Here is a 72089-nt window from a genome sequence, read left to right as displayed (position 1 = left end):
GTATTCACATTTAACAGATACTATGTAACCAAAAGCTAATCAAATCAGAAACACACAGTTCGTTTATAGTTAGTGTTACTTACATGTAGTGTATATATTTATGTATTGTTAAATATATTATGTATATGAATTCCCATTTCCATGTTTTGAATTTTATTTCTTATTTCTAATTATGGGTATTTTTAAATACAATAAAAATGGTAATGTTTTCCAACTATATATGCAAAACACTAAGATCCAACATAAATTTGATTAACAGCTAATAGGAGAAATGAAACAGCAGTCCCATTGCTGAAGTACAACATAACAAAACTTTTTATCATGTCAGTTTCCATTTTAATATTGCTTTAATTTTATATCCAATTCTATATGTATATTTTAATACATATTTATTTCTCCTTTTCTTTAAATATATGTACATATATACACACATACATATATATATGTGTATATATATATATATATATATATATATATATATATATATATATATATATATATATATGTGTGTTTATAGCTAATCTTACTAAGGTTGTAATCCAGGTATCACTAGCTCTTTCATCATTTCTCTGAAGCAGTTTGAACTAGAAAGAAAATTTATTTTGCTTGTATCTGTTACCTGTTTCTCATAGGTTGGCATGTTGTCTGAATTAGTGAATAAACAGACCAACACTTGGAATTTTATCTTAACAGCTCAAACTTCTCAAACTTCTCAAACTTCTTAATGTGCTTCTTTCATATTTGCTATTCATTAAACTTTTTATTCTTTTTTTTTTTACAAAGACTTTATATTCTCCTTATAAACAAAGAAAAATTACCTACTTGGGAGCAAAAATGACATGAATCTTTATGCAAAATATTATATTGAAAAACACAAACATAATATTCAAGAACTATTCCTAACTCCATTGGCTGTGAACTATTAGAGCCTATTTAACTAAAGTTTTAGTTAAAATGTGTAATGATTAAGAATATTTCTTTTAATTTAATCCCCTTCCAAGGTTAATATGACAAACATCTTTAAATGAAAATGTTGAAACCAATTGCTCACAGAAACATTATTCATAATCATAATGCAAGCTAATTACTCCATATTATACATTACAGCCAGTTCTTATATTGTTATCCTTCTTCCAGGTCTAAGATTATAGAGTTAGTATTTTGCTAATCCTTCTGTAGTTTCATCAAAATAAAACAATGTACAGACTTAAGAAGCATTAAATCCATGTCTCTGGTCTTGATGAATACAAGATCTATAACATTTCTCAAGTTTTTTTTTCAAATAACTTTTTATTTGACAATCTTTTCATTAGATTTGTTTTATTTTTTACTTGATTTTCAAAAAACAGAGGTAAGAAGAGATGAACAGAGATCAAAGCCAAAATACCCTTTCTAAGCACTTTTATCCCTTCTGACCTCATCTTTTCATTGATTTATTTACTTATGTATTTTATGGGTGAGATTGAACTCAGAGGCACTCAACCACTGAGCCACATCACCAGCCCTATTTTGTATTTTATTTAGAGACAGAGTCTCACTGAGCTGCTTAGCACTTCACATTTGCTGAGACTGGGTTTGAACTTGTGATACTCCTGTCTCAGCTTTCCCAGCTGCTGGGATTACAGGCATGGGCCACAGCAGCGGGCTCCATATCTTTAGTTAAATCAGGTTGCATGTGCAGGATGGTCCTACATTTTAGAGAGGGGTGTTAAGGACTTGAAATTTGACCTAAAGCATTAAAAATGAATCTGGATTGTAAAAATGGGTATCTCTGAAAGCCATTTGTTGTCTTCTTATTTCTTTCAAACTGTCAAAAATATTTCTCAGAGAAATTATAAGACCGAGATACTTTGTTGTTTTTCCGGAACACATAGGATAATATCAACTGTATAGTTAAAGAGTCAATAAATAAATAAAAATAATAATTAATTATTTTTTTAGAAAGTCAACAAACTGAAACAGGCATGTGCTGACAGAAAAAGCTTCAATGATGATGGGGCACAATTGTAATCCCAGCTACATGGGAGGATGAGACCGGAGTTGCACAAATTTGAGTCTAGCCTCAGGAACCTGTTAGAAAGTAATTTTTTTAAGGAAGCTTTTATTGTTGTTGTTCTTTATTTTTATGTGGTGCTGGAGATCAAAACATGCCTCACACATGTCAGGAAGTGCTCTATCACTGAGCCACAAACCTGGTCCCTCAAAGTAATTTTTGTAATAGGGGATAGGGGTAACTCAGTCGTAGTGTCCCTAGGAGAAGAACCACTGATACGTAAGTTTTATTCATCAAAATGAAGAGTGGTAAGTTGAGAAAGTGGTAAGAAATCCAGATGGAACTTCAGAAAATGACACATAGTAACAACTAAATTAGGGTAATGGAGTATGAGACAAAATGAAGGAGAAAACAGTAAGAAAGAAAAAACTTCCCATTATTCATATTAGTATTTCATGTGGTGTTATTCTTCTGAATTCTTCTTCTTCTTCTGAATTATTTAATTTTTACTATCCATGGATTAACTAAATCTGATGCTCTTCCTTATAGGCACCAACTAAAGCAGACATCTATCTTTCACTAGTCTGGCATAATTTCTAATAACCATTGATGTTACACCAAAAATACTGCCACTTTTTTTCAAGTATTATCTGTATATGCATATATCACTGAATGTGGACATTTCAGAAACTGTAAATCTTAGAAATTATTGCTTTACTTTTTGGATAAAGAATAAGCACAAAATTTTATTATTTTTACCCATTTGTTCATATATTGAACTAAAATGTTGAGTTTATCATCACACAATGAGTATACAAAATCATTTAAATTGTAAGTAATAGTAATTTTTTTTTCTTTTTTTTGAGAAAGAGTGAGTGGAAGACAGTGGCCATATTACAAGACTGGGGGAAGTCTCTCTGAAGTGATGGCATTTTAACTGAGGAGACCCATGGTATTTAAAGAAGAAAATGATGTAAGCAACATTGCAAAATAATACAAATGTAAAAAAAAGGTGGGGAAAGAATTTGGCATCTTCCAGAAGTCAAACCAAAAGAGAGAAAGGGGCTGAATGAATACAAATTGTCTGGTCACAATCAGATGTTAAAATGCATCCTATGTGAAATAGGAAGCCTTTGGAGGTTCACAGTGAAATAGTAACTGTATCTGATTATCATATTTCAAAGGTTTTAAGGTAGACTCTGTTTTACAAGTTAAAGTATTAAAGCCAAACATTATGGTGCATACCTGTCATCTCAGTGACTCAGGAGTCTGAGGCAGGAGTACAGCACGTTCAAGACCAGTCTCAGATACTGAGTCAGCTTCTGTCTCAAAACAAAATCTAAAAAGAACTTAGGGTGTAGTGCACTGTAAGAGTGTCCCTGGGTTTGATTACTAATACTATCTTAAAAAAATATTTTAAGAGACCAACTAATGGTGATAGTAATGGAAATGGGGAGAAAACTTAGAGATATAATAGCAATAAAAATCATGGATAAATATTGGCAATGGTAAGAAATCTGTACAAAAGCATCCATGTTAGGTGAATTGTCTATGAATAATCCAAACTGCATATCCCATTTATTTTTTATTGCATAATACATTGATGAATAAATGTCATAAAGATTGCATCTACTATAGAGGTTCTGGAACACATAAATATTTTTTCTACCTCTTAAAAATCTTTAAATACAAATACCAGTACAAATTTCATGATTCAGGAGCCTACAGAAAAGAAATACTAATGACATATTTTCTGTATGCTTAACCAAGCAAATATTTTGTTATAGTAAATAAACTTTTCTCAAGATCTGATCAATATTCTAAGATTAAATATATTATCTTCCTGTTTACAGAAATTCAAAATAATTGTGTTTTATTCACATAGAATAATATAACTGACTAATAATGGGGAACTTAACTACAACCCTTCAAAAAATAGTACATGCTTCTTGTCCCTCACCAAGAGTCTGATTCAGACACAGCTTTTACAAAGCACTTTACCTCAAAGGCACAGATTAGGCCTCTTCATTTCCATTTGAAACTGTTTTCTTGAGGATTCCCAAAGGAATGCCCCAAGGCAAACACCTCCCTGACATTCAGGGGAACAGAACAATAGGGAAGAAAGAAGCCTGGAGAAAAACTTGGCTTTAATTGAACACTGTGTCACTGACAGCTCCTAATCATGCAACTTGGGTTGCCATCTATCCAAGCAGGGATTCTCCAGAGAGATCCTTACCAGTCATGCTAATTTTTGAGTTTTCTGAGATGCTTGGCATTCCCTTCAGCAATCCAGTCCATGGGCAGGTCACACAGCTTGAAGGTGGTACACATCTTGGACACAAAACCACGAACCCCTTCAGAGAGTGGTCAAAATTCAGGAAGAATACAGGAACTTAGGATCTTGGTAGGTGTTGCCCATCTGCAAGGCAAGCAGCAGTCCATTCATTAATTGGCCATGAGAAGTCCTGCAAAGATTTCCACTAGAAAGGACACATTCATGGCTGCATTCTTCTCTCTACTCTCTGTAAACACAAACCCAGTGGGATCCACTGACATAGAAAGACTCACTAGTCTACAGCCCATTTTAAACCAACAACAACAACAACAGAAAAACTTTTTTCCTTCATGTTCTCAGAACATGAGACAAAATGACAAATTGCAACACACACCCACTAAGACACACAAACTGCCCCTGTATTTGGTCTGCATCTATCCACTCTGTCCTCTGAGTGGTGGGTGAAAATATGTTCCCCAGCTGTGGCCTGCCCTTTCTTAGCTCTGGTCTCCTTGGCCATCTCTGTGTAGTTGTCAGGAGCCAGCAATGAGCCAACACTTCTTTCTCAGGAAAGGTCCCTGTTCAGACCATTTAAGGCATTTGGCTCTCCGCACATCACTAGGTGCCAAGAAAGGATGACTCTGGCCTTGGTACAGACAAACAAGTGAGCCCACTGAGACTGGAACTGCCTCTGGGTGCCTTGCCTTCTGGATCCCAAGTTCAGAGAGTTCCATCACCAAGGAAGTGAGGTGAGGTCACTTCTTCAGGGAAGTGAATGAGGTCACTGCCTTGGCAACCACTTTGTCCTAACAATTGTTTCCAAGGGTCCCATGAGATGGAGGCTGCCCCACCTTCCTGTGACATTTTCACAAGACATAAAGCTCTATATACCCTAGGAGCCTGGGATCAGCAATCCACACAGGCCTGATTGTGTCCATCTTCCCTGCATTGAGAAGAGAGAGGCTGATTCAGCCACATCCCTTCATCCTGACTGGGTTGTTGGCCATGGAAGAGACCTCACAGGTCCTACCTAGCTGCCTACATTTGCTCCAGGAAGCATTTTGGCATCTACCTTTGAGCTTCTCAGCAGCTGTAGGATTCCCTACATACCCGTGTGGCAAGATCAACTCAGGACCTGCTGTTATGTGAAAATAGATTGAGGGAACCGAGTATGGTTAAGGGTCATATCATGTTCGATTTGGGTTAGGAGTCATTCTGCTGGATGAATACGGGTATTGGGCAACTGGGATATTTGTAAGAATGTAAGGTGAAATGTAAGTATGAAAATAGAAAAGTAGGTAAGATCTGAAGCACAAAAGGGTGTTGGGCCCTTGATTTGGATACATAGTTTTTAATTATGTTCTGCAGAGATGAATCCTGTAAATCCATATACAATGGCATAAGATCTTGTACCTGGGACTACTGAATGTAAAGGAGAACTTCCAGTGAAATAGAGAGAGTAGGCAGGATTCCAGACTAGGGTAAGGAAGAAGAGTGAGTTTTGGATTTGGACTAAAGGCCCTTTTTGCAATCCAATGAATTTCCATTGGAGTGTAAATGGGAATGTCAGCACACAAGAAGAGTCAGTCACAACAAGGCACTTGGGGAAATAGATATCGATAGGGATGTTAGGAGATCGGGCAACCTATAAAATGAGTGATAAGATCAGGGATATTTTCAACAGGGAGATGGGTGAATACACTATTCTAGGAAGAAACAAGTGTATACTCACCATAGGATTGAAATTTGAAAACAATAGGCAATGCAGATGTAGATGATTTTAGTAATTCATGCCGTCATTAAAATTAGGCTTTAGTAGAAATATAAGTGTGAGTTTTGCATTTTGTGTCCAGAAGATGATGTGATGAAAAGAATACATGGAGCAGGTGACATGCATATTTCTTCCACCATTTCTGGGAGCATGTTTTGATACCCTATCATTCAGAGTTCGGGGATAAAAATAGGTGTACCCTGGGTCTACGTATATAGAGATGATGCATGAATAGACCATATGGTGAATAAAAAGTATAATAGTTTACTATTTTAAATAATGGATTGAAATGATATTTTCAAAAATACATGAAATCTGGTATTCACATACAAACATTCAATCCAAGTAGTCATACATCTACTGGTAATATTAGGGTTACTAATTACAACAAACTGTGTTTGAGTTTTGCTTCAAAAATGATATTAGGACAGTACGTGGCACATCAAAAATGCTCACAAGTGTTAGCTATTTCTTATTTACATAGCAATTGCATGTGGAAGAACATTTCTTCTGATCTTTGCTCTAGATCTGTGAGCAGATGATCTAGCTGGAATAGCACAGTTTACACTGGATTGTGTGTAGTGATTTCTTTCTTATCCTTGTTAGTCTTCAGATTTTATGAATTTACTTGACTTGTTCTCATATTACACTATGAAATTGGATATGTTAATTCTTCACTTAGAAATCTTCCTTTTAATGCATTGGCTCAATTTACAACTATCATGGTTTTATCTTTGTTGCAAAAACATGCAACCTTTTACATCTAACCTGGGAGCTGTAGATGGTATGGTATTATTTTAGTATTTGATCTTCTTTTATGTTTATTATTTCTTCACTCATTGATATAGATTCTCTAGCCATTTGTTTACTAGAGCATGATAACCACTAGAACTGGAAATTCAGTCATTCATTCAATAAAATATTTCTTCAACAAAGATCTGTTTATTCCTTGTGCATACTACAAAAGGAACAGTTCCCACATCTTTCAGTATGCTTATTGTGTAGTCAGCAAGACAGAGCCAAAAGCACATGATTATGATTAGAGATGTGCACCAATGTCATAGGTTGGCAAAATGAAGGGCTGAGGGAGTTCAATAAATCTAGCCAGATTTAGGACTCACTGAGTATGTAGAATGTTGACCATGCAGAGAGAGAGAGCACATCATAGACCATTCTGAAACACCTTAAATAGGCACCTTTCTATGTAATCTATGATCTTAATTATACTCAGCTTCCTTCATCATGGAGCACAATATTTGACATTCTACCTTGAATTAAACAAGAAATTCAGACTTGCAATCACTGCCTCCATATTAAATTATTCGAAGCATAATGATTACATTAAACCTTACTGTGTAGTCTCAGGCAAAAAGATTGTTGGTAAGGAATGTAGCATCAGCCCTACCATTTCAACTGAAAGATCTAGATGATCACAGGTTATAAAATTGACTCACCCCAAAGTAACAACAAGTTTAATATCAACTTGGAAACAAATAATCTTAACATCAAAAAGACTTTGAAAGCTGTAAAGCAATCGTCTTTTGACTGTCAAAAAAAGGGTAGTAAAGAGGTAAGACATAAAAGAGGTAACATTCTTGGGGGTTTTGGGGGGTGGGGTAGGGTGGGTTCTTTTTTTGTCTTTTTTGGAACTAGGGGTCGAATCCAGGATTTTGCAAATGCAAGGCAGACACTTTGCCACTGAGCTACATCCCAACCCAACATTCTTAATATATAAAGAAAAATTTTAATTGTAATAACCAAAGCGGAATACATGAGAGGAACAGACAACATGAGTGAGTGTGCACGTGTGTGCACACACACACACACATACACACACACACACACACACACACATTTAAAAATACCCGTTAAACATATAAAAAGATACTCAACTTTATTTTTAATAAAAAACATAAATTAAAGCTACTGTTGGTGAGTCTTAGGGGAAATAGGTACTTATTAATCACTGGTGGAAATAGAAAAATGGTACAGTTCCTTTGGAGGGAAATTGAGCATTCTCTAAGAATATATAAGTACATATTTTTTCCTTAGCAATCCCATTCCTGAGAATTTACTCTGAAGATGCACCCGCAAAATACAGGAAAAAGAGGGGGAAACACTTGCATATATACCAGATTCTCTGTTGAGGTGTTTTTTATAATGATAAAAAGTTAGAAATAATGTAACTGCCATATGAAGATTGACTGAATAAACTATGATACATAGGATGCTGTAGAAAATAATTCAGAAAATCTCCATGAACTAATGAGTGATTTTTCAAAATATATTATTAGCAGAATTTATCAAGGTAGTTCACATTAGCAGATTAAGGGGAAAGATTTCATAATGTTGTCAACAATGCAGGAAAAGTTCCCAGTTAAGTTTGAAATACAGCCTTGATTTTAAACAATTCTTGGCAAAGAACAGAAAAACATCCTTAACTTGATAAAACATGGCTACATGACATTTACAGCCCAAAATCATTTAATGATGAATTTGAACAAAACAAGAGTGTCTATTACTTCTTTTCATCAGAATTGTTTTGGAAGCCCTAGCTACTGCACTAGGATAAGAAAAATGAAATATAAAAGGGGGATGTTCTTTATTTGCATATTTATGAATATATAGAGAATATGCAAAAAAAAAAACCTATTCATAACTCATTAATAAGATAATGCGGTTTCTGGATATAAAATCTGTACAGACAAATCAATTCTATCTCAAACAAGTAATAGTTGCTTAGAAAATGAACTATTATAATATTTACAGTAGTATTAAATAATATCAAGGACCTTATTATAAATTCAACAAAATAAATATAAGAATTTTATGTAGAAAATAAACCTTTGTTGAAAGAAAGAAAAGAATATCAAAAGGAAAAGGAAACTGAAGTAATCTTGAAATTAGGGAAAAAGATGAAAGAGTGACTTAATAATTGTTATGGTTGGTGAGATGTTTAATTGTACGTTCTCTTTTACTTTTTTCATTTCTCTTGATTGAATTGTTTATGAGAATGCATTTTATAAAAAACAGTGAAGTCATTATTCTTTTTTTCATTTGTTCATAATAGTTATTCTTGACATTAGATTCATTTGGACTAATTATAAATGCATGGAATATAATTTGCTCCAATTCAGTCCCTTCACCCTCCCCATCCTCCCTCCCACTGTTCCCTTTGATCCACTTTACTGATCTATTTATTTACATTTTTAAGAATTAGTATCTTATAGATATTCAAAATGATGAGTTTCATTATAGTATATTCACATATGTGCATTGGAAAGTTAGTTTGGGTTCATTCCACAGTTTTTCCCTACCCATTCCCCATTCCCTTCTTTTTCTTTGATTTTATTTTTTTTAAATACACGACAATGGAGTGTATTACAATTCTTATTACACATATAGAGCACAATTTTTTATATCTTTGTATAAAGCATATTCATGCCAATTCACGTTATACATGTACTTGTTTTTTTTTTGCATTACAATTCTTATTACACATATATACCACAATTTTTCATATCTCTGTTTGTATATATAGTAGGTTGACAGCCAATTTGTGTCTTCAGACATGTACTTTGGATAATGATGTCCATCACATTCATTCCACATTCATTAGGAGGCTAATCCCCTGCCTCCTCCCTTTCCCTCACTCCCCTCTTCCCTATCTAGAATCCATCTATTCATCCCATGTTCCTCCTCCCTACCCTATTATGAGTGAGCCTCCTTATATCAGAGAAAACATTTGGCATTTGTTTTTTGGGGATTGGCTAACTTCACTTAGCATTATCTTCTCCAATGCCATCCATTTACCTGCAAATGCCATGATTTTATTCTCTTTTAAAAAAGTTCATTGTGTATATATGCCACATTTTTAAAAATCCATTCATCCACTGAAGGGCATGTAGGTTGGCTCCACAGTTTAGCTATTGTGAATTGTGCTGCTATAAACATTGATGTGGCTGTGTCCCTGGAGTATGTTGTTTTTAAGTCCTTTGAGTATAGTCCAAGGAGAGCAATAGCTCAGTCAAATGGTGGTTCCATTCCCAGATTTCCAAAGAATCTCCATACTTCTTTCCAGATTGGCTACACCAATTTGCAGTCCCACCAGCAACGTATGAGTATGCCTTTTTCCCCACATCCTTGCCAACACTTATTGTTGTTTGTCTTCATAATAGCTGCCATTCTGATTAGAGTTGTATCTTAGTTTTGATTTGCATTTCTCTGATTGCTAGAGATGTTGAAAATTTTTTCATATATTTGTTGATTGATTGTATATCCTCTTCTGAGAAGTGTTTGTTCAAGTCCTTGGCCCATTTTTTGATTGGGTTACTTGTTTTTTCAGTGCTTAGCTTTTTGAGTTCTTTATATACCCTAGAGATTAGTGCTCTATCTGATGTGTGAAGGGTAAAGATTTTCTCCCAGGATGTAGGCTCTCTGTTCACCTCACGGATTGTTTCTTTTGCTGAGAAAAAACTTTTTTGTTTGAATCCATCCCATTTATTGATTCCTGGTTTTAATTCTTGTACCATAGGAGTCTTATTAAGGAAGTTGGGGCCTAACCCATATGATGAAGATTAGGGCCTACCTTTTTCTTCTGTTAGACACAGAGTCTCTGGCTTAATTCCTAGGTCCTTGATCCATTTTAAGTTAAGTTTTGTGCATTGTGAGAGTTATGAGTTTAATTTCATTTTGTTGCATATGGATTTCCAGTTTTCCCAGCACCATTTGTTGAAAATGCTATCTTTTTTCCAGTGCATGTTTTTGGCACCTTTGTCTAAAATAAGATGATTGTAATTTTGTGGGTTAATCTCTGTGTCCTCAATTCTGTAACATTGGTCTACCAGTCTGTTTTAGTGCCAATACCATGCTGTTTTTGTTACTATTGCTCTGTAGTATAGTTTAAGGTCTCATATAGCGATACTCCCTGCTTCACTCTTCTTGCTAAGGATTTCTTTAGCTATTCTTGGTCTCTTATTTTTCCAGATGAATTTCATGATTGCTTTTTCTATTTTTATGAGGAATGCCATTGAGATTTTGATTGGAATTGCATTAAATCTATATAGTGCTTTTGGTAGTATGGTCATTTTGATAATATTAATTCTGCCTATCCCAAGAGCAAGGTAGATCTTTCCAGAAATAGTAAATGAATTCGGCAAAGGAGCAGGATATAAATCAACACCCATAAATCAAAGGCATTTCTGTATATCAGTGACAAAGCCTCTGAGAAGGAAATGAGGAAAACTGCCCCATTTACAGTAACCTCAAAAAAAAAATAAGATACTTGAGAATCAACGAAAGAAGTCAAAGATCTATACAATGAAAACTACAAAACCCTAAACAGAGAAATCAAAGAAGATCTTAGAAGATGGAAAGATCTACACATTCCCTTCTTAAAAGGAGAAAGGGAGGGGGAGGGAGGGAGAGGGGGAAAAATATGATAGCCCAAAGGGTGGGGTTTTGGCTTGCTGAGAACTTCTAACTGAAGGAGATTGGAATCCCGAAAGCAACCTCAGAAGCAAAGCCTCTGCCCTCCTCCTGCTCTCCTGTCCTTCACCCTTCTCTCCCAAAGACTTCTCTCATAAAACCTAGAAAGCTCTCTCTCTCTCTCTCTCTCTCTCTCTCTCTCTCTCTCTCCTCTACCCTCCCTGCTATTCCCTTTCTGTCCCCTTACCCTCCCTTCCCCCCTCCCTTAAAAACCCTCATTCCAGACAGGACCTGCCTTTGGTCCAGAAGGAAAGAAGGCTATACAGAGAGGCCAAGAAGAATCTGACCAGACAGGGCTTGCTAGGACCCTGGCAGCCTTTTACCATTAGCTCACACCCCCTTTCCAGTCATTTCTACATGGCCATCCATTCTTCATGGAACATAAACATAAAAACAGGAGTTTTCCCTGGATCTGTAGGTCTTTATTTCTGAAGGCTTTTAGGTCAAATAAACTTCTATTAAATAAATGTTGTGATTTTTAAAATGTAAACACATATACTAGCTCATAAATTAGAAGAAGTAATTTATAAAGATAGACTCTTTCTGAAACTCATCTGAATTTTTATTGCAGTTCCTGGACCTTTTATACAGCTATAGAATTAAGATACTGTATTAGTGATAAGAGGATAAACAGTTCGGTAAGACAGAAAACTCAGAAAGTGATTGCCACATGATTTATGATTGAGGTGGGACTGCAGATCAGTGGTGGAAAATGTCAGTCTTTTTAATAAGTAGTGCTGAGACAATTGAGTATTTAAGTGAAATTGAATGAAATTAAAGCTCCTACTATACACCATAGACAATGATTCTGTGTGACATATAGAATTAAGTGTGAATGGCAAAACAATAAAATGCTTCCAAGATAATACCTTTATGATTTTGGAGTGGGGTAAGTTTTCTTAAATATAACATAAAAAGCACTGATTGTAAAGGAAGATATTAAGAAATTTGATATTACTAGCAGTAAGTATTTATCATAATCAGAAGACACCATGGCAGACAAAAGTCATTCTTAACATTCAAAACTAATACTTGGTGTTAGAAGTTAGCAACCGTTGCTATCTTTTGGAAGAGTGAATTGGATAGGGTGTGGGGAAGGACACTCCCAGGAGGCTGATCATATCTTTCCTAGATCTGATGCTAGTTATACAGGTGTATTCACTTTGTGAAAGTTCAGCAAACTGTGCTGACAATTTGTACATTTTAAAATGTATATGCTCTACTTCAACAAAAAGTCTTTATAAAAGAAAACTACTAAGAAGCTATTTGTAAAACATTTGTCTAGCAAAAAAATAGAGACCTCCTACAGCTGAATAAGATAGACATCTCAATAAAAAACCGAGCAAAATATTTGAACACACTTCAGAAAAGAGGAAATCATTTATTTGATTTATTCAAAAAGGTGCTCAACCTTATTAATCTTCAGAGGAATGCAAATTAAAATGATTGATCTCTTTATACCAAAATTGGCTAACATGAAGAATCGGAGAAAACAGTACCTAATGAGGAAGTGGAGCAATGGGAACACTACTGCACTTGGGCTAGGAATAAAAATTGGCACAACCACCTTGGGAAATGGATTGTTGTTACATAGTAGGTATGGAGGTAACATGCCAGGTGACTTAGTGATTCCTCTGTTTCAGAAATGGGTGCTTATGGGCACCAGAAGATGTTCAGAAGAGTATTTATAATAGCCTTGTTAACTATATCCAAACAGTTGAAGTAATTCAAATATCTATCAACACAAGAATTTGTACATAAACTGTAGCATATTTATACAGCCATGTACTACATAATAGAATGAACTTTTCTGCAGAAAAATTCATATATAATATACATACATGTGAATATGTATGTATATAAATATAAATGTATACATATTCACATTTTTCATAAAATTTCAGAGGTGTTTCTTAGCTCTCTGAAGTTCATCCCAGATGTCCAGGTACAAGCCCCTCTTGGAAAAGTACCCTCATTTGTCAATCAAAGAAGATGCATAAAAGGTATTATGCATATATTTAATGATATCAGCCTGAGCCCATTTAGGTTTGTTAATGCAACAGTGGAATGCAGCCTCCAGGCCTTCCCATTCTTGCATTTGTCTGTATTGTCTTCATATTTGTTTAAATTAGAAAGTAATATATTTTTAACAGCATTGTTGAGGTATAATTTGTATATCATAACATTTCCCTTCTGTAAGAATAAAATTCATTGATTTTTGACACCTCTATAGAGTTTTGCATCTGTCATCACTATACAAGTTCAGAACATTCCCATCACCTCCCAAAATTTCCTCAAGCCACATTTGCCATCAATCAAATGTGTATTTTCAAATATAGTGTGTTGATTGCTTCCTTTATTTCAAATAACTCATCATTAAAAGTAGCATAACACATTGATGAATAGAAACTTGAAAAACATTAACCAAAATCTTTTGTTAAATGTATTTTGAGGTTCTGTATACATAATTGATTAAAATCAGCTTATTTGCATCTGTCCTCTATTGGTAGTTTCGAAAAAGGGAACATACTGAACAGTTGATTTCTTTCTTCATATGTTCTTGGTGGGTGAATGTTGTCATGTTGTTCTGGGTGGGTTTTTAGTTTTAAAAATTTTAGTTGGTTTTGGGGAAAATGTTCAGTTATACAAATGGCCCTTTTATATGGCAGTCTGTATAGTACTAATTTCTGAGAATAAATCATACAAAATAGAATGAAGAATAGAAGTTAGACTATATAGTTAAATTAAAACATAAATATCAAATTGTAAATTATTCTTTATTAGGAGTAACTAAAGGAAAGAATGTATTGATCAACTCTGATATTAAATGTCTCAGACTTTAGAATAGAATAACAAGTATTTTAAAAGCTTTTCTTGTCTTTGTTCTACCACTTCATATTAAGATGCTGAGTATAATATAGAAGTACATATGGAATATAAATATTATGTGAGCATATTATACTATTATGTATAATTGGGCTTCCTCAAGTGATGTTTTTAACAAACTTTTATTATACATACTATACACTATTATTATAGAAATTATTATTTCTGCTTAAAGGTGATTGTATGGTTGGGAAATGCAGATATATTATGTGTAAAATTAAATATTTTTCTAAAAAAGTATAAATCAGATGTTCATGAATTTTGGAAATAAAAATACATAATGCCTAGCTAGTTCTTAAGAGGTAGGCTATATCTTCTGTTTGTCAAAGTATTTACTCTGAATTATTGGTGGAGCTAACTTTTATTGAGGTTTCTCTGTTGCCAGGTACTTTATTACCAAGGTTGCCATCAGAACCGGGAATGACATTACTCACTATCAGGATTGAGAAAATTGGTCTGAAAGACGCTGGACAGTGCATTGATCCCTATATTACAGTTAGTGTAAAGGGTAAATAACTGGCAAATTGCATTATGCTTTTTCTTATATGGGACAAAGTTTTTGACATGGGATGGTGTTTTATATGTGACAACTTACTTTAATGCATTCTATAATGAGGCAAAATCCTAGAAGAGATCATAACAGAACACAGTTCTGAAAGACTTACAAAATATATTTCCTACTTGCTTTTGAGTTTGTATAGATTTTTGCTCTTCAGATTCCAGCTAATGCGCAGACTAAACATACACATTGTCCTTAACAGCAGCTACAGCCTTCAGGATGTAGATTAACAATAGCACTTCTCACCTTCCATGGGTGTTTAGTTTTCTACACAAAGCCTCATGTCCTGTTTTCCCATCTCTCCTGCTTCAGCCCCTCTTCTTCCTGTGCTACTGAGGTATCTACATAGGTGAGTCCTACAGAGGCAGATGAAAATCAGGGGACAGGGAAGTAGGGTGCATCCATAACATCCATGCCCTGAAAGCAATCCCGTGGGATGATGATATGATTAAGGAATAAATTATACCATTTTACAGAAATAACTATAATTAGTACAAATGGCTTATTTTAATCTGTAGTTTTGCACCAAAGGAACAGATCGGTGCTGAAATTAAATGGAGGAACTTTTATCAATTGCAGAAATAAAGTCAGATCCATGGGTTAATTAGTGCTAATTAAAAGAAAAATGTGACCACAAAGAAAAAGATTTATTTAAAGAACATAATCCACAGCACTAATACTGGTACACTTTTAAATTCCGATGTTACCACTTATCAAATATATAGTATACTGGAAAATATTTACATTGTTTGATAGACCATTTGTAAAACTGCATACTCATTCAGAAAGTATACTTAAAACACAAAAATATTTAATGATGTTGTAAATGTTAAGTTACCTTTGCATATGTTAAACTGAAATATTTTTATGTAAATATTTTTTAACTATTAAATGTACTAAATTGTTTTTGAGCTTTTTGAGACACATAAATGAATAACACATAAACACTGAGGAGTTATTAAATGAGTCCATGTTGAATTTCATTAAACTGAGATTTTAAAACCCAGAAAATTAAAACTATATATAACGTACCATCTGGTTGTTGTAAATTCAGGGTATGTTGTAAACAGTATAACCAGAATTTAGATAATATATATGAAAAATTATTCATTAACAAAAGGGTTTTTGTTGGCTGTTCTCATCCATTTTTGGTTCTTAACAGGGAAATTATGATAAGGTTAGGTTTAAAGGCTTTTCTAAATAAGCCATATACTTGATCAAAGTTAGAAATTGGTGGCAGAGCTCCATTGTGGCAAATTATATTCCCTAAGGAAAACATGTTTGTTCTTTTTACCACTTCATTATGAAGATCAAGTTTTGTCCACTTGGCCATGTAAAGGCTTCCTTGTCCCCTTCATGAGGACTCCTATCCAGTCTATATTCATTTCTCTCCACATACCCCATGAACTTCAACAACTCTCACATACTTGCTCACACCAAATAGGTATTTCTTAGCCTGAGAATCTCCTCTCAGCTCTTTCCATGCCTCTTTAGGAACTGTAACCTTTGCAGTTTCTAGATTTTCCGTCTGTATATGTGAATGCTCATAAGCAGAAACTTATTTGTTTCTCCAGATCTGAATGGCATAGATTTAACTCCTGTGCAAGATACTCCTGTGGCTTCAAGAAGATAAATATGTTCATTTTAATGTGGACATTGAGCTCCAGAAGCATATTGAAAAATTAACCAAAGGTTTGTAATTATCAGTTACTGACTTCTTAAGGACTTCTTAAGGAAAGTACTTATCTGGGTTTGTGTTGATAGTGTACTTAAAACAAGATCTTATTTCACATAGTTATGAATATTGACTTAAAGTCAAATCAACAATTTTTTTTAAAATATGAGAATTAGCATTTGCATTATCTAGTTGTGTAATAATGTGGTTAAATATTATTTGACAGGGAAGTATTTCTCATAATACAGAGTTAAGGAAAGCAGGTTCTCTAATAATTACCTTAAGTCCTTTTAGGAACCTAATGATTACTTTCTAACAGTTAAGGAATTATTTTTTTTCTTTCAATAAGATGCATTGGGTAAAAAGATACTATAACTGGCAGTTAGTTTGTAAGAATATGGAAAGGACAATCTGGGCATGGTGGTTTCAGGAGGGAGAGAAATAAAATATCAAAGGAACTCTTTTAAATTTCTATTCTAATATAGGTGCTTATTGAAACCATTTCTATAGGTACTGCTGATACTTAAGTAACTTCTGTTTTTCTTGTGGTATTTAATATTTTATATTCTTTGGTAGTTTATGATTCTACCTGTGTACATAACTTACATTCTTGCTATACAATTTTGTTGTACTTTGTAGAATTAAATGATATGGAGAAATGTCACTCAGACATGGTAGAAGAGCTTGGAGTGACAGCCACAGTGAGTTATCAACAGTTGTGTCATCAGACTGTTTGACACATGTTACTTTGTAAAATCATAGGCTTCTGGTGACACATAAGAAATGTGTAGTCTCTGGCTTATGTGGTTTGTTTTAATTCCTTAGGTGCAGCTATCTTCTTTGAATTCAAACACTACAAGCCTAAAAAAAGGTTTACCAGCACCAAGTGTTTTGCTTTCATGGAGATGGATGAGATTAAACCTGGGGCAATTGTAATAGAACTGTAAGTGACATACATATAGGATTCATACTGTACTAATGGTTACTAGTTCATGTTTCTTCTTAGTCCCTCTTATCTAGAATGTAACATTGGAGTAAATCAATCATCAAAGTATTTTAAACAATCATCTTTCTATTGTGGTTACAGATACAAGAAACCCACTGACTTTAAAAGAAAGAAATTGCAGTTATTGACCAAGAAACCACTTTATCTTCATCTACATCAAACTTTGCACAAGGAATGATTCTGACATGAGTAATGTGGAATTTCTGTGAATTATACCACTCAGTAGAAACCATCATAGCTCTGGGTAGCATATTTATCCTTCAGGAGGCAGGAAGTGAGCCGTACCTATAGGCCAGTGAGTCCATTGCAAAGCTGTACCACGGAACTAAAGTCCTGCACCTCATTGTTATGACTCCTTTGGATACAAGGTTTATTGTAGATTTTGAAACATGTTTTTACTTTTCTATTAATTCTGCAATTAATAGTCTTTTTCCTAATTTACCACTGTTCCTACCCTGCTTCCTGGAACAATACTGCTGTAGTAGGTATGCTCATCTTCAAACTTTAAAATACAGCAATAAGAATGTGCTAGAGTTTACACATTTGCTCACTTTTGCTCCAATATGGTCTTTTGATTTGAATTAACTTCAAACTTTTGAATTGAATTGGGTAGGATAGTTCCAGATTGCTTTGAAAGGAAATTGGATCAGTTATGGTCTGTCTTATAGGCTGTTCCTTAGAGCTGGACTAAATTCACCCTTATCTGATAGTTCTACTTAGAAATAGTGTGCCTTGACCAGATCAATATCTTATAGGGGAGTGACCCCCAGATTGTAGCTGTGATTTTTTTTCCAGATGACCAGATTGTTTTTCTGAAAGTAAGCATATTTTTAGTCATGTTGATTAGTTGTTCTACATCACATTGCTATTGTTTCTAGGGTTAACATTGATGATTCTAGGGTTAACATTAAAACCATCTCTCTCAGAATAATTACAAATTTTTGGGTGGGTTTAAATCATGTCATCTAAATATAATTGAGTCAGATGCTAATGAGATACTGCAGGAACAACTGCTGTTTTTCTGACAACTGATAGTGAAACCTTAAAACCTGCATACCTTGTCTTTATAAAGTGATGGGTATGCAAAATCTGGAAAGATATTCTATTTTTTTTAAATATAGGTAGATACAACTGCCATTTATTTCCTATTTAGATATATTGACATTCATATGAAAATATGCAGATCATTAGCCTATTGTAATTTCACCATTTACATTACTTTTAACTTAATGATGAGACAAATAAATCTTTCATAGTACACAAGGTGGATATTTGATACACAGAACATAAAAGTTTTGTGAGGAGCTTTTTTGTGGGTTACATGTAGAACCCATGTATTTTAATATTCACTATTTTAAATGAACAATGCATGAAGGGAATGCAATACTTGGCCTATTTTTAAACTAGTGTAAACCCTAATCATACCATCTGTTTGCTTTTTAAAATGAATAACAGTTATTTTAGCCCTTGCACTTCAAGACATCTAGTCTTTAATTTTTCAGTTGTCTGTTAGGTCAATTTTGTTTACTAGATGAATGTTAATAAAACTATATGAGGCTGAAAAAATTCTCAACCAAATTTAGTCTTTTCTTTCATCTGGATTGGGTTAATTTCACAAGTGCAAAAATAGTTCAGTTTACAGTAGTTCTAGGAAATGAAGAATTTGCCTTAATAAAATATTCACTCAACTGAAACTCTGAGTAGTCAAAATTTCCAGACTGTAAACTTCTCAAGAGAAGGGCCTCATCTTCTCCATGTCATGCTTTCCAAGGTGCTTGGCAGCAATCTGTACCCTGTGGAGTACTCAGTACCTTTTTGTTTGATGTTATTGATGTTGAAGTTGCTCCCGTAAAATCTACTATTAAAATGTAGCAAAACTGATACATTGTTCTTTCTGTTTTTTCATAGACTATAAAACATGTATATCAAAGTGATAATTAAAAAAAAAACACCTTTTTTTTTGGTTGTAGATGGACACAGTACCTTTATATTTATATGTGGTGCTGAGGATCAAACCCAGTGCCTCACAGGCAACCCCAGCCCCTCAAAGTGATAATTTATATGAAGAAACATTTAGCATCCTTCACATAAGAATGCTTTTTTTATCCTCTATTTATTTATGTGATGCTGAGGATTAAACCCAGGGCCTTGCCTGTGCTAGGCAAGTACTCTACCACTGAGCCACAACCCCAGCTGCCACTAAAGAATGGGGTTATATGAAAAAAAAAGAGGATGCTTTGTAGGAATGTCTTTCATCAGCATTAAACAAACTTAAATTGAACATTGTCATTAGCTTAGCTTTAATTCAGACCTGAATGACCAAACCTCCCCCGCCAAAAAAGGTGGTTTTATCTTGAATCAATTAACACAAAACAATCTGTATCTCACAAATTAGTTGTTTAAATTTACTTTCTAGTGTGGGAGGGGATGAGTCACTGGACAATAATTACAACTATAGCAGTAATACTTTCAGGTTGAAACACTACTGCTTCACAAATGAAATGATTTTAGTAACTAAACTCAAACACAATTTGCTGGAGAGGACTTCTAAAACTTTTGAGATACAAAAGTATAATTGAATCAAGGGACAGTATTCTCTCACAACTGGTATATGGGCAGCTACCTTGGGCTTTGCTACAGAAGTGGTACAATCAGATGGATGTAAGGAGAGGCAACTATGGGTGGGTTCAGAACTGCTCAGATAAACTACGTAGAATGCATTATAGCTTACTAATAGAATAAATACAAAAAAGGCTTTAGAGGGAAAACTACTGTTGCTTTGAATAAAAAAATAAATCTGGCTTTCCTTGAAAACCTATCTTCCTAGCTGACATCACCTTTATTTAAATGCTATTTTAAAATTAGAAGTTATAGTAACTTCAGCATTGCCTTGTGTCCTGTAGAGGTTGAAAGATACATTCAAAATTGGTGTTTGTGACTTAAATTTTATTTTACATGGTTAAAAATGGCATAAGCTATTATATGGTTTTCCTCTTACACACAGCTGCTGCTTCTGATATTAAATGGAGGCTATGTAGATTGAATTCTTCCTAACGGACTCATTCTTTTTGATTCTGAGTCATCTTCAGAAGTTTAGAGATTTTGTTTCACAGAGATTTTGTTTCACACTGAAGCTTTTTCCCCTATTTTGAGAATACTTAGGGGACATAAAAAGAACAATGATATATTCTAGGTTTCAACAATCCTATTACTTTCTAGTAAAGAATAGAAGAATATGGTCTAGCAGTAAACAGAAGTACCAGGCTTTTATAATTTTATTTAAATCTTAAACCTCTTAAAATGTACTGTTAAAATTGCTGTAATTAAAATTACAGCTCTGGAGAGCTAGTTGTTAGGAACATTGTTTTAAAGACAGTAGTTACAGATTCAGGACTTGCTTTAATTGATTTTTAAATAAAATATATTTGAGTATCTGTTAAAAAAAAAGAATTTAATTCAGCCCATAGTTGCTGATTAAAGACATTATAAGCCTTAGAGTTTCATTCATTCTTTCTCAGAGGATTATACTTTTCTAATTTTTTTATCATATTCCTTGAAAATCAGTGGCAAGGTATGGGAAAGAGAAGAGTGTGTGTGTACATTTTTTTAAAGAAATTTCCTTATTATTTTTTTTAAATTAATTTTTATTGTTGGTTAATTTCCTTACTTTTTATAGACACAACATACCACCCTATATTTTACTGTTATAATGCAATAATGGCAAAAGCAGTAGAACTTCAGGCCAAACAACTCTTGCTACTAATGTAAACTCATTTTCAGAAAACCATTCTCACATGAACAGTGGTTAGAAAAAAGTACATGAATGTGCTACAAAAATAGAGCCACAAGACTTCTCACAAGTAAAAGAAATTCCTCTGTATAAGTCCACAGTTGACCAAGGTTCAGCCTCCTTAACAGTGAGCAACAGGAAATATGCTGCCAAGTCACCATCTTCAGTTCTGAGAGTGAGTTTACATGCTTCCCCAATGGCACAAAGTCTCATGACGATCCAATGAATCAACAGACACTTGGGAAATATTAATAAACAATTTTTTATGAACTATTACAACAAAGAACTTCAGCAAGAAGGAAAATGAAGTTTATGATCTTTGAGTAAACATTTTTAGCGTAACAGTCTCTGTGACCAGATATTTAAAGAGAAAAATCAAGGTTATAAAACACCATTTCTCTGTTACCAACTGGAACACACTAAAAATAGGATAATGGAAATACATGTTCTTAAAGCATTTCCACAGGAAATGTCCATAATTATGACATTCTAAATCATTTAGCAATTGTATATGCTGCATTAACTAAAACAAAGGTATTCCTTATTGCACGTTTTAAAGTTGGAAGGATACTCTAGTTTAAGTGGGGGATATTTAGGGGGAAAATATTTTGGCTCCAAATGTATACTGCGCCAAGGCAGCTTCATTCTAAAAACATAAGGCATTTAAAATAAACTTTTATATTTTCAAGCCAATAATCCTTCAACACAATGAATAGTTCATAGTCCACTTTCTGACTAAGTGTCAGAGGTTAATTTTATGGGCCCTGTTTTAAGGCCTGTGAACAGCCCTCACTACTCTGAGAATCGGGTGGAGGTGGAGGTTCATCTTTAAAGCCTGAAGACATTAAGTCTTTTGCAGCAGGTGGTGGCCCATAGTCTTGGGGACCATGAGTTGGAGGTGGTAATGGGGCACCAGGAATGAAGTACTCTCTTGGGCCAAATGAGCCTAAAGGTCTAAATGGTGCAGGTCCTGGAAAAAAATCACGAGGGTCAAAAGGCAAATCCCATTGTCCAGGTGGAACACCTGGTGCATATTCTCTGAAGCCTATTGGTGGACGCATACAAGGACCTGGAAAATAAAAAGGAAGTGATGTAAATACCCAGAAATTTCTGAACTTGGGTGATTCCAAGTATGTTAATATAGTCTTTAATTTCTCCCAAGCCTAGAACATCAACTGGTGAACATCCTGACTTGCCAGATGAGGCAAACTGAAATAGAACAAGTTTAGGTTATAGCCTGGCCAACCAGCCATGAAGCAACATATTAAGGATTTAAACATGGCTCTACCTAGCTCCAGGCTTATCTTTTTTCTTTCCCTACTATATAATTGCAGAATTATTTCTATCTCAAAAGAGCTCCATTTATATTTGGAAGTACTATATTACCATGACAAGATGATAGATTATGAAATACGAACTTGACTACATCAAAGAAATTTTGATAAAAGGAAATCCCACTATTTATTATTGTATCCATTAAAAATTCATGAAGTATTTCAGCATGGACTTTACACATGCCATCAGAATCAAGGTGCATGCCCCCCTGGAAAAGGCCTTCCACAGCCACCTAATTAAATCAGCAACATTTATTAGGTCACTGTTAAATCCTCCTCTTTAACACTTCCCTCTGACTTTTCTCAAGGTAAGGAGGGTTTGACTTTTCCTTTTCTATATTCTATAACCTACTGCTTATGCTTCCATTATGGGTGATTACAAACTTTATGTTATAGGATTTTCATATCTGTGACAAAATTTTAAGTTATGGCATGTGTCTCATCCACCTTTCCATCTATTGCAGTGCATATCAACATATTTTCAACAAACATCTGCAGAAGTAATATTTGTGGCTTTTCGCTATATAGCCCCTTATCCTTGTCTATGAGATAGCTATTGCCTATCTCAGTATAAGATTATGTATTGTCCCATATATCCCAGAAAACTGGAGGAAAAGTTAAAATGTACTCAGTTGTATCCTTTCATTGTTAAGACCTGAGATAGCAACCAACTGTTTTAGCAAGCAATAGAAATGAAAGATGAATGTGATTTATAAGTCAATCACTACTGTTCAGATCATCATACCAAATGGTGGAGGAATTGGCCGAGGCCCAAAAGGCCCACCGAGCTGAAATGGCGGTCCATACCAAAAGGGAGGTGGTGGAGGCCGTCTCATCGGGGGTTCCATAGGGGGGCCCATGAAGGGTACCCCTGAGAAAGGAGGGGGCCCTTTCATAGCCATATTAACCTGCAATTTAAGATTTGAAAGCAGTTAAAAGTTTTAAAATTCCTATGTATTAAGACAAAGTACCAACACCGATAAAAGCTAAAACCCAAAACAGGCACCTGTCCAGAGAATACCATCAGTGCAACAAAACTCTACCCACCCCTCCTGTGTATTCCCACTGACAGCTTACAGAAGTTAGAAGGATTCCACAAGAGGGAGCAGTTTGTTAGTGATTATATCTGCACAGGAAAGGGAAAGGCAAGAGGACTGGCAGAGGTTATTAACAGAGGTGATTTCTGACCAGTATGTCATGCTGTATTCACTACAACCTATTTCAAAGGGAGTCCCCCCCCTCCCCATCACTTCCCTTTCATCACAGTAGCTCATTACTTCCATATTAAGAATGAACAGAATAAAATGAAAAATACATTCTGTACCCATGTAATAATAGCTACTATTCAGAGTATCTTCAGTAAGTCTTTCATAATTATTCAACCTCTGAGATCTTTAAGTAGACTGTCTTGTTTTAAATAAGAGGGAACAAAAGCAAATAGATTATCATAATTTGTTGAAGGCCACACTGCATATTAAAGGGTCTCAATCCCAGGTTTGCCTCCAAGCCATGCTTTTCCCACCTCTACTCCTCTATAACAACGGGTGTTTGCTCTCTTTTAAATCTTCTACTACAAAGGGGTTTGGGGGTCTTATCTAAGCTGCCCTTAGATTTCTCCAGAAATGTATATTCCTGGAATATGTATACACTGGAACTTGAGAAGTATTTTCCAACACAATGCTATATACACAAATTAGGAAGACAAGGCTTTAATATTTACTTTCATTTTACTGTACACCATTTGAGGTATTGATTTATCATTTCCTATGAGTAGTGAGTTTGAAACTAAACAATTAAAAATTTATTTTATTATAGAGCTGCAGAAGACCTACCAGATATAATAGCAACACAGTTACAAGAGAATGCACTTATGTGAACAAATGAGACCATTGCTTGGGACTGGCTCAAGAGGTCATTTCAGATTATCATTGTTGCACTGAAAGAGTATTTCACTTTCAGAAAATCTGATACCAATCTAATTCAAATCACTCAAAATAGGGTTTCCACAAATGGAGGAATTCTTAAACAGCATTCTTCCAAACAAAAATAAAAATGATGAATTATATAATTTATAATGAATTTACTTTGCCTTAGAACATTCAACACAAAACACCATATAAAGTTAGAGTGTAGTTCATTATAGTTGTACACACTTAAGCCACATTTCCAAGGAGAAAAGTAAGCTCAATATTGCATGCAGTTTAAAGCAAACAAGATCAGTGTCATGCTCTGACTATCCTTCCCAGAAATGCACAGAATAAAACCCAATTCAGTTCTCAACCTCTAAGTACTTACTCCAACTGGATGCTCAGTTAAAGAAGTAATGGTAGAAACTGAGGGGGTCTCAGGTTCTTGGGGAACAGTTTGCTTTTTAAAAAACAAATGGGATAGTACAAATAGAACACAAAGAAGGATAAAGCAAAGAGCAAGTACTGTAGGAAAGCAACATGTTCCTGCACGACCACGTGATTCACAGTAACTACAGAACTTACCTTGCCTTCATCGGTCACCTTAGCTGGAGAAGAACTTTTGGAGCTGCTGTTCATGTGAGCTGGACCACATCCTGGGTCTGTTAGAGATCAAAGAATGGATTCAGACTTATTCTAACATGAAGATAATAAAAATCCTGCATCCACAATTACAGATTCTTTAAAATTACTTGGTCTCTTTACCAAAGGCAACGGGTTTCCCAGATGCCTCAGAAGACCATTGAGTACGAGGTAAAGGTCCATCCATTGACCCTTGGGAAAAAAGATCAGAGCCCTTGTATGTATTTTTCAGAAGAAATAAACCACTGGTGGACAGGTCAGGGTTCAACAATAACTAGAAAGCAACATTAAAAATGGGTTGCTCAGGGGTTGGGGTTGTAGCTCAGTTGCAGAGTGTTTGCCTAGCATGTGTGAGGCACTGGGTTTGATTCTCAGCACCACACCATCTACAATTAAAAATATTTTTAAAAAATGGGTTGCCCAATACATAAATCACAATTTATGAAGAGACTTAAGTAAAATAAAGAACTGCCTTGGGTTGATAGAACAGCAAATTAATACGTACTGGTCCTAAACTTTAAGCTACAGACTTGAAGTATGTGTAAGTTGGCTTTTCTTTAGTCTGTATAACCTGACTTCCAATCTTACCAAGACTACAGTCCTATTTAGAATTGGAAATAAGACTCAGTATTTCATATTGGAAATATGTATGCTACATAAAGTTTAAGGCTACTTTTATAATATTTGGAAAAGGAACACCATAGAGATTTAATTTAAAGATAAAGGTTTACACTTCACAGTGTAAAATTTAAAAGAAAAAAACAATACAGGGACCTCGAGGAAAAAAAAAAAAATGTTTTCTATTCTAGAACAGATTTTACAGAAAACATTCATTAAGATAAAGTAAGAAATTATCTTCTATATATTGTACAGGCCCAAATTCTATGTTTTCATTAGAATATTCAAAAGGGAAAAAAAACCAAAACCTTGAAGTAGTTTACTATAAAGCAACATGTGAATGCTCACCAAATCCATTTCTAGGCATATCTCTTTGATTAATAGTAGCAGAAGGAGGTCTCCCAGCTGGCTCTGCTGTCAGTGAAGGGGAACAGTCTCCACCACTCACGGGGGATGGACCAAAAGAGCCATTATGGTTCAGTGGACCTAAAGACAACAATGCCGTGTTACTACTTTAAGGCAGCCTTTTCCCTGACACCAACCCCCACACCTCCCGCTTTAGCAAATCATGCAGATTATTTCATAACCATTACACACAGAAATAAAAAGTAATTTACATACATTCTGCACCAAGAAATAAAATAGCTCCTTTTACAAAGTGCCCCCTACCTCTCCGAGGAGGATTTTGTAAATTTAGTCTCCCTGGCATTGGTTTTACAATCACAGGTTCATCTTGCCGCATTGCCATCTTTTGGGTCATTTCCAGTAGTCTTGAATATTGAGAAAGAATGGGCTGAATTATGAAACAGCAATCATAGATAATATCTAGCATAACCTTAAAACACTATAAAACATACAGTAATATACCAAAAATCACATACTTCTGTCTCAAATTAGCAGCTTCCCTTTTCTCTTCAGCTATAGCTCTTTCTGCAGAACGAGCTTTGAGCTATTAAAGAGAAAATATTCAAATTCAGTTGCGGTAGGCTATGCAAAAAATAAAGAAAAGGGGAAAAAAATCTTACCCAATTATCGTGAGCTTTCTTCTCATGCATAGCAATCTGAAAAAGACAACACATTAAAAAAATGTTTTTAGGAATTCATTATTATAGCCTATAATTGTCTGTATTAGATATCAAAGAATTCTGCAACTACAGGACAGTATTAATTACTACCTGGTTTTTAAATGAGCGCTCGGTTTTCTGTAATTCTTCTTCCATCTCTTCAATTCTCTGCCTAAGAATTACAACAATTGAATAAAATTTGAAACATTCTGACCATTTTCCCTTTACCATCAGCTATACTTTTAAAGACTTTTATCATACATAAGAAAAACATTTCTATAGTTATATGAATCCAGTGTGATCAAAACTAATACTACAGGCCAGGTGCAATGCCACATGCCAGTAGTCCCAAAGATTGGGAAGCTGAGGCAGGAGGATCACAAGTTCAAGGTCAGTCTCAGCAATTAAGTGGAAACCTATGCAACTGAGACCCTGTGTCTCAAAGTAAAAAAAAGGTCTAAGGATGTAGTTTAGTAGTAAAGCACCAAAAATAAATAAATAAAATAAAAACCTAATACTAATAACTTCTTTATCATTTAATTGCTAGAGATTCTGAATTGATAAATTATAATTTCCTTAACTGTTCATCAGTGTGTTCTCAAGTAATTCTGCTAGAAATATCTTCCTCCTTAAAACTTTTTCTTTTTTTCAAGTTATATCCATAGAAGATTTCCAAGGTCTATCAAATGCCACACTTTTGTGGGTCTTGATATAACACACAGCAAACTGATTTCTTAAAGAATTACTACAACATACAAAACCCCCAGAACTGTTTGCATTGACCAAGTTCCCTATGGTCTTGCCCACTGGGTACAAGTAAATTTTTGTTAACATTTTTCATTTGTTAAGTTGAAATTTATTTTTTCTCCTGTGTGAATTGAATGTGTTCATATCCTCTTGTTATTTATACTTCCATGCTATTTTCTTCTATCTACATAATGTAAAAAAAAAAGATTAAAAAGAAAGCTAACACTAATTCATTAGACACTGACACCCTCCTTTAGAAACTGAACTCACTTGTAATTTTTAACTTCCTGTACAGCGGAAACCACCTTTTCATCTGCAGCTGACAGCTGCTGCTCTTTTTCTAGTCTCTCACATTCTTCTTGACTCTGTTTCCTAAAATAAAACCAGTTATCAAATAAAAAGTTTCTCTTTGTGAATATCACTTCCCACAATTCTATAAAATGCTTAGGCACATAAAATAGGAATTCAAACCTGCAATTTCATAAATCAAACTCTGGCAAATCACTTACATTTTCTAACTTCTCCTCTTAATTCTCTACTTACCAGTAAATAAAATAAATGTGAAAACAACATGTGCCCCAAGGGCAAGTCTCCTGTGTGTAAGATAATAAAAACTCACTTTACTTCAATGTGGAAGATCAGGACTGATCAACCTAACATAATTAAACATATTAGGATAAAGCAGGGGATAATTCTTTTCTCGTTTCTGCCATGGGTAGGACACTAAGTATATCTTTGTCATGGAGGAACTCTTTTCTCAATCCAAGACTGGTACCATAATAAACATATAGTCAGTCAAAGAAAAAATCTTCTAGAATATATCTTTTAGCTATGCAATTAACCACAGAACATTTTTCACACTTTAGATATCTATTTCAAAAGAATTGTAAATTAAGCAAAAAGACAAATCTGAGTTTTGATAATGTCTATCAACCAGAAAAAGAAGCTAAAATGACCCACTATCAGAGTATTATCTACTGACAAGTTTTAACTCTGATCATGAAACTCAAGATGTTCATCTACTGACACAAAGGTAGCCACATTTAAGGATTTAAAAAATACTATTTTCTGCTATCCTTGTACTACTTTAGCCATAGTTCCAATTCAAAAGATAATTAACTTGAAACTTAATTTTCCATAAATCAGAACTACAGTAAAAAAGGATTACTGATACCAAATAGAAAAAGGGGATTATATATTCTTATATAGCTTCTCATTTAATTCTTCAGCAAGTATTTTATGAGTGGCTATAATATACTAGTTACCTTGTAAGATGATAAAGAATAAAAGAGCTCACTGTTTCAGGTATAAATGATGCCTAAAGGAATATAATAATTTTCCCCACTGGCTTAAGAAAGAATATGGAGAAAACTGAATCTTGAAGGACAGAGAGAATTTTGTTTCCAATTATCAAAGAGTTAGTCTGAGAGCACTAAGAACAATCAAAACATCTTTATAAGAATATAAAACTGTGTTTGAAGGGATCCAAGCTAAAAAGTCAGTGAAGATATACGTATGTGGCCAAGATCCATTAGAAAAAGGAAACTCAGAATTACAAGTAAGGCTGGCACTTTAAGGTACTTTTCTCCTATTAAAGATAACACAAAGATATGAGTCTGAACCAAGCCTTCATTAAATTCCTGGGCTTAGAGGAAAAAAGAGGCTACCAATAAAGGGACCCTTAATAAAAGCCCTAGTCTTTGAGTTTAGATTAGAAAGTACTGCACACTTAAGTGATGAACAGGCAAAAAATCCAAAAGGAACAATACTGAAACATTGAAAAGACAAGTCATTTTTGAATTATCTTAATTGCTGACTAAGTTTAAAGTGACAAACTTACTCAAGTAACCTCAACACTTTTCTATAAGAAGATAACTTCATCTTAGTCCTCAAATTTCATCTATAATTATCACAACAATGTTGGCCAATCAAAACTGACCAGGCACTCCATAAGACAAAATTCTGTGAGAAAAAATGCCACAGAAAAGGAAACCAGCTAATGGGGTTATCTGCACATGTTTTAAAATCACTGCACTTTATATAGTCAAAAAAGTAAAGTCAAGAATATGAATTTCAGGGCTGGGAATATAGTTTAGTTGGTAGAGTGCTGCCTTGCATGCACAAGGCTCTGGGTTCAAACCCCAGCACCACAAAAGAGGAAAAAAAAAGATTATGAATTTTGTCAAAGGATTAGAAACTATAAAACCAATAAATAGTTGGGTGTGGTGACCTACCTACAGTCGAAGATACTCAGGAGGCAGAGGCAGAATTATGAGATTAAAGATAGCTTGGAAAGCAGTAAGACCCTAGTCCCTTATGAGAAAGAGCAAGGAGTCTGGGGAGGTAGCTCAATAGTAGAGCACATGGCTCAAGGTCCTGGGTTTGAGCTGTAGTACTGAAATAGGACTGGGGTTGTGGCTCAGTGGTGAAGCACAGGCCCCACATGTGTGGGGCACTGGGATCAGTCCTCAACACCACATAAAATAAATAAAATATTGTGTCGGGCTGGGGATGTGGCTCAAGCGGTAGCGTGCTCGCCTGGCATGCATGCGGCCCGGGTTCAATCCTCAGCACCCCATGCAAACAAAGATGTTGTGTCTGCCAAAAACTAAAAAATAAATATTAAAATTCTCTTTCTCTCTCTCTTAAAAAAATCCTATAAAAAATAATATATTGTGTCCATCTACAACTAAAATAATATTTTAAACCCTGAATTTTTTAAAATCCTAAACTCAATGAATGATTTTAGCAGCAGATTTGGGAAGTAAAATAAATCCTAGCACTTTTAAGACAGTTCAGAAGAAAATATCCAGAAGAAGTAAATCCAGAATGTAGGAGGCAGGGGAAATCAAATTCTAATATGCATTATTATAATCAGAAGAGAGAATGAGGTAAAATCAACATTTAGAAAAAGACTCAAAAATTCATCCCAAACAACATAACTGCAAGAGGAAAAGTGGGTGGGGGTGGGGAAAACTACACCTAGGCACTTCCCAATACAACTGTTAAAAAAAGAGAAAGGACTACAGAAACTAGAAGAGGGATAAGACCAAACAACAATGATAATGGACTCCTTAAAGATAAAATTTAAAACAGATGGTAATTAATTGGATATTTTAAAATTGCTAAAACTAAGTAACAGTCAAAATTCAGTAGCCAAAAGAAAGATCCTTTAAAAATGGAAACTGGTTTTAACTCTAATCATGAAGTTCATGTCAACCTAATACAGATTATAGCAATATTTAGTGAATAAAATACTATTCTCTGTTTATCCTTGTACTACCTTTGATACACTAATCAAATCTATCATTAAAGGACAATGTTCAAATAGAATGAAAATAATTTCAAATAAGAAACCAACAGTGTAGAATGCAGAACTACAGAAACTTTAAATATGTGTATAAATTGAATGAATGTCTTGTGGAGTTCACAGTATATGAAGTACTAACATACAATGCCACAACAGTTATCTGATTCAGGAGCTACTTAAAGCCCATAAAAAAAATAATAAACCTATTAATCTATGTCAGGTTTTTATTAAATCCAGAATATATACCATGGCCTTTAAAATATGAGAAGATGAATAAAATTATAATTATATAATTATAATTCCATTATAATATATGATTACATCAAGCTTATACAGGGGATGAGGAATATAATTAAAAATATTTAAACTATTAGAAAGATACAAGGAAGAAAAAAAGAACAGGTCATCAAATAGAAAGCAAATTCTTCATAAACCACAGGCACATATTGACATGGACAGACTTATATTTTAGAAAGTCCACTCAAGCAGCTATAGAGAAAACTACTACGAATTTGAAATAAGTTATATACAAATATAAAAAATGGAGAATGAAGACAGATGATCTAGGTTAGAAACAGAAAAGATGACAGAGGCATGAACTAACATAGTACCTGGGGATGAGTAAAAAGAGTACAAACCACAGATGATGACGGAATAAATTTTGGAGGAGTTGAGAAAAATAGTGCTACAATTTAATTGCATTACAAAGAAAATTAATTCCCATTTAGGTCATTCAGATTACTAGTAGGGACAGAGAAAACAAGTGTTCTTTTAAAAAAAAAGTGATAAAATGAGAAATGTTTCTTTGAAACAGGCCAAGAATTTAGAACTGGCCTGAACAAAAATTTGAGATTCTAAAAAGGTCGCTTGGAGATCACAGAATTTTAGAAAAGTTAATGGAAAGGTTTCAATATTTAATGCATTAATTAGGCAACAGAAGTCAAAATACCTAAAAATAGTTAGGTCTGTAAGAAGGTCTGTCTTTGCTTTACAAGATATATATATATATATATATATATGCCAAAGAGTAAAATCAGGTGCAAACAAATAAAATCTGACACAACCTATTTTTAGAGAATTCAAGTATTTTTGTGGATTAAAAACTTCAAATGAACTTTCAAAAAATAACTAGCTCCACACTGAGAAGATTAATATATAAATACATACTACAAACAAGTACTTCTGTAATCATAACTCCTAAGGTCCTTGCCACAGTTCAATTTTGTGTGAACATCTGAGATATTCAAGTACAAAACTTGTACCATCAATAAGTAAATATTATTCCTTTTTGAAGTTTTTATTCTACTAAAACATGTCATTCCAAAATCACTCAGTGTTTTTAAAGGTCCAGAGTTAGAGATACAAGTTCAAAACATTAGAATTACATAACTGATCACAATGAAAGGTAATTAAAATAAATAGGGGGATCATAGAAAGGGTCTAGAACTTTGAGAGGTATTTCCACATCAGTGACTGTTAATACCATTTTACCACTTCCTGCCTTCATATGAATTTGACAATTGATTACGATGTCCTCACAGCCTTAGTTTATGGTTCCAACTACCTCAGGACTCTTAAGACTGACGATGGAAAGAAAAATGCAACTTATAGGAAACAAAACACAAAGGAAAAAAGACAAATCTCTACTTATTACAACTAGAAGAAATTGTAAATAATCTTAAGAAAAGATAAAATTATCTATTAGTTCACACAGTGATAACAATAACAAACAATGAAAATCTTACTTTTGTATTGCCATCTCATCTTTCTGGTAGAGTTCATTTAAAATCTCCACTTTCTGCCTTAGAGTTTTGCATTCCTCTTCCAGTCCAACTTTAGAAGACTGTAGTGAATTGCAGTCACCTTCTTCTAATTTCTTTATTTGGTCTGTAAAGGATAAAACAGCTTATCTCTATATGTGTACAAGGACTTAAGAACTTGTTTGAGGGAGTAGTGCCAAGAAAAGTAAGAAGCATGAAAGCAAGAAGCCATTCTTTATCTTTCCAATAAAATTTTAAGTCTTTCCAACATGGCAATTTCTTCTCAAGAAGAACCCACCTTCTAGATTACATTTTGTGGACATCGAGGCTCTTAGCTTAGGTTGTAAAAGTTTTAGATCCTCTTCAACTACTGATATTGTAGTTTGTGTCTAAAAATTGCAGAAAAGAGAGGTATTCTTAAAAGTGAGGCACAGGAAGAATTCACAGGCACTATGGGACTCTTACAAAGAACTATACCCGAGAGACATCCATCATCTGCTTAATTTGATCTTTGATCTTCTCATTCCGATCACCTAAAAAACAAAAGACTTTAGCTTTTTCTTTCCTTACTTTTAACTCTATATTCTCCTAACTTCCCCAAACTAAATAATGATTGTGTTCAAACACCAGAAGAAAAAAAAAATCAATTGAATACCTAAACTGATTAGACTAATGACTTTTAAGAGAATTGCAAGCTTAGATTTAAAAAAAACAAGATAGAGAGGTGAATTTCAGGCTGGGGTTGTGGCTCAGTGGTAGAGTGCTCACCTAGTATGTGTGAGGCACCGAGTTTGATCCTCAGCATAAAAATAAATAAAAGTACTGTGTCTGTCTTAAAAACAAAACAAAAAAAGGTGAATTTCTAGTTTGCACAACTAAAATGTTATCTATGCTATTCTTGTAAGATAAAAGCTTTTCTTCTCTCTCAGATCTATCTTCACCTGGACAAGTAAGTCTTATTTAGAAAGATTCAATCCTCTATTTTCTCCCTGAATCTACTACCAGGTGTGGTTTGAAATACTTGCTATGTAAGCAATATCCAACTTGGGAGAAAACATCTGGAAATATTTTCCTCATCAGTAAACACTGTTACACTCCCTCTCTCTAGCTTTTTGATAGTCTCTAGCCTCTGTTCTCACAGCCTTAGTTTATGGTTCCAACTACCTCCGGACTCTTAAGACTGACTGTGGACCTTAAAACCACAGAGCCACAGAGATGATGATTATCAAAATCAACTATCATCTGCATAAGTTAAGAAACAAATTTCTCTTACTGTACAATGTTCAATACTCTAAGTATTGTATAGGATATGACTATTGTAGCTTCAGTGTACTTACTAATTTTCAATGGGATAGAAAAAGTCAGTGTTCTTCACATGCCTATTGCTACATTATACCCCAGCAACCCACCTCTGCCAATGCAACAGACATATCTATAGATCCAGTGATATGTGTCTACAACCCTGAAGCTTAAGAAGAAAATCAGCCAGCTGAAAAGTGGCATCTGTATAAATGCTTAATTAAAGACAGGAAAGCAAAAAAAGGATTCAACCTCCCTGAGACTGATCTTACCTGCTACCTCTCCGTTGGTTAATTCATCTGACTCATCTTCTCTATTTTGATCCTCAGATTCAGATTCACATCGTAACCGATTCAACTGTGTAATATAATTAGTCAAAACCTAGAAAAGAAGCAAAAGGTTGGAAGACTCTCGATTTTAATTCAGAAGATTTCAGGAGAATTCATGAGATGAAACATGTAATGTGATTCTGAAATCTTTGTAATGTTTTGAATAAAAAATAAATAAATAAATAAATAAATAAATAAATAAAAAGAAACATGTATTTGGAGTATAAACTTACATTAATAGTATCATCTTTGTGATTAAGAGCTACAAGTAAATCTTTCTGGGACTTCTCAAATGATTTGATTTGTTCACTGAGTTCAGCATGTGATGTACTCCAGTCTTTGACTTCCTGCTGCAACTGAAAAGTCAAAACACATGAATTCCTGTGGGTTAGGGAGGGGTTTTGCACTGGATACATCAGGACTACAAGACTTAGACAAAGAAATAGAGAACCATACTCCTCGGTGGCCTGCCTCAATCGAGGGGGTTGAGACCTTGGTTAAGGAAGAGGGCCGAGTGGCCCCAACTCTCACAGCTGCAGTAAGAACATCAGAGCTCTCAGGAAGTTGACCCTGTTTATTGCATTCCCCAGAAAATTGCTGCCAATTCAAATAATTTACCTCCAGCAGGAATGGCTGGGCACATATGACTGTCTCCTAAATTTAGATTCCTTATTATGTAATCTTCCCTTGGCCAGTGAATCAGTAACTACTCAAAAGAGGATCATAAAATACTTAATTTTCTGGTTTAAAAAGTTTCATTGAGGCTATGCAAGTAAATACCTGATTGACATTTGATAAGAAAAGCAATAATCCAAAAATCCAAAACAGATGGAGAACATATATATGCACTCAATTTAGGGAGCATGTTTAAACTTTGCATATCTAGAAAAGGTCCTACATGAATATTCCTTACCTCAGAAACAGATCCAAGAAAGGTACAAGATAATGATATTCACTTCTCTAGTTTACATTATGTATGACATCAAATTTTCTTTACCTGCTCTTTCGTCTTCTTAAATATGGCATTTTCTTTCTGAAGCTGACAGCATTCCAACTTCACCTTCTCTTCACGAAGCTTAGCTTCATTAAAGACAATTTGAAGCTAATGCAAAACACTAGAGTTAGTGAATTAATTCCAAAGAAAAAACAAAGTTATACTTTCCCAAACCAGACATCATATAGTTCTCATTTTTTGCACATTTTAGCACACTTCAAATTTTTGGTCCGCAACAAAACTAAGATGTACTATTAATATCCCATTATGCCAACTATCCCATTAGCAAGAGTTGGCAGCTTTACCTCTGAAAATTCAGAAGTATTCACTGAAATGACATCTTCAAGCTTCTCTATAGATTTCTTATTTTCCATTATCTGCCAGGTGAAAACAGAACACAAAATATGCATTAGGATTTCAGTAGAAATAGTGATGTGTGTGTGTGTGTGTGTGTGTGTGTGTGTGTGTGTGTGTGTACACACATATATATACTAAAAAAGATAAACACAACAAAATATTTGTCAATCCATCCCATTACATTTCAGGTAAATGCAGGGGATCCAGCTTTGGACTAAGCAAAAAATCAAGAACTGAAAGAGATGAGGGAAAATGAAGTCATAAATATTTCATGGCATCCACAACCTTACTGTTTATGAGATAACCAGAAAAAAAGGTCAAAGTATAGAAAATCATAATGCAATAATAAAATGTTTTAAAGCATAGAAAATTAATTAATTACTGTTTCAAATAAACCAGTTCAAATTGGTAATTTTTTTCTAGTGATAGAGAAAAAAATTTCCCAAGATAATTTTTAAAATTTTCTTATCTGAAGTAAAAAATGATAAAATTTAAGGGAGAATAGACTAATCTCACATACAGAAGAATTCCCAAAAATTTATAAAGATATTCGCTCCTTAAGGAAGTGGACATAACTCCCCAATCTTTGTTTGCAATGCCTGGGATTGAATCCTGGGCCTCATGCATGCTAGGCAAGTGCTCTACCATGAGCTGCATCCTGAGCTCGTAACTCTTCATACTTTAACTGTGGGCTGTGCATGGTAACTTCCAAAGAATATAATATGAAAAGGATTGGAAAGAATTTTTACAGTGAAGAAATCTGATAAATACTACCTCAGCTAGGTGATCAAGCTTACTTGGGGGTAGGATATTTCAGAGCACACTCCCTACTATCTTTTGCAACTTTTATGTAATTACAGAAACTTATAGAAATTGAAAATGAAATATGTAAGTAAAATTTTTTTAAGTACAGAAAATTGATTAATTCATTACTCTTTCAAGTAAAAAGTAAACAAATACTGTTCAATTGGACAATAGTTTCTAGTTGATCTGCATGTTTCCAAGAGCAGAGCAAAGCAATATGAAAATTATCCAAGGTTGAGAATAAAAATATTTCCTAGGCCCATAAAAATAATTTGTTGTATCAGTACTTAAAAGTTCCACAAAATGGGCACAGATGTGGGTTCAACTTCCTTGACTCCTAATCTTACTTTAGTTAACAGCTGGACTAATTTCAACTTAACCAATTTTACAAAATATTTCAAAAGCCAAATTAAAGCAACACTTAGCAGCAAAACTCTTACCAAGTCGTGATTCTTAGCATTCTGTTCTCTTTCAGATTCTAACATAACATGAAGACTTTTAGCTCTCTCATCCAGAAATTCTTTAGCTTTTTCAAGAAGCTTTATTTTATCCTGGGAAAAAAGGTGTCAAGATCACTCACTCATTACATTTACTTTTGAGTTTAGAATGTAATTCCCCCCAAAGAAGGGATTTTTACCTTATATTTAGTTGCTTCACCAGAAAGAATCATATTTTGTTTCATGGTTTCTTGGATCTGTTTCTCTGATTCCTTCATCTATGTAAATAAAGCACTCAGAATTAAGATACACAAATTATAGTGCTACTATACAAGTTACTTCCAGACAAGTGACCCTTTCCAGAAGAAAGCAGTACTTAATACATATGACTGCTTAGAATTTGGATGATTTATAGGAAATAATGAAATAAAAATTTTAAAATATGATTTTTAAATTAAAACAGGTAGAAATGATTCAAGCTAGAACCAAGGGAGAAAGAAACAAAAAAATAATTATACCTTCTCTTCATACTTTGAAAATTTCTGTATCAGTTCTTCATCTTCTTTCATGAAATTGATTATCTTTTGGGCAATTTGCTGTTCAGTGACTAAAAGGGGGAAATACACAAGATTATTACAATCACTAAATGAAATTCAATTACTCAATCTACTAAAAGCAAAGACATGCTATATGGTACTATGAGGAAATACTTCTTAGCATAACTATTATGCTTTTAAAAAGCAATCTATGCTTATTAGCAATAAGAGTATAAAATTATTAAAATTTAAGAAAAATATAAGAACAATGATATTTTGCTGGGCACGGTGGTGCACACCTGTAATCCCAGTGGCTCAGGAGGCTGAGCTAGAAGGATACCAAGTTCAAAGCCAGCCTCAGCAAGAGCGAGACACTAAGCAACTAAGTGAGACTTGGTCTCTAAATATAGGGGGTTGGGGATGTGGCTCAGTAGAGTGCCCCAGAGTTCAATCCCAGGTACCCCTCCCATCCAAAATGATATTTCAATTTAAGCTTATTTCACAGATGGGAAATACAGTAAAGTGTTGTAGCTTGATATTCCTCCCTTCTCAAAACACTTTCTTTTCAGAAAATGGAATCATTTAATTCTTTGCAAAGAAAAACGGAAACGAAAGCATACTGATTCACATTACCATTCTTTAAATTATCTACTCAATTACTTAATGCATGATTAAAACATTAGCATAGAAATACTCTTCAAATGTAATACATCTGCATTACATCAACATTCAAAGTTAATCTGCCCCCAATTAAAACTTATCATCTCCCTATCCACAATTTGTTCCTCCTCTTTATCTCCTATCTCAGAGTTGGAACCATCATCATCTACTCAGTTATGCATGCTAGCAACCTAGGAATAGTAAAATTTTCAGGAGGTAAAAAAAATAATAGACATTAAAAGTCACTGTATCTACTTGTAACATACATAAAACACACATCAAACACCAATACAATACAAGTTTAAGAAACCTAAAAATTTACCTTGATATACTCTATCTTTTACCTAGAAGAGAGAAAAAAGATTAAATTTGATGTCAAACATCTGCTCAATAGAAACAGCATTCCTAAAACAACAGTCAGAATCATAACCAAGTGAGAATTTAATAACATTCTGGTTCAGAATAATAAATTTATAGGATTAAAAATAAGTAAAAGTTAACAAGCATTTTAAATTTAATCGGTAGTTATATTTCATAAATAGGCTCTGACATAAAAACACTAAGATATGTACCTTATTTCACAGTAAAGATGTGTGTGTGTATGTGTGTGTGTGTGTGTGTGTTCTCAAAATCATTTACTTGAGAATTCTAAATAACCAGGATAAAGTCTAGAAACAATGACTATTCAAAAGGAATCTGAGGAAACGATATTAAGGCATAATCTTTGTACTAAGATATGCCACTTTCACTCACCAGAAAACATCTTAGAACTCCAATTTAAATTTGGCTATTGGCTGAATTTAGAAACTAATAGGCTACATCATCTTATTTCTACAAACCACTAAATATATAGCAAGAAATCTGAAAGGGAAGACTGCTAGAAGAAAATGCACAAGCAACAAGAGAAATGACAATTAACATATTCTGGAAAGGACAAAAACAATAATTTCCTAAAGACAGCAATAAACTGCCTGATAATAAAACCTAAGCAGAAATTTTTTTAAAAACATCACTAAATTTCTTTGTAACTTAGCATATACTTGTCCTTTCAAATGTTATAAATGGTGATGGGATACTCAGATGTGTCCATGGATCATCCATGGGATCTTCGTAATAGGAAATTGCATTCAGAAAACTCCAACACAGAAAGAAATGGCATTTCTTTAATGTCATAGCCTTGCTAACCTTTTACTCAAAATGACAACAGAAGAAAATGGGAAGTAGCATAAAAGCAGTCATCTAAGGAAGAGACTAAAGCTCCAAAGTCAAATGCTGAAACTGAGGAGCAACAGCTAGGAACCAGATCCCACATAACCTAGTGAAAAGAGAAACAGGTACTGGGGTTCTTGAAATGAAAGAAACAAGAGAGAAATATAAAGTGTTTTCATGTTTTTCCCTTCTCTTTATCCTTCTATTTCCTTTTTCCTTTTAGCTGAGAAAAAGTTCAATGAGATTGAACTGTGAAAATTCCTCACAGGAATCCAGGCAAACGATTCTTCTATTTAAGAAGGGAATGCTTTTTAAGAGATTTTACACTCAATTGTACAAGGAGAGGAAACTTATCTTAACAATGATATGTCTGATATAATTAAGAAATCAGAAAAAGAACACTCAGATTTGAAAAGATTTGTATCCAATGCTTTTGGCCTCTTTAACTGTTAGGCTTTTCATATGCAAAGTCCATTTACCTAAAATAATTTTCTTCCAATTATGTTAAATAACTATGAAACAGAATGACCTACAGTACAAACATATGTATGTATAAGCTTATATATATACGCTTATACATATATGTACACACATACACAGAGATAGACTAATTCTGCTCAGAAAAAAAAGACTTAATGAACAAAACATTTAATGGATTTTTGGATAACACATAATCTATACTTCCAAATAAAAAGGTATTTTCCGAACATATGATCAAATCATAAAATCTGGGAAAAATATATATAAAAGACTGGAAAAATCATCTTATCTCCTTTTTCTCATTTTACTGTATTTCTTTGTAGCATTTCCCCCTGTTTATATGTGTTTATATTAACATACAGTTCATCAACATTTAAATCTTAGTTTCTGCTTTTTTTTCCACTTCACATTTAATTGTGAGCATTTTCTGTACCTCAAAGCTTTGAAATAGATAAATCTGCCTACTATTCCATTAAGCGAACATACAATATCCCCTAAATGAATTATGTTGTGTTAAGTCTTCAATCTAATACACTGTTCCACTGAAAAACATTACCAAAATCTTCAAAGCATAGTTATTTCTTTAATATAGACTACTAGACATATATGCTACATAAAAGGATATCTAACCTATCCCATCTTTTATCCCACTTTTAAGACTTCTGATACATATGAAACTACTGGTCAGGATGGCTTTAAGAATTACCAGTTCTACCAACTGCACCCACACTAAATTATTTTATAAGGTTAGTTTGACTTAAACCACTAATTTGTGTTTTAGCAACTGAAAAGGAAAAAAGGGGGGGGGGGCAGTGACTATATAAAATAATCCTTGTGCTTATGTGCTAAGGTATAAGTAAGTTAATTTACTCACAACAAGAACAGTTCTCCAAAAGAAAATGACAAAGGATACCAATCCAAAGAAAACAGTGAAAACTACAGGCTCCCATGGTAGTCCATAAAAATCAGGCCCAGGTTGATACTCATCAGGCAATATAGTAAACAGCTGAAACAGACAAATTAGAAGAAATGGGAAACCTTAAATTTATAACAAAACAGTCACAAAGAATCATGGCAATTCTAAACCAACCTCCTCGTCAGAAATCCACCTCCTCAATATTTTCCAATAGTTTCTTCAAGAGAAAGGATACTGACAGTCTCATATTTTTTGTTCACTTGCAGTGTTTTCAAGTATAATGAATCTAAATACTTTTTTAAAAAATTTATTTATGTATCTTTAGTTTCAGGTGGACACATTATTTTGTTTTTATATGGTGCTAAGGATCGAACCCCTAACCCTAACCATCTAACCCTAACCCTAACCCTAACCCTGTGCCTCATGCATGCTAGGCAAGCGCTCTACCACTGAACCACAACCCCAGCCTGAATCTAAATACTTTAAATTGAGCATACTTTAAATTTTCCAGTTTGTAACAGGCCCTATATCATCACATTGTCTAACACCTGGCTAGAATCCCTCTGGATCATTCTTTTCTTTTAGATAACCTGGTTTTTATAATTTAAAAAATTTATTTAAGACAAAAACTTGAATAATCAATCATAGCCAGGCGCCGTGGCACACACTTGTAATCCCAGTAGCTAGGGAGGCTGAGGAGGGAGGATAGCAAGTTCAAAGTCAGCCTCAGCAAAAGGGAATTGCTAAGCAACTCAGTGAAACACTGTATATAAATAAAATACAAAATAGGGCTGGGGATATGGCTCACTAGCCAAATGCCCCTGAGTTTAATTCCCAATACCACCCCCCAAAAAAAAAGAATAATCAAATTTTTATTTGTGTAGGCATCCCATCCTTTAAATGAAGAAAGAAAAATCCAGCAACTCAGACCATTGCTATTTTGCAACCTATAATATATTAGCAAATCTCACCAACGTCACTGTTGACTAGTAGTCAACATCAAAGGAGAGGATATGCATATGTCAATGCAATATTTCCTATTAAGTTTTCATAAGAAAAAGAATTGAACCTAAACCTGACTATGAATTTCCAAGAAATATAAAGCAACAGAGAGAAGCTGAGGTTGTTAGCTCTGCACTTGCCTAGAATGCATGGAGCCCGAGGTTCAATCCCAGCACCACCAAAAAAAAAAAAAAAAGGCAATAGAGAAAACAGGTTAAATTGTTGTACCAGGGGGATGTCATTTATTCACCCAAACTACAATATATCCTAGAAGTCCCACAAACATATTTTTTTCAATTATTGCAAAAAGTTACAACAAAAGGAGAAATCAATTAACTTATATGAGACTTGTTCTCCCACTGAAAGCAACCAGAAAGTTGGAATATATATATATATATTTGGTACCAGGGATTGAACTCAGGAGCACTTGATCACTGAGCCACATCCCCAGTCTCAGCCCCATTTTGTATTTTATTTAGAGACAGGGTCTCACTGAGTTACTTAGAACCTCACTTTTGCTAAGGCTGGCTTTGAACTCATGATTCTCTCTCAGCTTCCTGAGCCACTAGGATATTAAGGCATGTGCCACCATGCACAGTCAAAATATATTTTTAAAGAGCTATTTTTCAGATAGAAAGCCACAAGGAACATGCAACTGTCACCCCTAAGAGAAGGAGAACAAATAGGTGAGCATTCTACCTTGAGGCACCCTCTAGACCTCAGTTTGGGAAGGGGAACCCAAATGGGGCCTAACAGTCTCACTGAGGAGAAAGAGACCAGAGTTCCAGGAGATTAAGCAGCCAAAAACATGTAGAGAAAACTACCAGAAAGATGGGAGCCACAAAGAAAGAGAGTTCCAGAAATTTGCATGGAGGTGGTCTTGAGTTTGGGGCTACATTCTAAGCAGTACCTGCGAGGGCCAAGAACAACTATAAGCTAACCAATCCCACAGTTGGCACTGAGCTGGGAGAAGTCTGGATTCCAGCTAGCCAGAGAGAGTTGACATACAAAAACAGTATGGTCAACAAGCTCATGAAGAAGTATTTGATCCAGGCATGATGGCACATGTCTGTAATCCCAGCAGCTCAGAAGGTTGAGGTAGGAGGATCCCAAGTTTGAGGCTGGCAACTTATCAAGAGCCTAAGCAAGTTAGTGAGACCCTATCTCAAAAAAAAAGTTCACTCAATATCATTAATTATCAGGAAATAAACTCACAAAGACATACCCACTAGAATGGCCCAAGTGCTAGTGAAGATGAAGTCAAGTGGAAGTCTCCTAAATTGCTGGTGGAAGTATAAAATGATTGTGGTCATTTATTAGCATGGCTTGACAGTATCACATAAGATAAAAACATACATTAGACGTAGGAGGCAATTGCACTCCTAGATATGAGTCCACTTATAGGGGCATACATATGAAATAGTACTGTAGGAAAAATGAATCTATAGTTTAAAAAAAAAGTTATCAGTGGTTGCCTGGAACAGGTGGTGAAGGAACTCACTGGGAAGGATCCCAAGGAAACCCCTTTTCTAGTGAAAAAACTGTTCTATATCTTGATTATGGTAGTTTTTACATGGGTATCTACATTTGTTAAAACTCAGAGTGTGATTGCTTTGGCAGCACATATACAAAAATTGGGACAATACAGAAAAAATTAGCATGTTCCCTGAGCAAGGATGACACCCACATTTGTGAAGCATTCCATACTTATGTGGAAACAACCCTTCAACAGATGAATGGATAAAGAAACTGTGGTACATATACAAAATGAAATGTTACTTATAGCATTAAAAGAGAAAAAATTATGGCATCTGCAGGTGAATGGGAATATCAGGCTAAGAGAAGTAAGCCAATCCCCAAAACCAAAAGCTGTATGTTCTCTCTGAAAGTGGATGCTGACCCATAATGGGGGTGAGGTGGGTGGCAAGGGGCATGGAAAGAATGGAGGAACTTTGATTGGGCAAAGGGGAGGTAGGACAGGCGAGAGGGCATAGGGATAGGAAAGATGGTGGAATGAGATGAACCTCATTACCCGAGGTACATGTAGGACTACTACACGTGTTGTGTACAACTAGGAAAAGTTTTGTTCCATTTATGTACAATGAATCAAAATGCATTCTGCTATCATGTATAACAAATTAGAACAAATTAAAAAAAAACTCACTGATATTGGCTATCAAGGAATTACTGTTAAGTTGGGTGATGGCCCGTGGGTTCATTATACTATTCTCTATGCTTTTCTTTAAAGCTTTTCTAATTAAATTTATTTTTTAATTAGTACATAGAAATAAACATTATAATTATTGAAGTAGGTAACATGACATTTTGATGCATGTATACACTATGTAACGTTTAAATCAGGTTAAATATATCTACCTCCTCAAACATCATTTATGGTAAAACTTTCACAATCTTTTCTTCTAGTATTCTGAAATGTACAGTATGTTATGGTTACCTATAGTCCCCTACTATTCTCTCTGCTCTTATTTGAAAGTTTCCATGATAAAAATACTAAAAATAATTTTTAAATTAAGATATAACTTCAAATATTTAAAGGATTTCTATGTAGAAAAGAATTCAATTTTATAGAGGAAATCATGTGGAGGAAAATTTGGAGTCAATACAAGGATGAACTAGACAACAGAGGAACATATAGCCTTGTAAGAGAGTGACTCATGCTAGGAAATACTGGTGTACAGGCCTCATAACTACTCATCAGGGCCACAGTAAAGAAAATTACAGCAATGAGTGAGAAACTAGACTAACAGCCTTCCAAGGTTTCTTTTAACACAAAGATTCTACTAAGATTCCATTGATCAATGAATCTGATGGGTGCACATCTCCCAAACACATCAGAGCCTATTACTCTCCAGTCCTATCAGATATCATACTACTTGTTTAAGATTTTACATTGACTTGTTCATAATTTTTGCATATATTTGTTAAGTCCTTTTCTTAAGGCTTTCAAAAATCACAATCATGCCTTACACCTGTTAGACTCTTTTTGTCCTTGCACAAGGTCCTGTACATACTGGGCATTCAAAATGCCTTTTTGAAGGCTCCTTTCAAATCAGTCTCATAACATTGTGCCTCTTCTTTGCCACTCACGTCAATATCTTACCTATCACCGCAAAATCACTGACCATACCTGCACCACATTCGTGTACCCCGACCTAGACCTAGAGGAGGGCTCTGTGCATACCTAAAAATATGAATAAAGAAATCCTTCCCATATCGTGAGGCTGTAAACTTTCCAAGTGATGTTGATTCATTCTGATAATCAAATTATGACTGTGGAAGACTGCTTTAATCACTGGAAATATCATTATTGTAACTGCCTGGCTTGTACATACTCCTTACCCAGGTGGCTGCCACCACCATGAACAAACATGGAGCCAACTGAAAAATGATTCATTTCTCCCCATCACATCTTTTCCACCCTGGTGGTCTTTCCTCCCCAGGTATTCATTGTCTTTATACCACCTCTGACTGCCTACATGAGAAATAGGGGGTGCGTGGGGGTAAAAACCCTACAAAATGCCAGACACCTCACCAGACACTTTACCTTGTCAAATCATTTAATTCTTATGATTGGAGTAAGCATTATCTACATTTTTCAGATGGGGAATCTGATATTCAAAAGTTTAGTTATTTGCCCAAACTTCTAAATGATAACCTTGGGATTTGAAACCAGATCTACCTGGCTTCAAAATCTATACATTTTACAATGAAAACAACATCATCACTTTTCTTACACAAGTCTTGAAATAACACAACCTACAGGAAACAACTTCAATTGAGAAGGATTACTGTCACAATGGCCCTAGGACCATCTTATCCTCCAATCTCTAAAAGCTTTCTCATTCCTATAATTAAACTCTAAAAGTCCAATATCAACAAATACCATGAGGGGGAGGTAAGTCCTAAAATGCTTAGATAAGCTTCTAGACGGATTAAATGTCTTGTTTGGATCATGATTTTCTTTAGAAAGGTCAGCCTTAAGTGACTCTTTCTAAGAAACAGATCTAACCTAATTCCTTTCATTCTTAAAACTTTCTAAGGATCCCCAGTATTAATGGTCTAATGCTACTTTGGCTCATGACTTCCTTTAAGATTTGCTGGCCTCTCCAACAGACCATCCCCCTCCAACTTCACACTTTATACAACACCAACTATTCACCTTCTCCTGGCCTCCCCAAATATCCTTTTCTTCATGTTTCCATTTCTCTGAACACATTTCTTCTGACTGCCAGGTTCCCCCACCATCCTCCACCCCAGCCTGTCTAATCAACAACAAACCACATGTCACACTTCTGTTTGCCCTTTGCCTATGCTTCAAACACATCTCAACTACTTTCTGACCTTATTGATCACCCTTCCAACCATAATAAATGCATTTATGGACAATAATGTTCTACCATCAAATAAATACCTCTCTTTCTGCCATTATCGTACTGTGTTTCAAGTGAATGATATTATCTCCCTGCCAGAATGAAAGGTTCTGAGGGGATGAACCAAGATTTTACAGGTGTACAAATGTCCAGCCTTGGTAGACAGCAAATCTTCCTCATATGCTAAACTAAGTAGCCATTAAGCCACACCCCTATGACTTTTGTTTTAGGAGCTATCTACTCAAAGGGTCAGGAGTCATTTTCATAAAGACATTTTAAGTTCTTCACTTCATGACCAGAAGCCACTTAAAAACTAATAAATAATCAACATTCTAATTGAAGAAACTATGTCAAACTTACCATCTTAGTGAAATAAAGCAAGAATGAATATAACAAGGAAAGCACATTGTCCAAAAGGGTGGCATCTGCTGGCTCTTCCACCTTTGTCTCCTTTAGTTGGTTTTCTGTATCAGCATCATCAACAGGAGTACCTTCTGTTATAAGTAGCTCTAAAATTGAAAGGGGAAATGGCTATTTTATTTTATGCTATAGAATAAGAATTGTCTCTCTTCAGTTTCAATATTCATCGAGTGTTTCACTAAATATATAAGTCACAGTGCCTGGAATATGTGGCTCTCCTAAAGACAATTAACACAGAGAAGAAAACTTCAAAATCCTAATTAGAGCTGTCAGACCCTTCAATTATAAAATGAACAAACTCCAGTCTACTCTCCACTACTTCCATGGCCATACAACTGCTATCAGAACAATATTTACTAATGGAAAATTTTTAAAACCAGAGATATATTGACAGGGTCACATTCAACAAACATGGATTTAGTGCTGGTGAAACTCTGTGGTAAAAATTTTAGGAAAGCTGAAAGAGAGGGAGTCTTGGTTTGCAGATTTACAGGTGGAATGAGCCAAGGCTTAACACAGCATCTGGCACCTGGCAGAGATACTCAACAACTATTTATTGAGTGGACAGATGACAGCTATTTAAAAAGAACACAGTAATACCAAGAGAGACTAAAGGGAATTGGGTACAGACCTGCATTGAGGCTCTGTGAATGAGGTAGAATTCCAGTTAGACCTGAGAGCTTGTAGGGGTGGAATTTCAATATGAGTTACATGAGCCTGGGGTACGTTTGATTAAACAGCTAGGAGTCCAACATGCAGTTATTAAAAAAGTTGGACCAGTTGGGCTGGGGATGTGATCGAGCGGTAGTGCGCTCGTCTGGCCGTGCGGCCAGGGTTCGATCTTCAGCACCACATAAAAAAAAAAAAAAAAAGATGTTGTGTCCGCCGATAACTAAAAAATAAATATTAAAACTCTCTCTCTAAAAAAAAAAGGAAGTTGGACCAGTTGCCTCTAAGTTCTTTCTCAACCCTGAGATTCCATTCACTACTATTTTTTTAAGCTTTTGCCTAATTTTTAAATTTTTTTTTTTTAGTTTTTGATGGACCTTTATTTTATTTATTTGCATGCAGTGCAGAGAATCAAACCCAGTGCCTCACATGTTAGACAAGCACTCTACCACTGAGCTAAAACCCCAGGCCCTCCATTCACTATTGGTCTATGAATTTGACTGCTGGTGAAGTCTGCCCATTGGCTCAGCATCTCAGCACCTGAGACACATAAAATGACATTTGGGAAGATTTTACCTATAAAGGTGATTGACATCATTTTGTGGTGGAACCTAAAAGGCCAGGGAAATAATTCATGCTTAATTTTGTAAGCCAAGTTTTCCCTAATCTTGAAAGTTTTGGAGCATGAAAATAACAAATCTTAATGGTGCGTGATTCATTTTCAGAACCTTATGGAGTTAAACACAGTTCAGAAGTCAGTAGTGTTCATATATGGATGCAATGTCTTCTGGAAAATGGGAGAACTGATATGTTATTCCTTCTCAAATTAACTGAATCCCCCCTGCTATGAGTTCTCCTACACTCTGTGTGTGCAGATGGGGCCGGAGTCAGGATCAGTGCTGCCAAGCCCTGCACTGGTGCAGGATAATGCTATAGCTATGCTTACAGACCAGAACTTTTAAAAACACAAAATACAGTAATTATGGCTTCATAGCACCATACTGGATGGATAAAATAAAACAATTAGTCATCATCTAATTTACTGATAAAATGAGAGTGAGCAACACAAAAGTAGAATGCTGTTGATGCCATTATTGGGGATTTTTTTGAAAAATTGTTTCTCATCTCCCACTGGATACTGTGCACTATGATGAAGTATTCATAAGTGTCAGTCTAAAATGGATTACAGTTCTGTACTGTTTCCTGTAAGTATATAGTATAAAGATCTGGACCATTGACTGCATTTGAAAAAGTTTAATTACCATGTCCAGGAAGCAAGTCAAAACAGGACTTGAGCTATATTACATTCCATTTAGAAGAAAAGGGAAAAAACACAGAATTTATGAGACTATGAACAGTGATTCTCAAGCTAACTTGTACCAGGCCAGACTTTCCTGGAAGGCCTGCTAAACACAGATTGTAGGTCCCACCCCCAGAGTTTCTGGTGCTGTTGGTCTGGTGGAAAATTACAGTTTTAGAGCATAAGGCCTTTGAAGAATAATATTTTAGTTGTAAATGGTTTACACAAGCTAGTCATAGCTAAACATTTGCTTTTAGGTGAGTTATAGTCTCTGGCCTATTTTTGATTTCTAGTCATCTTTATTCTTGATTTTCTCTCACTTAAGAGATTTTTTTTTGAACTCACATGTACCTATATCACTCTCTGCTCTATTTTGTACCTTTGGCAACAAATATCCTTGAAAGCCTTCATTATGATAATGCCTCTACTTTGTAGAGAAAAATTGGCAAGCTTTACCTGGGTCTACTTTCTCAGTATTTGGGATCTGAGACACTTCTAAGACACCTATGTCCTCAGTCACAGGTTGACTCAAGAGGCTGGGCTCTTCAGGATGGTTCATATTTAAATGATGACTCAGGAGGCGAGGCTCTTCATGAAGATTTCTATTAAGATGATTTGTGTTCTCTTTAGGAAAATCATCTTCATGGGGTGGCTGCATCTCTACAGGGGAGAAGAATGCATTGAGCCAGCTGGATGACACTATCTACCCCCACTTAAGCCCAATGATCAGCACTCCCCCTCAGCACACAGCTCCAGATACCTCAACACTGCCCTCCTTGTCCTGGCATGCACCCATGAGAACAACTGGGCAAGGATATGGGAGGGTTAATTGTTTTCATCCCATTTAAAGGATGACTGAACTATACAGTCAAATTTATAAAGAAGCCTTTAATCCAAAGTATTTCATAAACAAATACATTTATGATAGAGGCTTCAATAACTTAACTTCCCTTGGCAAACCAACATACACCCACATGAATAAATGTGTAGAAGAGAATTCTGGTCCAGAACAAAAATGTGAAATGTCTATTCTGCTCAGAAATAACAGGAACTCTTTCATCTACAAGTGTGCTGGTCTCACCGAGCCAGTATAGAGAAGGGAATTCCGTAAGTCTAGCTTGCTAATGTGACTTTCAAATATGTTCCAAGTAACCTAGGAGCCAAATGGTGAACCTATCTCCTTCCTGAGCTCAGGACATAGACCAATAGGATCCAGAGCAAAGATTATCTCTTTACAGCTTCATATTCTACCCTGAACATTCACTTGTACTTTGCATTCTTATCCAAAATATATCTGCTTTGATTAAATGTACAACTGTTTTCTTCCCCAAATTATCAGGTAAAATTAGCATTCTTGGGATGTAAATTTTCCAATGGCTTTATGTCCTTCTAGAATTCTTATCATATACTCTCAGTTGAAATATTTCATTTTGAAAAACAATGGATAGAGATGATCAAATATGAAACCAGGAAACAGAAAGCTTTTATCAGGATATTGGCTCATTGTCAGTTTGACGAATATTTAATTGAAAGGCTTCTATGTGTCAAGCACTACATTATAAGGCTTGTCATCCTGGTTCCATCCTTGATTAATATGAATGCAAGGACCTTAGAACCCAGAGGAGTAAAACCAGAATAAGTGACCTCTCCCCCAAGAGACTGGAAATAGCATGGTATCCACAAAAGATAAATGCTGGGGAGGGGAATTCAGGCAAGCTATCCATTAAAAGTTATTCTAGGGCTAGGCTTGAGTGACAGAGCACTTGCCTAGTGCAGGTGAGGCACTGGGTTCGATCCTCAGCACCACATAAAAAGAGATTAAATTCTAAAAAAAAAAAAAAAGTTATGCTAGTCACTCCACACCCACATGATCTAGTACAGATATTTTATGATTAAGAAATTATGTTTAATAAAGCCCTTTTATAATTTTAACATAAAATCGGTACTGTTAACAGGTCTACTTTTGTGCATTAGTTTCTCAATTATATCTTTCTCTTTAACTTTTTATAAAATTTCTCTTTGAACATGCTAACCAATCCCAACTGTCCTAAAGGAAAAAAGAATAAGCAATGTCCTTTCATGCTCTAGCCCAAAAGAATGAATAAAGGAATATATGGGGCTCCTGAGTCAGCCTTCTTTCTCCTGTAGGCACATGGAAACTGAACAGAACTTTACAATAATACACAAAAACACCTGGATGGAACAACTCCTTTTCTCCAGCTCAAGCCGCAAGCAGGTATTTACCTTCAGCTTTAGTCCAGATTTCCTCTAGAGGCGCTGTTATCAATGGAGCAGTCTTCTCCACTGTGGAGTGCTTGTACCTCACAAAATAGATCAAGTATTGGATATCATCAAGCACTGCAGCCTCTTCAAATATGTTACTTTCCTTTATTCCTATGTCTCTAATATCATTCACACGATTATCAAGCATTTGCTCTGCTATGCTCAAAATGTGTGACTCAGAGGCACGGAAGACCTTATCTAGAACTTTTTCCACGTTATAGGGCAGGCTCTCCTGCTGTGCCGACTTCAGCTTTAATGACATTTCCTGCAACATGGCTTCCAGTTCTTGGACATCAAAGTACTTCAGGAAGCGTTGCAAGGACTTTTGTTCTGTAAAGAAGCTGCGGATTATGGGCAAGTCTTCCTCCTGATCGCTAAGCTCTGGCTTTAGGGCTATATGTGGACTCTGTGGGAGTATATCATCTTCAAGATCTGCATAAGCAGGGCCCTGGCTTTCTGCATCCGTGATATGCCCTATGTCCTCAAGGTCCTCTTTTGAGATTTCTTTTCCAGTAGCCTTTTCTGTAGACCCTGAAGTGTTCAGATGTTCCTTAGGGTTGTCTTTTTCAAGATCATCAGAATTTTTATCCTGAAATACTTCACTTATCCCTGAAGTCTGAGTGTTTTCCTCATCACTTCCGTCAAAGAGTCCCTGGGCTTCCTCATCTGCCAGAGGACTTTCCTCCTTTCCCATTTCCATATCACCTCGTTCCTTGTCCATCATGTCTACCCTTTTGGCTGTGGTTTCACTTTTCTTAAAAATCTCCCAAATTATACTCATTTCTTGTTTGTTTTCTTTGGTTTCCAGATCAGGATTCATAGTCTCTAAAATTGCTTTCTCAAGAACGTGCTGGTTAACATTCTGAATCCCAGAATGTTTTTCTTTTGACTGTTTTGCACTTACAGCATTTTCATCCTCCAGTAGCTCTTCAGGGGGATAATAATCCTCCTCTACTGATGCTGGCCTTTCGGTATGGAGACCCGGTACTTCTACCTCATCAGTTTGCTCTGTTTTTTTAATTTCCTGTGTCCCCTGTGTTGCCTTATGCTGAATCAATTCTTCAGCCAAGGACTGCTCTTTACCCTTGTCCTTGGAAAGCCCTATCTTCTCATTTACATGACTAACTGTAACAATCACATCTCTTTCTTGTTGCCAAGAAAAATTTTTTCTGGGACTGTGGACCTCTTCTTCCGGTTCTCTTAACAAACCAATTCCATCTGGAGAGGAGAATCCAGATTGATTTTCAGTTTTCAGAACTAGTCCCTCTTTAATTTCCTGAGGTTGATGCTCCACTGAGTCTATGTGCAGGGTTGGTGTATTTACTGAACCTGGCTCCTCCATTCCATCTTTGGATGCATCATTTTGATTATCTCCCAGGAATGTTGCAATACCCAAGGATTCTGGTGGTTTACTCTGTTCTTGGGTATTCAGACTCCCTACAGCTTTATGTAGAGATTTATTCTCTAAGCTATCTTCCAAAATCTTCTCTCCAGGTGAAGAGAGTTCTTCATTCACTTCTTTTGAGTCTTTTGAGATATGGATAACTGCTTCTTTTAGGTCATTCTCTTTGTTTTCAAAGGCTGATTTTAATGTGTCCTTGCCCTTTTCAACAGCTGGCAATGAGCTGAGCTTATTGCTTTGGGGAGAAGTATATGCAATCATCCCTTCTATCTTCTCATCCTCTAATTCTGAAACATCTTGCATCAGGTGCTTCTTAGGCTCCTGAACATCTGTCTCTTTTCCTTTAATATGAAGTTTGATGTCCACTTTTGGCTCTTCATCATTATCTGTCTTAAAGGTTTCCACAAAAAGACCATATTCTGCACTTTCAGGATAAATATAATCTGTTGCTGCTTGTGGTTTCTTCTGTTTTCTATCTGGAACTAAAGCTTCCTCATCTTCTTTTTCTTCTTCTGAATAAGAATTCCCCAAATCCATCATATCTGTTTTCTCGTCACCACCTGTGCCAATAAATAAAGTATCCTCCAAGGTTGTCAGTATATTTTTGTCATCATCCTTGATGCCTGGGGGCAGAGTTACCTCAACTTTATCTTCTTCATTTGAATTCTGCTCTTCACCTATTGAATATTTCTCCACTCCAAACTCCACTGGGAATTTCATGCCTTCTTCACTTATAAAGGTTAGTAATGGGAGCTCCCCAAAGCTTTCCTCATTCTCCTCTTCTTCCTTATCAAATGCATAATAATCAGCATCCAATTCCTCATCATCAAAATCTTCGTCTAATGAAGTCACCAGTCTGGTTGTCTCATAATCAGACACAAGTGCATCAGCAGTATAGCCAAATTTGGTTTTCAAGTCTAATGTCATTTCTTTTTTCAAAAGTGTATAGGCATTAGTCTTCTGTTTGTTTGAGACCTGAGAACTGTTGCTGGTTTTGTTGTTTTCACTTTCTGGCACTTTCAATTCATCTTGTAGTATTTCTTCAAAGGGTTCAAATGAAGTTTGTTCACCTTGAGCATTATCTGTTTGACTATCTGCATGAGGATGGTTCTTCTGAGCCAGAAATTGTTCCTCAAGATCCATAGTGTTTTCTGAGAATGCACTTTCAATTTGCTCTGAGTTTGCTACTACTGGTTTAGGTTCAGGTTCAACATCCTGGGAGACTTCAGGAAATTGTTCCACTTTTTCTATAGCTTTCTCAGAATCTTCATTTGCAGAATCATACAATTCCAAAAATCCTAGAAGTTTTTCTACACTATAATTATCAAAATCATCTCTTCCACCATCAAAACAGACAAAATCTGTCTCCTGTAAGGAAAAGGAAAACATTAGTGTGTCAATAACAAAGTGTCACAAAAGCAAACTCATCCATGCTCCCAAATTCAGGATTGGTTCTAAAGAATCTTTGGGGTCAACCAGATTACCCTCCTCCAATCCCCATTGACTAACTCCTTCTATGGCTGAGTAAATCTGTCTTTTTTTAGACTACAGTGTTAGAAAGTCTATTCTTTCTTTCTTTCTTTTTTTAACATGGGTCATATTCTTTAAAAAGCATAATGAGTAAAAATGGTGACAATTTGGTCTCCAACAGCCTGACTCTTGGGTCTCTCTCAATTTGCTCTGAGCATAAGTAGGGAAAGGCAAGGTATCACTTGTAGAATCCTCCAGCTCTAAAATCTACACCTATGTTTCAGGAATTTAATTCTTAATCATTTGCTCAGGAGAAGCTGGAAGATCCTGCAGCATTGAGAAAGATGAATCAGTTTTAAAGTATCTTACTGAGATACAAGTACATTTGATGGAATAAAGAATGATATTAAGGAGGCTCCTCACATTATAATTACCACAAGAACAAACTGAAAACAAGATTCAACAAGTTATACACCTTCCTCTTCATCAGGGTTTCACAGTCACTAAGACCTCTCTCAGGACTATCTATATATTTATTTAGTCTTCCTTCTTGCCACTAGTAAGCAAATTGACATATAAAAGGAGCCATAGTATGAATGGAATTTTTTTTAAAAATTTCCATCTCCTAATTAAATCTTCATAATATTCTGTGGGGGTTCTGGGGGTGGGGGAGGCAGTTCAATGTAGTAGGGATGAGTGATTTCCTCTCCCCATCACATGCATTTCTAAGCCATGAGGGATGCATGTAATGGGAAACATAATGAAAAGAGAGAGTTCAAAACAAATGAGTTCTCTGTAATCAGTGAACTGCTGTCACAGCTTAAATCCCAAGAACTAACTCTCTTTACCAACAATGAAGACCAACAAGCAACAGAAGTGATTTTATGGCCCCTGAGATTATGAAGAAATTTTAGGAACAGCAACAACAAACAGGATGACTTTATCCATTCACCCCATCTAATCTAAGAACTATCCTAGCCTAGCAGCTTGCATATTCTACAGCCACTACAAAGAGCTGCCCAAAGATGTTTCAATGTTGGTGGGCATCAATTACTACACAATTTAAAACTCTAGAAAATAATCAGCTGAAGTGAGAATTCTAGAACACGAAATCCTTTCAGTCACAAAATCAATTTAAGTCAGAGCACAATACAGGAATGCTGTATAAAGGAAGCAGTTGGGGCCTTAAAAGATCTGAGACTGAACATCACCTGAAACGCTCAGGTCCCCTTTTCCAAATCTATAACATGACTACGATCCCATATATGACTAAGAATAAGAAAACCTTTGTAAGTACGTATTTCTAGCCTAGTATAAAAGTTAGAGTTTATTAATTTAACCTAAATATATTTACAATGTCTAATAACTATCCAATGAGTAGTTTTCAAGTTGGAATACCTCCTTTTGCCTGTAAAATGAAATTATTTACCTCTTAAATTTAATAGCCAAGTACAAATATATTACATTATTTATTTTTCACATATAAAACAGAAGAGAAAAGCCCTATAGTTGAGTAAACAGCCTTCTATAAGAATATCTGTTTCAATATATTAGAAAACTCTCAGATTATAATATAATCACCCTTGAATGCCTTTCAAACTTTTTTTTATAGGTAGTCTGATTTCAAATGAAAATCTGATACACAAATGTTATAAACACATTATAAAACTTTCAGAAGCAGTTAACTGAATATAATGGGTGGATTTATAAGCCAGTTTACAATTGAGAACAAAAAAGAAATCCATAACTTACATCTGTTGAAATTTGTAGCTCTTCTTTAGTATATTCACAAACTACCTTGATGAAATCTTTCGGAAAATATCCAAACATATGGTCAACCTATAGTGCAAAGGAGACAAATATAAAATAAATTCTGTACAAGGAATATAAATAAGAGATTCTCAGAAGTGGCAGGAAATATACACATAATAGATAGGTATATGGTATAACCAAGAAAGAAAGTTGCTATAACAATTACACTGAGATTATTATTCCAGATAAAAATTAAGTACAGAACTGTTAAAACAACATTTCCAACCACTGAAGTTCTTTTTTACATTAACTTAATTCTCAACACAGAGCATATAAAGTTAAGACTTCTGAAGTAAATAAAAGATCTGCATAGGAGATTATTGTATATTATATGGTCAAAACTATATAAATCAAAGCTGGTTATAAATGCAATTCCAAATAACCTCTAGCAAGAATTTACCTGTACATTTTGTAGCATTGCTCATAAACCAATATTTATGTCTTTCTTAACCAATACACAACAGTCATGAAAATTAATAAGTAAAAACAATACAAAATCTCTAAAATGTATTACCACTATAGCAAATGTATTGATAGTATATGCTTTCCTAGCTTTTTCCAAATCTACTTTTACAAGTACTTGGGGAGAAAATAAAATTACAATATAATGCATACTAAACCACATATCAAGCTTCAGTTTCACCCAAAATAAATCCTCTGCAGAAAAGAACCCCATTTATTTTCAGCACCAACAGCTAAATTATATGAAGTTAAATAAAGTGTACAAAAGGTATATAAAGTTCCCCTGAGAAAGACACTCTTATTACTAACTACTGACTAAAAGGAACAGAAGATTCTTGCCAATAATTAAAGGAAACTGATAGGCAAATCAAACGCCCAAAAAAGAAAATTAAAAAAGGCATCTTATCACTAACTCTAAAATATCCCCATTCATGAATGTTCTTGTTATATCTAGAAACCATCTGAGAGCCAGTATTAGTGGTAGAATACTGCCATGAAGATTAGATAAGACGGAGCAATTAAAAGCTTCATCACTGGCAGATAAAGTCTGAGACTCTAGAAAATCAACAACATTGCAGAATGAAAACTAAAAACTCAAAAGGAGAATCATTTTGAAAACTAAAGAGTTTTTAATTTCCTAAGTATAACATTCATGACATGAGAGGCGAGTCTGAGGGGAAATACACTTTTCCCTTCTGATGAAAATTCTATTAAGGTTAAATTTGGAAAAGGAAAAAAAAACAGAGATGTATGGAGAAAGGAATCACATTTATCTCTTCTTAATCTGTCAATTGAGACCATAGATTATATAAAGCTCCATAATTACACACTGGGTGGTATCCCATTTCTTGTGATATGAAAAAAAAATGATGCAGAATCACGGAGGCTCATGACTGGAAATAATTTTTATACCTAATTTTGCTTCCATACATCATCCCTGCCGAGGTGCTGCTGATTTGATTTGTGGGTGGGGAGCAAAGAACTGCCACAAGAGAACAAATTCTGCATAAGCTACCATCAGAACAAATGTACTTAAGTGCCACTGCCCTGAAAGGAAATATTCAAAAGGAAGATGGATTAGACAGGGGTCCTTTCCTAACTGAGTTTTTCACTTTATAGGGAGCTAAGATAAAACACAACCTGACTGAAGGCAAAGAAGACAAATGAATGCCACAGGAGCAATGCAAACAAAGTGCCACTCAAACACTCATCAGTCGGCAAAGATCCTTTCTGGTCAGGTGCTGAAAGCAGGGCTCCTCAGGAAGACAGGATGAGTGCTGCCACCCAGAATGGCAAGAGTCCTAGGGATGAACATAGTTAACAGGCTACAATGTGACAGGAGAAAATGTAAATCAAGCCCATTTATCCAAAAGTTCAAAGAAGGGGAGAAAGACGACTATTGTATGAAAAATGCCACTTAGGTACATGGAAAAACAGTTCCAAGTTTAAAGATTACGAATCCTATTTGGTATACTTGAAAGAAACAATAGATGGTTCTTTATATGGAGTACTGCAACTGGGACTCTGTCTAAATATAAAGTTTGTACCTAAAGGCACCAAGTTTCAAGATCATTCCCTAAGAATCAGAAATGGCAACAAAATGAAACTAGTTTTCCCATAGGGATTACTCTTATTTTCTGCTGTGTGGTATTTTATTTAGGGTGAGAACTTTCAGGGATGCAACCCAGAATATCTCTAAACTGGAACATTCCTACAGTCATCAAAGACCCTTGCTACTATTTTAAGTAAACAATCCACATATCACATTTAAATGAAAAGGACAATACTCATAAGTCTCTCAATGAGGTCACTCCTAGTAAATCTCCCCATTTAAAATATCAAAGCATGATATAAACAATGTCATGTCTTTCATCAGAAGATCCATACAACTGGCTAGTAGTAGAACCCCTGGGGGAACCTTCAGGCATAGATTATAGGAAAAGCAGGAAATGGATGACCCAGAAGTTGCAAAAAAGAAAAAAAAAAGCACATAATGACATAATATTCTGCTTTTTTAGAGTAAAAACAGCACAAATGATTAGGTAAAATACACAAAAAATCAACTTTAAATATTCATGCCTGAGTTACTATCTTAGACTTAATTTACAGGATTAACTCTAATGTTCTTGAATCCTTCCCTTTTGAAGCAGCAAAGCTAAGAATTGTCAGGTTTTCACCATGACAACCTTTATGATGTGTAGAGCCTTCTGGAACTTGATGTGAGGGGTAGCAACCACAACCAGTTCAGTTCTGTTTCAGAAAGTCTACTGACTTTCTATGCTGTGCCAGGCCTAAGGCATGTTAGGAGCACAGGGCCTGGCAGAGAGGATAGGTTAACTCTACAAAGACCCCAAGAAATCAGTCATTTAAATCTACACTGCTGAAAAACCCATCAAAAGTAAGAATATAACACCTGTCAAACTTTTACTTACACTTCTGGCCCAAAGTTCTGGTGATACCTCTGCCAGTTTATAGTAGACATATACAGGGTCACCTTTTTTAAAATTCACAAAACGACAATCTGGGCCTCTGAAATCTTCAAGAGCTTCACCTCGGTACATTAACACTGTATATGAACATTGAAAAAAGAAAAACAAACATTAGAATTTGATTTTTCACAATCCACATTGACCCATCAGGAAATATGAATCCCACTATGAACAAAAATCAAGTTTTTCCAGTACTCTCTGGAATCACTTTTAATTCACCTGCTCAAAGTATCTAAAATTCTTTGAGATTTTATTGCTATAAAATACAATATTCCCTGCAATTAGACAAGGGAAAAGGAAGCTTCTCTATTTTTCTTTGTGCTGAGAAATAAAAAGCAATGTGGCTACCACCAATCATGGCTGGTTTCAGTGAAACTCTTGGTTCTTGCAGGCCTCAATTTTTTTCTTTTTCATAATCATAAAAAGCTTCATTTTGCAAATATGTAAATCCAAGTGTAGACACGGACAGGCTTAAGTATGGCTTCATGCAGAGGTAATAGGGAGGGAAGAGGGAAGAATATCCAGGAACCCCCAAGGGGTTAATTAACTTGAACTAACCGCTAAAACACATTACCTTTAAGTGGCTGCAAGTGCTACCATGCAGCCATAAACACTGTCAATTTCATTTGCAGCAGAGTTGCTGTCTCTGTGTTCAGGATCTGGGTAAATTACCAGGAAATGTATTTTCTCTGAGCAAATATTGTTGACTATATCCAACATTAAGATTGTTTCAAAACATCCTCATTCGTATTTTTTTTTAATAAACAAAATCAGAAGTGGGTATCCTATCTGACAAGGAACAAGTTTAACCATGAGAAAAGGTCACGCAATACCTTCATGCTTAAAATGCAGGACTAGAATCACAATTGATCTAGAAACTGGTAGAAGCAACATTTTTCTTTTGGTTGACCAAATACACAGTTTCTGATTTAAGATGAAATGGACAATAGATGTATGTAAAAAGCACAAAGAAGAAATGGAAATAACACTTTTTCTAAAGGCCAATTAGCAGTAAAATACACAAGAATGTGTGTTTTATAAAAATATATGTCTGAGGAACAAACACAGATTTGGAGAGGGTAACTTGTTATTTTGAAGCTAAAATAGGACTATTTTCAAAACTGTCAGCATCCTAATTCATATATAATTAAGAGGCCAAGTTGAAGGTGAGAGACACTTTAAGGTGGGGAATTCTCATCACAAGTGGAAATGGCAATGTTTCTCTTGTTCCCCCTTAGGTCATAGAGGATTTACAAATCAGTAATATATTAGGTGACAACATAATGCATACTATGGAGCACCTATTTAGTTATTTTTATTGGAGCACTTATTTAGAAGGCACACAAGAACACCTGACATACACACCTCACTACTTCCTACAACACAACACAGACCCACCTGTTGTGTTTGGTCACATCTGTTTGGACACAGGCCATTTCTCAAGTTATGTTACCCCACTGAACCTTACCAACACCATGTCTTAGTACCGAGGAAGCATCAGTGATGGGATTGTACAGGTAGCCCACGTAGGATAGCGCTTGATAGCCAAGAATAGCAAACATTCTACCATGCTGGAAGCCTGATTTTGTTCACCCAAAACTGAAAGGAAATATCATGGAAGCTGCTTTGCTTTTCTGAGTGTTTATTTACCCCAGCCTTAGGGTTACCTCTAGGAACTGCTTAACATATATTGGAGACATCTTTTTTCTTTATTGGAGTGGAACAATTCAAATTATAAAATTTGTTTTTGGTAACACCAATTTAGGCATAAAGAGCTCAATGGTAAACTTCTTGGCCTTTTAGCATGAATATTTTAAAATATGTACTGCTTACAATTTATGGACAACACGGTCATCAAGTTACAAGGTTACTAGAAACCAAGCGGGAGGCCATAAGAAGTATTCTGGGCCAGTAAATATATAGAGGAAAGAGGTTCCAACAACACTAGCGACTGAGTCTAAAACTGAATTGGCTTATAAAAATCTTGGAGTATTTATTATTGTTATTGCAACAAACCTCTTCATCTGAATCTGAATGGCTACATCCTCCCCACCACCCACCTCCAATCCAGGACTGGGAAGCAATTCTGTCCGCTTCCTGCGCACAGAAGAGGCTGCAGTTCCCAGGTGGCCAGTGCAGATCCTTGGCCTCTTTCAAAAGCAAAAGATTACTGGCCCACCTGCTACCCTACCTCAAATATGAAGGGAGGCTTCTATGCACAGAAATGACAGGATTGAAGCAGAGTCAGGGCCGAGACCTCGGAACACAATGCGTGCCTGGACTCAGTGCTCTTCCCAAGCCTAAACTCTAGTCCCTGTTAAAAGGCAAAACCAGCCCAATCCCCAGTGCAGCAAAAGGACAAAGGGGCCAGTGAGCCTTTCCCAAGGAGCCCCTCCATCAACCTGCCGCTGGGATTAGGGCCACCGAGCCCTGGAGAGCATCTGCCCTGATACTTCACCAGCCCAGGTTCCTGTGGCGGGGGCACAAAAGCGCTCTGCTACAGCGTGGGGAGCCCCGGGCGCGTGGCGCGCAACCCCATCACCCACTGAGATCCTAGGCAAATCCTGGAAGGGAATAAACTGAGAGCTGTCCCTGGGGAATCCTGTTTCCCAACCCCCGCCTCAGTCAGTAGAGAAAAATAAAACGCTGGCAACAAGTGGGAGTCGAAGCCCCCCGCAACCCGAGCGGGCTGGCCGGGGTGCCGGCAGAGCCGGAGGGGACACACTCAGGGTCCCGAGGCTCTTGTCACTCCTGCGCCCCACCCATCGTCCTGCAACCCCCTAGCCCAGCCCGCGGGGCTGGGGACTGGGGGGGATCGGAGCCCCATGCAGCCCTGAAGAGCCACGGCGGAGACCCCGGGCCGCCCGCCCGCCTGCGCACTCACTGCTGCATTCGTCGTCTGCACAGAATTTGTGCTTCCAGAAGCGCCGGCCGGTGCTCGGGTCCAGCTGGCCCAGCACTCGCCAGGTCTGACAGAGCACGAACAGCCAGAAGAGCAGCCCCGGTGCTGCAGCCATGTTGTGGTCACATCGGGGAGCCGGTGACGCTGTGGAGTAGGCTGCTGCGGGCGTCGGGGCTCAGGGGGCGGGTGGGTAGCGAGGCGCGGAGGGGCGGTGCCCGGGAAGGCCTCAGCCTTTCCCGGTTGACACGTCAGCAGGGATATATGGGGGTCGATGCACTGGCTCTACTGGGGAACGCACGGAGCCAGAGCTCCCCGTCCTTCTCTAGTGGAGACCTTCTCCTCAACTGAAGACCTTCTCCTCTAGTCGCTGCCGTGGCAACTAGGACTCTCTCTCGTCCAATCACCTGCCTTTGCTTCTGTGCCCTCAGAAGCCACCCTCTGCGTGATTCCATTTGTCACCCACCCATCCCCCGCCACTCCGCCAACTGGTCCTTTCTGGCTTTCCTCAACATCTCATTTCTGGTCCATCCTGAACTAGCCTACTCCACTACTCCACTTCACCATCACTCCCATCCCCCATTCCAGGTCTGGTACCTCCTTTTCTGAACTACCAAATCCCACCCATGACTTGTGAGAGCTAGTCTATGGTTCCAAGCTCCCTCCCTTTCTAACTCCTAGAGGTTCCTTGAAGCCCCACCCCAAGATCCCTCTGATTAGGAAAGGGGAAAGTGGGAAAGTGAATGGAACTGTGAGTGAGGGTGTAAACTGGAGACTATGGCCTGCTTTTTTTAAGGCGGGGACAAGTGAGGGCAGAGAGATGGACAGTAGTCTTCGGGCTAAGATCTTGAGATTCTTATCTTTATCCATAAGGGAAGAAATCATTTAATTCAACAGCATATTTTTAACTTTCATTTTGTGCTACCATTCTTGCCAGATGCTGGACAAAGCCCTAGCATGGTGTGGATGAAAATCAAAAGACAAGATATCTGGTCCTGGTCCGAAAAAGTCCACAACTTAGTGGGAACCAACTGTCAAAACCGAGTGTCAGAGAAGAAAGCTATTAGCTAACATTTCTTGAACACTTTCTTTATCTCCAGTTGTTATTCTGAAGGTTTTATACATATCAATTCATTTAATCTTCATAACAATAGTACCTTACAGTAGTAGTAGGTCCTATTCCAATCCTTATTTTAGAGTAAATTGAGGCAGTCACACATCCAGTGAGTAATGGAGCTAAGTTTCAAACCCAAGGAGTAGACTCCTTTTCATCACAACCCATCAACTAACAAGCAAATGTTGTACTTTCTGACAAGAGGAGCAAAATCTGATTTAAATCATAATATAGCTGAATTACTGATATGTACAGTTAAGGGGGGGAAAGGCACAAGCTAGCCAGCCCAAGGAAGAGTGTCTGCAATGCTCCCATCCTTGGTGGAGCCATTCTCATTTGTCTGTGACCAAGGGCTTGTTACTATAGTCTCTGCTAAAGTTATTCATCAACCTGCAACAATGAACCCATCAGTTGTTTCCCCAAATTAACTGAATCTTTAAAACTTAGAGAAAAGAATGTAGTCCACCATGTTCATAATGTTAAATAAAGAAAACAATGGAAAAAAAGGTGTGCACAAACATTTGTCTACAGGGGCCATGAGAAGTCCCCGTTGGTCCAGTGTACTTCTGTGCTTTCTGGAGAACCAGTGGATCATAGAGAGGAACTGAGTCATTCTTCATTTCTTTTCTACCATGTATTTATTATGTTATAAAATGCATCTAGTAGGCATCTCTAACAACATGTTGAAAACTGAACTCATTTTACTCTCAAAATCTGCTCCTTTCAGTCTTCCCTATCTCAGAAATAAGAATGACAATTTAATTCCCATTATCCAGGTGCTCAAAGCCCAAAACTTACAAACCATCTTTGATCTCTTTTCTCTCACATTCCAACTCCAGTCCATTAGACAATATTATGTCTTTATTTTTATAATTTTATTGAGATATAGTTGACCTACAATAAATTGCAAATGTTTAAGGTGTACAATTTGATAAGTTTTGACATGAATATACCCATGAGACTATCACCAAAATCAAAAGAGTCTTTCATCCTTCTTTGTAATCCCTCCCCTCTCCTTTTATGGCTGTCTCCAAACATCTCCTGTCATTATAGATTGTTTTGCATTTTCTAGAATTTGATATAAATTATACAGCATTTTATTTATTTGTTTTTCTGACTTCCTTCTTTCCAAGTAAGCATTTAAAACAGGCCCAGAATCTGACCACTCCTCTGCATCTGCTAAGCCAATATACAGGCCAAACCCACATCATAAGTTACCTGAATGATTTCCATAGCCTTCTTCTGTCCTTGCTTCTGCCCTCATTTTCCCCCAATATCTATTGTCCTGATGGCAACTAGAGTGATATTTTTAAATATAAATTTGATTGTCTCTCTCTCTTCAAAATCTTCCTGTAGCTTCCCATTTCCAAATAAAAGGCAATGAGTTTAGCCAGGCCTGGTCGTACTCATCTGTAATCCCAGAAGCTCAGGAGGCTGTCAGGAGGATCCTGAGTTCAAAGCCAGCCTCAGAAATGTAGTGATTCCCTAAGCAACTCAGTGAGACCCTATCTCTAAATAAAATATTTTAAAAAGGACTGTGGGTGTTGCTCAGTGTTTAAGTGCCTTTGGGGGTTCAATCTCTGGTATCAGGGAAAAAAAAAAGGAAAAAAAGCCATGACTTTATTATGGACTGCCCTGCCTTATTATGGACTGCTCTTAATCAATGTGACTCCCCTCATCCTTTTCTCCCCATTTCCTAACATTATTCTCTTGCTCTGTTAGTTCCATTGAAATACACCAAGCCCACCCCTGCTTCAGAGCATTTACACTTGCAACTTTGCCTCAACCTTAACTCCCCAAATCATCTGACTATCTAACTACCCCCTCACTTTATCATGTCTTTGTAACAGTGGCATTTCATGTGATAAAGGCCTTCCCTGGCCACCCTACACAAAATAGAGCCTCTTGCCATGACTATCAAGCCCATCACCCTTCTTTCTCTTCAGACTTGCCTTACCACTTTAGACTTCTCTTACTACTTGCCTTACATTTGTTTATCTACTTGACTGCTCCAACCCAACCTCAAACACAATTTCCAACACGAGCAGGAAATTAGTTGTTTTGTTCACTACTGTTACATCAGTGACTAGGGAAATGCCTAGAATGTATGAGAGAGTTAACAAATGATTTGTTGGATAAACTCATGGTTCCAATGATATTATAAATATACTACACTATTAACCTAAACACATATATTAACTATTAAGCCCCCATATATAAATAGTACTGAGAGGACATAAGCTATGGGAACAAGGCATTTAAGGTCCACCTCTCAGCAGCATGCATCCTCAACTCCAGGAATGTACCCCTGAATGTTTGTGTTGAATAAAAACATAGTTGTTGTGGAGAGTAGTTGTTTGGTTACATGATACTGGAATATTTAAGCAGATCTTTAAAAACTAGTTTTAATTTTTTCTTATTTTTCTTATTATAGAATATGGTATGTTGTAGAATTTTTCTTATTATAAAATAGAGATTAATGATAATTCATTGGTGGAAAAATCGGAATAGCAAAATGATCTAATTGCATATTCTTGATATTTACTTTGACTCATAATCAGATATAATTTTATATGCATAGTTAGTGCTTCCAGTTACTGAATAACTAGCTGCTTAGTTTGTAGAGTTTTCAATATTTTGATTTATCAGTATCATTTTTTAAACTTATTGCTTTAAAGACATATTAACTAGTCTGGTGGATAATGAGAAGAAAATTTCTCAACTGGCCACAATAAGGTAGTGGTAGTTCTTTCTACCAGGATACATACAATTAGTGGATGAATCAGCATTCACTTTTACTCATAGCATTTAAATATGTGGCATTGATGTTTAATATAAGGTTATGTTAAAAACCTTCAGAAAAGTAACAGGATAGAATGTGGTGGTGATTCTTGGCATGGAGATAAATAATCTCAAGTGCATTATTCTTTAATACCTCAAAGGGAATTCTTACGGGGTAAGGGTTGAGTAATTGTTAAAGGTAAATGTATCCAGTTTGGGTGGAGGGGACATAAAATTGTAAGTATAAAGTGTTCCTAATGTCAGAGTACAATCTAAATGAGACAAGAAAAACATATCTGAAACAATTAATTGGCAGCATAATAACATATACCATTGGAAACTTGTGAAGGCACTTGCCTAGGAGCATTCAGAAGGCCTAACATTGCCGTTACCAGGAAGAACCTCATCTATTGTAAATGATGTGCCAGAGAATAGTGTTAAACATTATGGAGGACTAAATCTCTCCAAGAGGGGCAACAGATTTAGCCTCACATATGAAACATTGGAAAAGTGGACAAAATACAAACAACAACAGTTCTCAGATATTAGATAATAAGCAGCCTAAGAGTGACCTCTAAGATAAAGTTAAGCATGAGAGATGAGTGCTAGGATTATCCCAATTTACTCCCTGGAAAGAATTTTTCAGGCCACATTCAGAGAAGGGAAACTCAAATAGAAAATCTCGTGAGTTGAAGAGATGGATTTTAAAGTCTGAAGAGACCGATGCAGCTAGAAGTCACAGATCAGAGTAAAGGAGAGAGTAGAGAACTGCAGAGGGAAAGAGAGTGTGTACATGTACTAGCTCTCTAGACATCTATGGAGAATTCCCCTGAAGTCTGTGGCTAAGCAACAATGGGCACACATGTAAGGCCAGAGAAAGAATCTTCAGAAAGAAACAGGATGGAAGGTGGTGCTGATTTTTGGCACGGAGATCAATTTTTGTAATCACCAGCTGGAATGGAAAATCTATAATAAAAGGGCATCAAGTAACACAGTCAGTAAAAGGCAAAAATTAGCCCAAAATTGAAGGTAATTCCTGTCTAGCAGAATCTTAAAAAGATAAAAATGTTTCCAAGATAGTTCAGAAAAAAGCTGTACACAGCTCAAGAATATTTAAAAGAATACAAAATATGTTTCCAAGATAGTTCAGCAAAAAGCTGTACACAGCTCAAGAATATTTAAAAGAATACAAAATATCCAATACTCAACAAGGTAAATTCACAATGTTTGGAATCCAATAAAAATGTATGAGGCATGCAAAGAGGTAGGAAAATATAACCCATGTTGAAAAGAAAATTAATAGAAATCATCATTAATTACACTGTGATAGAGTTATTATACAAGGACATTAATACAGTTGTATACCATATGTTCAAGATGCTATGGAAAAGCATAAGCATGTAAAGGAGAAAAAAGAAGATATAAAAGTGATCTAATTCAAACTCAGATAAAACAATGGCTAAGGTGAAAATTACACTGAATGAGATTAACAGCAAATTCTACATTGAAGAAGTCAATATCAGCAAACTGAATATGCAGTGATAAAGACTCCCCAAAATGAAACACAGCTTCAACCAGTCCAATATATGTGTTATGGTAGTTCCTAAAAGAGGTGAGAAAAACACATTTGAAGAAATAATAAATAAAAATGTTCCATATCTTTGAACACTCAGATTCAAAAAGCTCAATGAACAAGAAAAATGATAAAGATGACACAAATATACACTAAATGCTTAAAACCAGTGCTAAGAAAAAAATTGAAAAGCATCTACAGAAAACAGATACCATTATGTACAAAGGAGTGAGAGTAAAATCTCAAAATTTATTCAAGAACCATGCAAACCAGAAAACAGTACATCAATATTTTCAAGTGCTGAAAGAAAAAAACACTGACATCCTAGAATTGCATTCCAAATGAAAATATATTTCAAAATGATGTAGTCTTTAATGCAAAAGAATTAAGTTGAACCCTACCCCACATAAAAATTACCTCAAAATGGACCACAGACATAAATTTAAGAACTCAAAATGGACAACACATATATATGTAAGAACCAAAACCAAATGTAAGAAAGCATAAGTAAATCTTGGAGTAGACAATGACTTCGTAGTTAAGACACCAAAGGCCCAAGCAACAAAAGAAAAAATAATAAAGTAATAAACTTCATCAAATTTAAAACTTTTAAAGGCTACCATCGAAGAAAGTGAAAATACAATCATAGAAGAAAATATTTACAATTCATGTAGTTAGAATATAACTACCTAGAATATATAAGCAATTCTTATTGTTCAATATGAAAAGACAAATGGCAAGAAATTAGAATAGACATTTCTCCCAAGAAAATAAGCAAAAGCCAATAAGCAAATGAAAGGATACCCAGCACCATTAGGGAAATGTACAACCTCAGTGAGATACTACTTCACATCTATTAAGATGGTTATAATCAAAAAGGTAATAATAAGTTGGCAAGGATGTGGATCAATGGGAGCCCTCACACACTACTGGTAGGGATAGACTACAGACCTAAATGTAGCAGCTAAACCTCTACAACTTCTGGAAGAAAATATAAAAAGCTGCTTGGCAGAGACTCTCTCAGCCTCATGCTCTCTTTTTTCTCTCTCTCCTCTCAGAAATAGATCAGACTTAAAAACTTTGTCTCATGCTGGGCGTGGTGGTACATACCTGTAATACCAGTGGCTCAAGAGGCTGAGGCAGGGGGATTGCAAATTCAAAGCCAGCCTCAGCAAAAGTGAGGCACTAAGCAACTCAGTGAGACCCTGTCTCTAAATAAAATACAAAATAGGACTGGGGATGTGGCTCAGTGGTGGTATGCCCCTGAGTTCAATCCCCAGTACTAAAAACAACAACAACAACAAACTTTGTCTATTCTATATTCATTGTTATGGAAATGCAAAGGTAAGCTGACAGACTAGGACAAAGTATTGGCAAAACATATATCTCTCAAGAGAATGATATCTAGGATACACAAATGATTCTTGCAACTTACTAATAAGAAAAATGACCCAATTTGAAAGGATGGGCAGAAGATTTTTTTCTTCACCAAAGTAGATACAAATATGGTGAATGTGCACATGAAAGGATATCCAACATAATTTGAAATGTAAATCAAAACTGCAGTGTTATTACACATACAGTAGGATGGACAAAATTTAAGACTGATCATAACAAATGTTGACAAAGATGAAGACTATGGTATCTCTCTTAGAACTGCAGACTATAACATGTAGCACAAACAATGGCACAAACTGTTAGAAAACTGTTTGGCAGTTGCTTTAAAAATTAAATCACATCTGTCGAGATATTTACTCCAGAGAAATAAAAGCATACATCCACACTGAGACTTGTGCACAACTATTCATGGTGGTTTTATTTGTAATAGTCAAAAAATCCCCAATGTTGGACTGTGGGAACATGTCATGCCTCAGAACCCTTATACTCATATTAACCATATAGTAGACATTTGATTACTAACTATTCCATGGATGTAGAGATTGATTTTTTTACTGTTAATAGAACTTTTCTTTTATTAAATATAACAGCCAACAGAAAATCACATATAGCACAATGAATTATCACAATGTAAACATATCCACTAAACCCTAACCCAGGTCAAGAAATTGGACATCAAATGCACCTTCATGAGCCCTCTCTCATTGCTCCCCTAATTACTCCTCCTCTCCCCCAGAGTTAGGCACTATTTTAACTTCTAATAACAAGGATTAGTTTTGCCTGTTTTGTTACTTTATTCAGTGTAACCATACATATGTGTTCTTTGGTGTGTGGCTTTTTTAGCTCCATATGTATTTTTATAAGATTTATCCAAGTTGTTGAATGTGAATGTACTTCTTATTTTCATTGCTTAATAATTTTCCACTGTATAAATATAACCTGGTTTCCTTAAAAAAAAATCCCCAATGTATATCAATAGGAAAATAGATAATAAATTTTGGAAACATACTTAGCAAGAATAAAGAACTATTGATAATAGCAAAAACAGTGAGATTCTGAATGAAATAAACTAGACAAAAAGTAATATGCATTGAAAAATTTGTTTTTTTTTTTGTACTCCCTAGTACAAATATCCAAGGGTGCTCTACTGCTGAGCTACATCCCCAGCCCTTTTTTTATTTTATTTATTCATTTATTATTATTATTATTATTATTATTATTATTATTATTACTATTATTATTTTTTGCTATCAGAGATGGAACTCTTGGGAACTCAACCACTGAGCCACATCCCCAGCCCTCTTTTGTATTTTATTTAGAGATAGGTCCCACTAAGTTACTCAGGGCCTCGTTAAGTTGCTAAGGTTGGCTTTGAACTCCCAATTCTCCTGTTTCACCATTCTGAGCCATTGGGATTACAGGTGTGTGCCACCATGCCCAGTTTAGTTTTTATTTTGAAACAGAGTCTGGCTCAGTTCCCCAAGTTTACCTCAAACTTGCGATCCTCCAGCCTCAGCCTCCTAAATATCTGGGATTACAGACTCTGCCACCACCTCCCAGCAGATTCAGTTATATTTAAAGGTAGAAAGTTATAAACCAGGTGAATCCTAGTAAAGGTCTTAGTAAAAAATTAATAAAAATAAGAGCACTATGCTTGGTCACAATATGGTAAGTCAGAAAATGACAACAAATATCCATTTTCTTTCAGGTTGACCAGAACAATATCATTTCTCAATGGATTTCAAAGGGTCTCCTTCCTACTTTCCTTGCCCGCCCTCCCTCCCTCCCTTCCTTCCTTTCTGAGTTTTGGCGTGTGTGTGTGTGTGTGTGTGTGTGTGTGTACATCATCTTCTGTGCCAGTGTAAGAGGTTTAGGCAATGGATCAACCTTTACACCTGTGCCTAAGGACCCCAATCTTGGATCTATCTCCAAGGGTGGAGGTGACTCTAGATCCTCATTATAATCTCAAGAGTGGGAACTCCTAAAAAATAAACAGGTCTTTCTTGGTAACACCAGTTTCCTCTTTGGTAAGAGTTAGTGTAGTGGGAGGGTGGCAAGGGCCCTACACTGCCACAAAATAAATGCTAAAATGTATTTTGGTACAAATTGTAAACACTAAAGAGTTAAAAGTAAGAGATGAGTCTTGGGATTTGAGTTAGACCTGGATAAGTACATAGGATTCAGATTCTAAAAACAGAATAAAAGGCAAGTGAATTAAACAGCATAAGAAAGACTCAGCAGAAAGAAATATGTTTAAAGGACAGTAAAGACACCTCATTTTGCTAAGAGGAAAGGATTCTATAAAGGATGACATATTTGTGTGCTTAGGTCAGATTATGAAATTCCTTGAAAATCAAGCATAAGGATTTAGACTTAATAGAATAAAAATGCAGAAAATATTAGACTTTAAGTAAAGGGATCATATAACTTAAGTGGAATTTAAACAAGTATCTTGTCCTTAAATCCAGGGAAGATGGAGTTTTAGGCTGGGCATGACCAGTAGGGCTGAGGCATTCCCCACAATTAAAAAGTCATGTCGAAGTGTACTGAACTAATGGGAGTGAGTCATATACAAGGCAAGGTCTTCTGCCAGCATCTACTGTTTGTCTAGCCCTGACAAATATTATTCCACTTTCAACTGTAGAAAGAAAGAAACTCAAACATCTGAAATTGCCACTAATATATGACATGTATATGAGTTCCTGTTTCTGGTTCTGCCTAATTTACCTTGGCATTCTTTTCATGGAGGTCAAATATTTGGTGTGTTGAAATAAATGCAGAACAGATAATGGGGACATGTGGCCTATACATCTGAATTTCCACAGTGCACTGTTTGGCTTTTTTTAATATTTATTTTTTAGTTTTCAGCAGACACAACATCTTTGTTTGTATGTGGTGCTGAGGATCGAACCCGGGCCGCACGCATGCCAGGCGAGCACGCTACCACTTGAGCCACATCCCCAGCCCTGCACTGTTTGGCTTGATCCATTTAGTTTTCAGAAATATAAATTACTTCCTTACCAGAACAATAGCAGAAGTAAGGAATATAGCCAAAAGGATTGTAGTAAGAGTCAGAAGTCTAATTGTGTGACTATAGGCAAATCATTAACTTTTCTGAGTCTCAGATATTTCATCTATACAAATATGGGTCAAAGTTAAAATTGTGTAGTTCATTTTTTAAGAAGAAAATGAGATAATATATGAAAGATTGCCCATTTATGTGGTTTAAATAATTAAACAGCAAATATAGACAATTGACGAAGCAACAAAAGTCTTGGCAATAAATGCTTTCATCACTAAGGAGCCATTTTTAGATAGTGCCTACTCTGAAAACTGTTCTCTTCTCACTGAAACAAAGTAAGGCTGATAACATCCTCCCAAAGTGTGCTTGGAAGATCACAAGCACCTCTTGGAGGAGCCAGGGAGAGTGGAGGAGAAAATATGTTCTTTGGAATAACATATAGTCTACCAGAGCATACATTGAAGCAAAGCAAGCCCTCCTGAATCTTCAGCATTTTAACTGATGCATGCAGTACAAAATTATAAACAGGATCATAAACACTATTATGAAGACTACACTCAGTGGGGGACACTGATCAAACATATATGGGAAAGTAAGTTCTCTGCGATTAGTATGAAAGCTCAGTCTTACACAAATCCACATGAAATTTGAAATGGTTTGGAATACATAAGAGGATCAGTGAATGACATCAAACCCAAATGATGAAATAGAGAATCTGAACACGATCTTTCTCTTATTTCTCACTGATCCCTTAGAA

At 35.8% G+C, this 72089-nt stretch overlaps 1 protein-coding gene and 1 non-coding gene across 2 annotated transcripts; one reads left to right on the top strand and one right to left on the bottom strand.

Annotated features, from left to right (window-relative positions):
* Nucleotides 1-22197: 22197 nt before the first annotated feature.
* LOC143640629 (transport and Golgi organization protein 1 homolog) lies at nt 22198-61562 on the bottom strand. The gene is made up of 29 exons (XM_077108287.1): nt 61430-61562; nt 58489-58622; nt 55535-55621; nt 50872-53680; nt 49084-49287; nt 46599-46747; nt 40804-40935; nt 38563-38584; nt 37563-37651; nt 37245-37322; nt 37048-37158; nt 35752-35823; nt 35450-35554; nt 34686-34808; nt 34396-34504; nt 33302-33357; nt 33123-33213; nt 32810-32951; nt 28025-28126; nt 27119-27179; nt 26969-27004; nt 26825-26892; nt 26613-26713; nt 26292-26429; nt 25449-25517; nt 25269-25345; nt 25072-25143; nt 23522-23684; nt 22198-22511 (listed from the first exon to the last, which is right to left on the bottom strand). The coding sequence occupies exons 1-29, from the start codon at nt 61560-61562 to the stop codon at nt 22198-22200; spliced, it is 5847 nt and encodes a 1948-aa protein (XP_076964402.1).
* On the top strand, nt 43452-43558 carry LOC143640634 (U6 spliceosomal RNA). The gene has a single exon (XR_013155047.1). It is a non-coding gene; the product is annotated as a U6 spliceosomal RNA (small nuclear RNA).
* Nucleotides 61563-72089: the final 10527 nt, after the last annotated feature.

This window comes from Callospermophilus lateralis, unplaced genomic scaffold, assembly GCF_048772815.1.
Source record: "Callospermophilus lateralis isolate mCalLat2 unplaced genomic scaffold, mCalLat2.hap1 Scaffold_378, whole genome shotgun sequence".
NCBI lineage: Eukaryota > Metazoa > Chordata > Mammalia > Rodentia > Sciuridae > Callospermophilus > Callospermophilus lateralis.
Note: the sequence above shows the minus strand (reverse complement) of the source record. Positions and strands in the feature narration are given on the sequence as shown.

What these genes read in the sequence shown, in the direction of transcription:
- LOC143640629 (XM_077108287.1), bottom strand. Translation starts at nt 61,562, where the DNA reads ATGGCTGCAGCACCGGGGCTGCTCTTCTGGCTGTTCGTGCTCTGTCAG. An exon ending in CAGAACTTTGGGCCAGAAGT is followed by an intron (nt 55,622 to 58,488) that starts GTAAGTAAAAGT and finishes TTTGCACTATAG; the next exon opens with GTTGACCATATGTTTGGATA. An exon ending in TAACTGAGCATCCAGTTGGA is followed by an intron (nt 23,685 to 25,071) that starts GTAAGTACTTAG and finishes CTTAAATTGCAG; the next exon opens with GTTAATATGGCTATGAAAGG.